Source organism: Anopheles coustani, chromosome 3, assembly GCF_943734705.1.
Source record: "Anopheles coustani chromosome 3, idAnoCousDA_361_x.2, whole genome shotgun sequence".
Taxonomy (NCBI): Eukaryota; Metazoa; Arthropoda; class Insecta; order Diptera; family Culicidae; genus Anopheles; species Anopheles coustani.
This window is the reverse complement of record NC_071288.1, coordinates 94,268,604-94,340,692: the sequence shown is the minus strand read 5'-3', so window position 1 is coordinate 94,340,692 and position 72,089 is coordinate 94,268,604. Positions and strand designations below refer to the sequence as shown.

The 72,089-nt window shown below is 47.1% G+C and overlaps 1 protein-coding gene across 1 annotated transcript; it reads left to right on the top strand.

Annotated features, from left to right (window-relative positions):
• Window positions 1-23,127: 23,127 nt before the first annotated feature.
• On the top strand, window positions 23,128-67,922 carry LOC131269761 (paired box protein Pax-6-like). Its single transcript, XM_058272276.1, has 6 exons — window positions 23,128-23,266; window positions 40,899-41,129; window positions 51,317-51,457; window positions 66,089-66,379; window positions 66,492-66,676; window positions 66,984-67,922. Exons 1-6 carry the CDS (start codon window positions 23,128-23,130, stop codon window positions 67,920-67,922), a joined length of 1,926 nt encoding a protein of 641 aa, XP_058128259.1.
• The last annotated feature ends 4,167 nt before the right edge of the window (window positions 67,923-72,089 follow it).

Below are 72,089 nucleotides of genomic sequence, written 5' to 3'. Positions count from 1 at the left end.
GCAGAGTTGCATTCGGGAGCGAAGCCTATAATCACTAATTTCAACAAAACATCAGGCAAACGTCACTAGCCATAAATTTTACGGACTTCTGTTTTTCGCCAACTTCTACCGACAACCCTGCTATTTTTCCCCCACCTTCACCTTCTTACGCACGGCAAACCCCGTTTTCCGCCCCACCAGGCCGGAAACGAGGGGTTGCTTATCTAAATCAGCAAACAATACGCCCGCCCGTTGCTTATCTGTTTCCTGAATTTTATAAGAAATTTCTGGTCCGAATAAAGAAAATTTAATGTCCGCCAAACGGTAACTGGAGCTGCACCTTGAAGCGTAATGCGCCGTGGCCCCCTGTGGTGTCCCACCCGCATTCCCTTCCCATCATGGTGCGGAAGGGAATACAAAATGGCGCGAAGAAAAGCTACACCCTCCCCCCCTTAGCAAACCGACCCGCACCTACAATCCAACTACGGAAGAGTGTGTGCGCCCTTTTTGCATTGCACATTTGCAAGCCCGTTTTGCTTGCGTTTCCGCAGGTTCGGTGGCCATAATTCATTCCCCGACACACACACACACATGCTGCATCGGGGCGCCTTTTTTGTGGTGTTTCGGTGCCAGTTACACTCCCTCTTAACCCTTTTTACAAATTTCTTTAGGGCTTGCGACAAGCGTCGGTCCGATCGGAAGCCACACACACACACACACACAAAATGGTGTTGGTTGGCCAATGCCAACCCCGGGTGCGCCATGTGCTCCCATTTTTCCGTTGAGCCGCCGTTAAATTATGCCGTTTGGTGTACGTGTTCCAGCGAGGGAAACGTTCCGGCGGACGATTACTATCGCAAAAACACCGCATCGGCCCTTTTGGGGAAGCGACCGTGGGGGAGGGGTTGGTTGCGGACTGAAAATAAACTTTCAGCATTACACCAATTTAAAAATCGTTAATCCACCACCGCTACACCGCCAAGCTGGCCAGCATGCGGGCCATCGGGCGAACGACGGAACAATACAATGCACCAACGAAAGAGTTGGAGTTTGGCTCCTGATTGACTGCTCCGCTCGAGTTGCATGTTTAAGCAGCATTGCACAAAGCCTTGATATCGGTGGTCAAACAATGGGCGGGATAATGCAAATCTGTTGCCCTCGGAAAGTATCGCCCAACCGGTACGGAACGTTCGTGCACGCGTTCGAAGCGCTGGAAAATGGTGGATGAATAATAAATGGTTCCAATTTTGTGTTTCCCAATCGATGAAACGCTTCGTTGAAAAGTTTAAAATTGTTGTATAAAACTGAAAGTAAATGTTAAAAATGTATAACCCTAGAAAAGTGAGTAATAAGCAGGTGATTTTCCAAGAAAGATGCACAAGCAGTTGTAAAAAACAGTTGAGTTATGCTGCGTCCAATTTTTCCATTTATTTTACGTTATTATTATTGATTGGCATCCTTTCGTCTTGTCATCGACGTTCAAAAAACAAAGGGCCCGAAATCGAAACGAAGGCCAATGCAACAAAACGAAACACCAAACCCATCCACCGGACAGAAACACTTGCTTAAGCTGTAAGCAACTGATTAGTGTCAACTTAGTGACAAGACTTTGCTGATATCTTCCCTTCGCATCTTGCCATCGGAGCCGAAAGGGCCGGAAAACGCCGATCGCGCCCTGTATGAACACGATTGATGGGCGGTTGAAGGTGATCAATTTTAGTTATCGTTTTGAACGACACAAATGGTGTTCGTTTTTTTTTTTTCTTTCAACGTCCCCGTACACTGATAAACACCTGACTAAAGTCTGGTCGTTCGTTTCAGAGGTTAGTTGTTGTTGTTATTTTGACTGTGAACTTTATTTTCGTTGTCAATTTATTTGCCTACGAGTACGAGAAGCGAGTAACCTCGTTGAAGGACGTGAGTAAGTCCTATGGAAAATCTATTTGCTCAGTCTATTTACTTCATCGTTTTTAGTCTAGACATGGTTACGTTAAAATCCTGAAACTATTGTTATTTTTCTCTACGACTTGAACGTGGCCTTCAGAGTGGATTAAACGTGGTTTGATGTATTAAATTCATATTAAACCCTTGCTTAAAGTCTACAAAAATGACCGAAATCATGTCTTGTTATCTGATTGCAACGTTAAGTCATACTATAGATCAGTTATTCATGTTGTTTTGCGTTATTATCAATATCATGTTGATCATTATAATCATACAAATGTTGTTGATGTAGTTTTCAGTTTTATCCAGTCAGTGGCGCTAAGCCACTTCTGTTTTGTTGTATCTTTTTGATGTTGTTCGCAATATGTTTTGCGTGCGAATGACGTAAACTCAATTTACAATACTCTCTTTTGACATGAGTTTGATAAAAAAAACGTGTTTAAACACCGTTGAGCGAATGCAGATGATAAACTTTTAGATTTCTTCTAGAAGCTTGTAGATACGAGTTTGAAACAAACATAATAATTTAGGGTTTATATATTTACATTTCGTGGAATGGGTTCGTTTGAATAAAAATAAACAGTGGAAAGTCTCTGTTCCGATGTTTCTAGAGTAGTTTTTCCCAGGTTATACGTGGTCAAACAAAAACAAAAGCCCTTCTGGTTCGAACATGTTGTTGAGCGCCGCTGAAAGGTTCGAATTGTAGCCCAAATCCAGGTAGGCAACAGTGGACCCCTTTTTGGAGCCAGACGCCCAACATTGGCTCAGCCGGCTACGGTCGCCGTAACCCGGTTGGGAGGGTAAATATTTTGACGGAAAGTCCAGGTTTCCCGGGTGTTTGCCGAGGCTGTGGAGCGCCTACTTCACTGACGCCAGGCGAAGCGCATGCGCAACATTTGCCGGCGCAACGAATTTGCGCCAGCGTTCGCTCGATCGTCCGAGGTTTTTTTCCGGGTGAGACGAGTGAAGGAGGAGGAGGGGGGAGGGTTTTGGGAGCGTGCCTCTTCAAACTCGACCAAAACCTCCCCATTGTGGCCAACTGTGTAAACGGTGCGCCTCAAGCGGATACAACGTGGAGAATTCATTCAGGATGTTTTGAACGTTCTGGAAGATTCCAGTGTGTTTGTCGGGACTTGGGACAAATGTGCTATGGCACAGTTACGTCATCCCAAACGTAAAGGTGTTGTTGTTTTTTTGGAATTTTCTGAACATTTCGGCCTCAATTTGTGCGATGAGATTTTTCAATGGAACCGTTTTTTTTCAAACTTCAACTTTCGTTTCGAAGTGCGGAACTAAACTTTTCTTCTCAGCTCGTTATTTAGTCCCCACAACATCTAAATCCAGTGTACAAAAAGGGTGACAGAATGGACTGTGCCAACTATCGAGCCATCACAGTCTTCAATGCCGTCTACAAAATTCTATCCCAGGTACTCTTCTGCAGACTCGCGCTCCTCGCTACAGATTTCGTCGGAAGCTACCAAGCTGAGTTTGTTGCAGGCAAATCCACCACCGACCAGATCTTCACTCTACGGCAGAACCTCCAGAAATGCCGAGTGCACCAGGTCCCGACGCACCACCTCTTCATCGACTTCAAGGCGGCCTACGATACCATAGACAGGAAGGAGCTATGAAAGACCATGCAGCAGTACAGCTTCCCCGAGAAGCTGGCCCGTTCGAATCCCACTGGGGTCTGAGGCAAGGTGATGGACTCCCTTGCCTTCTATTCAACATCGCTCTTGAAGGTGTCATGAGGAGCGCGGGCTTCGACATCCGTGGCACGATTTTCACCCGCTCTCTCCAATTCCTCGGCTTCGCAGTTGACATTGACATCATCGGGCGGAACACTAGGCCGGTGTTTGCAGGCGTACACCCGACTGAAAACCGAGGCCGCAAGGATTGGATTGATGATCAATGCGGCGAAAACATAGTACCTGCACGTCGGAGGCTCTGACAGTGACAGAGCCAGGCTGGGGAGCAGTGTATCAGTGGACGGCGACGAACTTGAGGTAGTAGAAGAGTTTTGCTACCTCGGCACTGTCGTAACTCCCGACAACAACGTAAGCTGCGAAATCCGGAGCCGCATTGTTCAGGGGAATCGTCCCTACTATAGACTCCACAAACTCCTGAGGCCCAGATGGCTTCTCCCACGCACTAAGTGTGCCATATACCGCACGCTCATAAGACCGGTCGTTCTCTATGGGCATGAATCCTGGACTCTGCTCACGGAGGACGCCAACGCCCTGGCAGTCTTCGAGAGGCGCGTGCTCTGGTTTATCTTTGGCGGTGTGTATGAGCAGGGCGTGTGGAGGACAAGGATGAGTTAGCTGAGCTGTATGGCGAGCCGGACATCCTGACGAGGAGCTCAGCGAGCTCAGAGGATGGACCAAGTGGAGTAGAACCTGCGAGACATCGGATGCGACCGGAGTTGGAGGACAGCAGCCATGAATCAAGCTACCTGGAGTACTATTGGTGACCAGGCCATGTCAGCACGACGTGCTTAACTGTAAGCGGGCCAGAAAAGAAGAAGAAGAAGAACAATCGACTTCGTTTAAACAATTCCCATCGATCCTAGGGCTTCCGGGATCACTTACCGAAAAAAAAACTCAGCGACAGGCTCGCCTAATGATAACTGCCGATAATTGTGGGTTTGCCTAGCGCTGACTCCTGCCCAGCCTAATGCTGCCTAGGGTAAGCACCAAAAAGCAGTCATAATTACAGGATAGTTGTAACACACCAAGCCTCACCCCAACGCACTCAAAACCCACTTCTTCCCAAGGGGCCGAGGGTGCTAAAGGAAAAAAAAAGACAACGAAACAGAATCTCGTGCACCAAAACCACCATGCAATTGTCGCCGCCCGGTCGTTAAACTGTAAAGCCACGACCGCTTGAGAACGATGGCGCGCGGTGCGTGTCACGAAATGGCGTTACGCCTGAACGAACCAGCGAACATTTGCGCAGCTCGAACTTCTTCCGTGCGCACAAAGGAGGGGGATCTGTGGTGCGGGGAACGAGGGGCCATCGTAACGAAATTAAATCAAATGGAAAAGCCCGAAAGCCTGAACCCCCGCGGCGAGTGAGTTCCACGAAAACGGAAAGCCTCCAAAACTGTGTCTTTTACCTTTCTTTATTTACCCAATCCCACGGAAAACGTAGTGTTGGTGTATAGTGTGTTCGGAAATCGACAAACAAGCGATCGCCGAGGCTTCGTGCTGTGGGGAAATTCGTTGGAACAACAAAAAAACCCAGGGAAAGGGGGAAGGAAAACAGAAACAAATCGAAACGTTACCCTAACCGATGGGCTTTCTCGGGCGACGGAAATTCGATACCTTCGATTTGTTTGACAAACGCCTGACGGACGGACGGGGGGGCAACTTTGGGAAAATTCATAGGAAACCCTCGGTGGTGGAAACAAAAAAAAAATGGCCGCCCAGCACGGGGTTGGGACAGGGGTGCACTGTTAGAAAATGGTTTCTGTTTTCGGATGGTAAACATGGAGTCGCCTTAAAAAAAATCGTGTAAGACCCGGCTCGAAGCGTATGGAAACTAGGTGCTACATGTGTTTTCCCATTATCGACCTGTGCCCATGTTCCATCTGCATGCAGAGAGAACCTTTTTTGTGTGTGTGTGTGTGTGTGTGTGTGCTTGTGGCCTCCATTGTGTGGCATTACTTACAACATCGACGTCGACAAACACGGCCAAACACTGCAGTCGGTGAATAATTTATGTAGAAAAATCTTGATACACTTTGCGGCTCCCAGGATTCAACTGAGGCTTAGACCAGGGATGTCAAATCTGCGGCCCGCAAGAACGTTGTATGCGGTCCGCGACCCCGTTGAAACAATACGTGAAGAGTTTTAAACCTTGTGTATTGGCTTTTGTTTGAATTGCAAAAATTGGTAGTGAACGAACTGTAAATTTCATCCGAGCAAGAAGGCTAAAACACGGTCAATTTAAACGATTTTTATAAGAATGAGCAAGGGTTTTATACAGATTTTTCGATACAAGTGAATAAATCTGATAAACTAGAAGAGTTTTCTTAATTAAAATACAGATTTGTAGCAGATTGTAGAATTTCAAACGAAGCAACTGTGTGAACTGTGTTAACGTGTCAAAGACATATATTGCCGAGATCAAGGGGAATATTTTATGAATTGTCCAAACTTGACAATTACTTGAAATTTACCTGAATTAAGGAAAATAAAGACCACGTTTTATAAAACGTAATGGGCAAGTGATACCAAATAAAAGTTCGCGTTTTTAATATTTTATCTTAGGTCGATACCACAAATATGATCGTTACTTTTAATTTATGTAAAAAAAAGTTGCTCAGGATAAAAAAGCTGTTTCTCAAAAATTTATCAAATGTTTGTGTATAATTTAATTAAATTTTGAATAACTCGGAATAAGTATAAAATGCACTTCAACTAGCTTATGTAAACTACTCCTTATGGTTTGGTTTTAGAAAGCATTTTCATTCATTGAAAACGGTAAAGTTTATTTAAACATATTTTGCAAGTCAACACTATTGTGCTTTTTGTTAGAAAGTTAAGTTAAGTTAAGATTGCTGAACATGAACACTATTTATTTGCTTGTCTCTAATAATCTATGTACAAACCTAGCTCATGAATAATTACTAGGTTAAAAATTAATCCAACCAATGATACGTTTTACCCCGCAAACCTATTTTGGGACGAAATACGGCGCGCGAGGTCAAATGGGTTTGACATCACTGGCTTAGGACGGTTACACAATGGTTGCGTTTTCGGTAGCGTCCACCTGCTGCGAAAAATAGAAGGAAAAACAAACCCCTGCGAAATGGCTGCAGCGAAAGCTAGCAACGCGCAACGCGATAGGGTAACATTAATTAAACGATAATTAAAAAACCTCGAGAAATCGCCATCACCGCCATTTCCCGGCGCTTTTTTTTTGCCGCGTTCGGACGATGAAACAACACTTTTCCACCTCGGTCCGTGCCGGTGTTGTTGAGCTAAAGGCTGACACAAACTAAGCCACCACAATCCGTCTCGATATCACCAGCGCCAAACTCGATTGCTGGATGGATGGCGAAGGGCGAAAAAATATGATTAACAATTAATTTGCATATAATAACCGTAATTATGGAGGCTGATTTATTCACAAACACATTTCGCCCGACCTGCAAAAGCGGGGCTTAGGTGTGTATGTGTGTGTGTGATCCTCCTGCCTCCGCGCGTGTCAAATCCTGACAAATAAATGAGGAAGCTGGCGGACGCTTTCCACCCGGGCGCTTTTTTTCTGTGCCCAATTTTGTCCAAACGATTTGAATGTGTAATGGGCTCTGGGCACCGTTATGATGGATGAGTGTGCATTGTTTCGATTCAACGGCGTAAATTGATGTCGCTGCTGGGCGGGCATTCGTTCTCTCCCTCTCTCCGAAGTGGGAAAAGAAAATTCACTCGGGCCCCGAGTTTTTCCCCCGCCCCATTCTTCTCGACGGAAGGGCGAACCTGAACCTGCTGGGCGGAAAATTAATGGCTGACGATCGTCACCGCCACCCCGCGTGAGCCTTGGGAATGTTTGTTGGTGCACCAAACGCGCGGCGATCAGCTCGTAAAGATAACATTCAAGATGGTGGACTGGTTTAGATCTCTAAGTTCAAACGCTGCACTTCCCCCATTTTCTCAGGCACGGGAAAGTCACAGGAAAAACACCTGGTTTGGTCGCCTCGTAATGTTAGGCTTTGCCGGTCGTCGGTTGCACGATGGAAACATAATTTCTCCTTTTTGATTTGTTTGCAGCGTGCTATCTTCATCGCTTCAAGCATGTTGATGTCTTTCTTCTTATTTTTTTAAAGAACAAGTTAGTTTTTAAGTGTTCTTTAAGTGTGTATCTATCATTCGTTTTTAATACAGTCTTTCTTGATTCATCAAACATTTTTTTTATCTTATTTAACATTTTTTTATCTAATTTCTATACTTTAAATATGTTATAAACAATTGTTCTCATCACTTTGACGTTTTCTTAGGAATCCTAATCTCTGCTGGGCGGCATTGTATGTATTTCCTTTCACGTTATACCTGTCATATAAGTCAAGCTTTTTAATTGGCCCCTTCATACTCTTGAAAGGCAGGGGGGGTTCAGGGAGAGGCGGGGAAATAGAAACCTAACACAACACACCGACTAGCTGACCCACGTACACATCATTATCAGCATAATTAATATGCATAATTTATGGTCCGCAGGGTGTTGCGTTCGCGCCACGCGAATGTAACGGCTTCCTCCAACCATTGTTTTCCACAACAAACGGTTTTCCTCGAGGAGCCACACGGTGTTTCCTTTTTTTCTCTCCTTTTTGCCTCAGGTGTTGTTCTTATGTGGCCTTTCTCCGATGCGATCGATTTCGTTCATAAGTAGCAGGCGTTGCCTTCGATCATCCTTTCGGTTACAAGTGGAATAAAAAACAACACGAGGAAAAACCCTCAACAAACATCAGGTTTTTGACGCTCGGGTGATAACATCATCGGATCGTGTGGACGCTTTGGAACTTTGTTGAGGACCACCTTGGGAGGTGCCTTGTCCGTTTCGAGCGAAATAGAACGCTTGAAAAGCTTGTAAAAGGCGGCCGCCGATCGTCATCCGTCAACCCTTTTTTTTTTTTTTGAAGGACCCGGCCTGGTCCCGGTGCCATCATGCGTGTAATTACAATTTCTCTAATCCTTCCTCCTTTTTACCCGCACCTCCGACTGCCCTTCGGTGGCCATTTACATTTTCATTCGGTTACATTCTATTTCCACTCGGGCCCGCGGTGTCGATGTCGAGCTCGAGTCTACCACGGATAGTGTCATCCCGAGCGTTTGCGGCTAAGGAAGTTATGAAGAACACACACACATGTACCTAGCGAACGTCTCGGTCAAGCGATTCTTCTCGCGTCGAGTGAAAGAACACCGAAAACAAGTCTCATTCTCAACGGTATCAATCACCGGTCGGTTTTGGGTAACGATTTGATAATTTATTATTCCACGCTACACCTGTCCGTCTCGCTTAGGGTCCGCTTCGGTAGCATTCAGGCCATTCTCCTTTTCGGATGGTGAAGACGATGGTGCGAGGAAGAAGCGTTCAAGAAGGGCCGACCGACTTAGACGCGTTTTTCTTACGCAGCACGACGCAGGCGGCGCATGAATTACCAATCAGCAGTTGTTTAGTTAAACGTGACACCACAGTCGGTCGATGAATAAAACAATGATACCGATGCTGAAGGATGGTGTACCCCACCCTTTTTTAAGGCCACAGCCACAAGAAGGAATGTGTGTCCTTGGTGCTTTTGAATGTAAAATGACAAGTTAGATGTAATATTTCATCATTTTTATTCCATTCTTAGCATCGATCCAAGTGGTTCTTTTTTAATATAAGGGAATGTTAGGAGGAATTCTTGGCAGCTGAAGATTCATTTCAAGTCTGCGTTAGTCGAATTCATAACGGACGAGACTTTGGATGGCGTAGCAGATTTTTGTTGGCCAATGTCGTTCTGATTCTATATTTAATACCGTCAATTGAATGTTATAAGCGATTGATTTAAGATAAAATAGGGACATAGAAAAGGCTAGCGAATGGAAGACTTGATAATGAAAGATATAAAACCATAAATACAATAGATCTGTTGTTCCTTAAGCGTTGATAAACGTTCTGTTTAACAAAAGCGTATACTTAATAATTTAATTTATCCTTTTCGATCCCACATTGTTCTTCTAATACCTGTAAAAGTCTTCCGTAAAGCGGAAAAGCTTTTATTTGTGGCACGACATTAATAACCCAATTTCGGTTATAAGATGTAAACAAAAGGGATGCATCAAAACGCTTCCACGGGTAGCCCGTACGTGGTAAGTTTTTCAAGCTGGACTCACTTCATTCTCCTTGAAGAAATTCTTCATGGAAAGACCACCTGCAAAAGAACGAAAAACGTTTTCCGACCACAGACAGATGTGGATCGGAACCCTTTCCTACTGTTTTGATGTTGAATGCGATATCAAAACCGCAACCTCCGCGTCAGCTGGACTGAAATGTTCGAAGGCGTGAAGGCAGGATGAAAAGATAGTAATCATCCGGCACAGCATTTACGTGACCGATTCAAGGAATGACGCGACAATACAAATCTGAGCAGATGACGATAGCTTCGGAGCGGGACAATCGTTGCTAGGTTCTTCAAAAGAAAAACGTTTAGTGGATCAAAACATTAATTTAAGTAAACAATAAAAACGATTTAAATCAATTTGAGATAAATGCAGGCTCAATTAGGAACATTTGAAATTGTTCCCAAATGTTCAAAACCCAGAAAAACGTAGGCAATCCTTTTCAAAATCCAAACCTGACCCCGCGGTTCTTAGCTGGTGTGAACAAAAACACACGAGCAGAATCCATCATTAATTCAGCCCACGCTCATCAGGACTCTGAATGTTTTATCGGCCAGGTCCGCAATTACGGGTTCGCCCGGTAACAAATCCGAAAAACCGGAAGCGTGTAGGTAGCGTGACCATTTTGAGCGCAAACACCTCGAGAGAAGGAGCAGCGACACAATTTGTCACCTTAATGGTGAGAAAGGGGGGGGATGAAAAAAGCAACGAAAACTACAAACAAATCCGGAGGAATGGAGTGTTGCTCGATATTCACGCTTAATTTCTGATCTCTTTCCCATTTCCCATCGAGCAGCGGCCGTTTATTCGTTTCGGTTTCCTCGGCCATGTCGGAGGGAGGCTCGTCGCGAAAAAGCGCGAACAGTGGCAAGCTTTTAGCGCACGGAAGTGCCACTTTTTGGAGTCATTTGGAGTGTGTGGAAAAGAAAGAGAGAGAAAGAGACAGGGTAGCAGAAAACTGGAAAGATACTTGAGAAAAGAAGAAGCCTTTCCATCTTTTCTAGTTTTTAAGAAATTCGGAGGCTCCTCCTGCTATCACCGGTGAGGGTTTCTGTAACTCACGTTTCGCTCAGCCAATCGCCGAACAGCACGCCCTCCGTGAGTCCCATGGACCGCAGTTCCAGCGAAAAAAAATGAGTTACCCTCGCATCGAGCGTAATTTATGAGGCGTTTCTCTCGTGATGTACATTTTTCTCACTCTGACTCACGGGCAGGAAATGGCGGTAGTGTTACAAATGAATTACCATCTCACCACGCCGCTTCAAGCTGGGTTGATTATCAACCGCAAGGTGAGGTGGTGTGTGCGAGTACCAGCACGTTATGGTATGCGCTCTTCAGCAAACCTCCTTTTCGTCCTTGGGAAAATACCACTCGCCTCTTGCTCGCCTCTTATCCGGAACAACAAAACTGCATCGAATTGTGCAGCGGCAAACGGCAGAAGCACTTCGGCAATTGATTTGTGTCCATCCCCTCACCTTCTCCCCTTTCCTCCACCCTCAAACGACACAGACACATTCTCACGACGCAACCTGCCACCGCGAAATCGGTCGGACTGGCTTCCTCCTCCTCACCGCCTTTTTGTGGTGCATAAATAAACTTTTTACACCGTAAAACTTTAATGCTGTGCAACTCGGATGCAGAACCCCGGTGTGTGCAGCGATATTTGCGTTTTATGTCGGGCCGGGGTTATTTTTTCTTGCTGTTTGTTTTTCTGTTTGACTTGTTTTCCATCGGCGTTGCACTTCTCCCGCTCCCTTCCGCCGAGTCCACTGGAGCAATGTTCTGCCTCTTTTGTTTGTGGCTCCTTCGGCCTTGTTTTGTTTTTGTCCTGTTTTCAAATCCGTGACGCTTCCTGTCGCATGTTTGTGGTTTTTTTTTTGTTTTCGTGAAGTGCTAGTGTTTTTCAAGGTGATTTGCGTGAAAAATACTAGCTCTACTTTATGTAGTTTTTCTCACATTTGAGTTAAGAAATTCTAAAACGCTTTTTGTCATTCACTTTTGTGCCGTTCAAGAACATGTTATTCCTCAGAAAAACTAGGCTCCTTGAAAATAATACAGTCGGTCAAACCGTACGTTACGTCGGCTGGCTCTTGCACAATAAATGAACTGACATCAAACATTCCACTTGATGTTCTTCTAACCCAATGTTTATCCGGTGGCCTTTTTCCCAAAGGAAGCCGGGAAGGGGGGGAAATTGGAACGGTGATTGTGCACCTTGCCCAATGACAGGGTGAGCCTGATGTTGAGTTTTGCAATGACGACTTGGAGCGAATGTTTTCCTGGATTGGAATGCTGCTTGAAGGTGACTATGAAACAGAATATTTGATGTAAATCACTGCTTACTACGATATTTCTGTATGACTGTTGTTAGGCGGAAATCAAATGGTAAAGCGTCTGATGCCCGTTCAGGGAAAAGCGATCGTTGCGCTTCCTCGTTGACGGTTGGCTTTGACCTAGCTTTTCTTTCCACGGAAAACGGTCCCTTCTGTCTTTTTGTTGGAAAAATCGATTGTTTACCTCCTTCCGTGTGGTGTCTACAAAATCACGAGCTCATAATTTCAATTGACTGCAATAGAGTGGTTCAACAACTCGGATTAATCGTATGATTATCCCACTCCGGGGAGAAAAAAAAAACAAAACCGCTCTTCTCCATTATCCCTTTCACGTTTTCCGCCATGTTTCCGATCCTCCAAGTGATTCCCGTACCCATCACCAAGATTAAAGCGGAAACAGGTTTTATGATCTTTCCCGCGCGCGATTATATTAAGAAGCGCGGTTGATATTTAATTTATATTTTAATGCATTTCCCATGCCACGGAGCATTAATTCGTCCGGTAACGGGCAGGACGGGGAGGGGAGAGGAAGTGAATGTAACAATTTAGCCACTGTTGCTCCCGTCTCGAGTGGATATGGATGCAGTTTTTATGACCCGTCCGAAACGATGGAGCTCCGACAAGTAGCAAACACTTTTATGATGTTCCATCTTCCATTTAGCAACTTGTTTTAGTTTTACAAGGAAATTTTGTTTTCGTAAAATATAAAATACTGTCTTTAGTTTCCTCATTTCATTTGGTTATAAAATTTACATTGTCAATAACATTTTCTTAAACATTGTTTCATGTTCACTGGTCCTTCTTTTAATGGATGGAGCAAAATTCCTTGGATCGATCAGGTTCGCAAATGTGATTAGATCTCTTAATGGTGAGAAAATCGATCCTCTACCCTCCCCAACCTCATCACCAGTAAGAAGTCAACCAAGGATTGTGTCTGCGCGGGCAAATGTTCGTTGCTGCATGTTTTCTTCCACCAGTTTGCAGCCCCATTTCCATTCCATTCTCGTCGAGTCTGTCGATTGGCGTCCTGCTCGGGGGATTGGTCCTTTTGGCCACCATTAGTCCGGCCGATGCCTCCGGGTTTTGCAAAATGTCGCCGTTCAGGCGCGCAAGAGGTGTGGAAAGCTGCGGTTTGGAAAACAAGAAGATTCCTCGGCGACAGCGAACCCCCCTTTGGCCGAAGATTAATTTTCTGGAGGAGTTTCCGAGTTGAGAAACGGGCTCGAGCAATCCGATCGGTGGGCAGTGGCAAAGCCTGCCTGCATTAGTCTGCTCGCCTTATGTGCTGCATGTTTGCACTTCATGTTGTTATTTCCATTTCCACTCGATCGACGCCGGCTGCTCGCCACCTTCGCCTCACTTCCCAGAAATGAAAACTCCTCGTCGAAACTCGCTCCTCTCGGACCGCGTGCCCGAAAGTTGCTGCAAACCGGTGAGTTGCTCGCCTTTTTCCCGCGACGGTGGAACCCGCAAATGGACTGACATGACATCGACATTCGGTGTGAAGCGATAAGGGTTAAAATTATTGATCGTTGCTGTTCAGCTTTTATTGCATGGACTTGCGTCGCTGCTCGATTTAAAATTACCTCCGCCCAATACACACACACACACACACATCGTAAGGGTCGAGGGTCTGGGAGCATGCAAAGTAAAGCATGGAAATCGAAAAAAAGCAATCGTTTGAAAGTAGACAGGATAAGCGAAGAATACTTCTGGTGTTTTCCTCTTTAAGTATAATTAATTACTCCGGAGCAATCTACAGCTTCTTCGGGCGCAAAAGGAAGCGTCGTGTTTGCTATCGAACCTGCATGATGTATTTCTTTTTTCGAATATTAGATTGATTTATGATGACAAAATCAATGAGAGCACAAATCAATGGAACAAAGGGAAGCGGCCATGAAACAAAGCAAATTAAAGGAAATACTTTGTGTAAGGAATTAGATGGAGAGTTAATTATGAAACGGAAATGAAAAAAATAGATGTAACAAAAACAACTCGGTCAAGAAAAGGAAGTGATATGCAAAGTGTAGTAAATAAATGGTTCAAAACGAAACGAAAATGTTGAAAAGAAAATAATTTAACAATTAGATAAATTCTTTTAACGGAGAAGAATATATCAATAGGCTCCGAAACATATTCAATAAGAGCTAATTGAATAAGTATCCAACTTTCCTCTCTCTCGCTACCACCTCGATATTCTGCAACAAAGTTAAAACAACTTCAACACCTCTTCGGAACGGTAGAAACACCAGGGCATCGAACACTTCATCGGGTTCGAGTCAAATCGAATTGAATGAACGAATAATGCAATCATCGTGCGTAGGTGCGTCCTTTGCCGGAGCCCAGCTTTTATGCAGAAGTTGCAGCGTGCGGATCTTTATGGGCGCGGTGACCATCGACTTAACGATTACTGTCGCACCGGAACGGGCCGGACGCCTGCATCGGAACGGTCGGGCATTACTATTAAAACCCATTTCCCAAGGGGGGGGGGGTTGCGAAAAATTTACACAATCAACCCGACGACAAATGGACGGCGTCGTTTCCCAGGCCGTGGCGGAATTTTACACCCAGTGCCGCCCGATGTCGCTTGGGTTAAATAAAGCCATTTAGTGCTCTATCGTATGTCAGCGGCAATTGCGACGAGGAGGAGGAGGAGAAGGAGAAAGAGGAGGTTGAAGAAGGATCGAGTCGGTGGGAACAAGATGGTGGCAGATCCGATCATTCCGCAGTACTTTACGGTCGCTTTTCGTGGCGCAATGCGTTCTCGCCGTTCTGGATAATAAAAATAAAAATTAATCAGCAATTCTCGCTTCTAGAAGATAATGGTACCGACGTCATGAACCTCAAGCATTTGCAGCATACAAAACCCCCCTAGGAGTCTTTGGAATGTTTAACAGTTCGTATAAGAAGATGGAGGAAATTTGAGGATTAAATTGTTAACCACAGTTAGAGAAGAGCGCAAAAAGGTTTTCGCATGTGGAATGTTTCAAAATTTAGAACTAGTAGTTCAATACGTAATTATTTATTCAAAATTTTAAGCTAAATTAGTAAACCACGCAATGAAAAAGTTCACTTAGACCAGGGATGTCAAACATGCGGCCCGCGGTCCCTTAGAAACCATACACCGAAAGTTTGGATCCTAGAGTATTGGCTTTCGTTTGAACAGCAACATTGTTTTTGGAATGGTTTCACGAACTACGAATTGCAAGAGAACTAAACGAATGTCAATTTAAGCAATAAGAAAGTGATATACAACTTTGATCCACATCACGCCGATACATAGAGGTTGACAAGAGCAAAGGTTTTACACAGATTTTTCGAGACAATCTAATAAATAGTGTTCATAGAAAACAAACGTTATGAACCACAAGAGCATTCTAAATAAAATAACAGATGTGGAGCAGTAAATCGTACTAAAGTAAAATAGTTGTAAATTCTTTACCAAAATACACAAGAGTGTAGTGTTGAACTGCAACGTAAATTGAAATAAACTGGATTTGAAATCGTTATAATTTGGAAAACGATCGGTCAAGAAACCTTCTCTTTTACTCGAAATTGTAATTTTTTTAAGAAGCAATATAATATAGAAAGATGTGAAAGTGTTAAACATGATTGACTGTTAAGATAAAACTACACTGATAAGAACATATTTTCATCAATCCAATCAATTATACCCTTTGGCCCGCGAACCTATTTCGGGTGAAAATGCGGCCCGCGAGGTCAAACGAGTTTGACATCACTGACTTTGACTGTCACCATTCCGCCAAGCAATTAGAGTAATAACAATATCCATTTTTGCAGCTTTCGAGCGGCTTCGGGGGATCTGGGATATATTTTATCGCTCACAATAGTCCCTTTCATCGGCGCTTCGGAAGAAAGGCTCGCCACACTTGGCGCACACACAGTCGGAAACCGAACGCGACCGGGCCACGATTAAGCCGTCCCTTGCCTCGGCTGAAGGTGTGGCTGATGATGACTTCAATCGATGAATTATGTAAATGAGACGCCGTTGGTAACGCGATACTACGTGCGCTGGGCGACTGCACAGTGAAGGACACGGAAAGCGCCGCTAGTACTACTTGACCTTACGCTTGTGTCGGTGTTTGCTGCAATGCAGAAGGTACGATGCCTTTTTTTATATCCTCCTTTGCCGTTCTCGGGCACTGCACTGTGCGTGTGCTTGTGTTTATATCGACTACGTTGGCCACTTGGTCGGGGGATACTTGCAGGGGATGTAATAAAATAATCATCACCATATGACCATCTTTTTTCCGGAGCCCATTTTCCCATTCACGATGCGTCAATTAATTATCAGTAATTGGCCATGTTCGATTGCGATACGTGGACACCGAGAAAGAGTGGCTAAGTGCGGTGCATAAATTTGAAGCAGGACGATTCTGCGGACAACTGGCTGCGGCTAGTTCGACGCCCTTGCCGAACCTGGGGGCACCCAGAGCACAATGGGGATGAGTTTTCACACCCCGGTGCCTAATGGTGGCACCGATAAATATTCCTCCATTTTGTCCCCCCCCCCCGAAACACCGATGCCTTTTGTTCGCTGGTGCGAAAAGTATGCGGACAGCTAACGAATGCTGCAAATGTGTGTTGTTGCCTTGTGCTGAGGTAATAATTAATTTTGCTACCATCTGACAGTTTAAATGGTTCGGCTATAGCTTTTTCCACGTTCCTGTTTTTTCCCTCCGGGTCGTTTCTTTTGTTCGGTTCCCGTAAACCACCGGAAGCATTCTAAGCCACAAAGAAAATGACCAGCTACGGGTGATTATACATACCCTGGGATGTTTCTTTTGGTGTGACATATTTTTCTACACTTCTTTTCCGTGCGGTAAAGTTACACATCAGTACATTAATAATTGAAGGAGAAGACTGGGGTAATGAAAGAGTAGCCAACGTTGAACCGAATGGTGGATGTCAAGCACGATTAGGACGATGAGTTCATCAAAGGGAGTTTCCTGCAAAAAGAAGCAACAGAGAAAGAACATAAAGGATTAAAGAAGGTATTTTCTCATTTGATAGGTGTAGGGATTGAGCCGAGCTAGATGAATATTTAGAAAAATAGTAATAATGAACGTATTGATCGAAATTATAAACGAATGAAATTCGAATGCCAGGCAAAGACAAATTAAAAGTGAAATCATTCGCTAGATAGTTGGCAACGAAAATTGGAAGAGCGAAGGCCTACTACGCGATGGATCAGCATATTGAAAAAGATGAACAAAGTAGACATTGAAAAACGAAAAGGATTGAACCCTCAGTCTTGTGATTGAATTTGAATTTGAGAGTGGATAGTGAAAATGGAACAAGTAGTTGAATTTGGAAGTTGAAATATATTGAAATAGAGAATTAATCCGAGAGATCACAATAGGAACAACAATTCATGTTCCAACTCAGGTTGAAAGTGCTAGTAATTTTGATAAAATCCCTCAACTTATTTACATACAAAGTCTCCAATGTTGCCTCGAAGGTCCGGATTCCTTCGTATCCGTTCTGCGCGTCTTTGCTGATTTAACGCCCGCGGAGATCACGCCAATTAAAACCTAGCCTCCGACCAAAGTCCCTTCCCTCGTGGTAATGAGAACCGTTGAAACCTATGATCATGATTAACAGCGACGGTGTCGATCCGGATGTGGCGCAAAGGTAACCCTTTCCGGATGACGTCGAGACCCTAACTTGAGCTACAACTTGGCAATAATGAGCAATAATTATTCGGGTAATGAATTTAATTGCCATTTGCTCTTTTTTAAACTTCCCTTTCCTGTAGAACCATCGCGTCGATGGCGACGATGGTGCACATGGGGACTGTTGAGAGATCGAATCGTTCGGAAAACCAATAATAAAACACCCATTAATGGTTAGTTGGTGCAGTTGTTTACACGTTCCGCTTCCCAGCGCAGGTTCAGACGAAGATTTGTAGTGAATAAAAGTGTCAATTGCACTCGACGCTGTTGGGAAGCTTTCAACATGAATGGACAATGTTAAATTACAATTTTAATTTATATAGATGCTGTAGATCTATATGGTACTTACGAGAAAGTAATGCATATGACCTAAACATATTGTCTATCATAAGTTTCTCCTGCGTATCTCACCCTTCAAAAAACAAAACGAAAAACATTTATTTTACACCCGTTTTTGAAAAACACACTGTAACGAATTAACTGAAACTGAACCTAACAATAAATGAAACTCCAATTTGTGGCGGCACTAAACATTAACAAATTACCCAAATGACCGTTGGGCTGCAGCTTTCGGTAGTGCGCTTCGCATTCCCTGCGGCGAAGAATGAAGTGTACAGTTCCAGAGGTTGAACTGACAAAAGTTTCCAAAGAGTAAATCAATCTCTTCCCTTCACTTCCCTGGAAACACCCCCGCCGAGAGGCTATTAGCGGTTCCCCCGGTGAAGGTGAAGTCCCGCTCCTGGAAGACATTTTTCTTCCGTCTCGCATTTGATGAAGCGGTCGGATTTGTGTGTTTGCTTAGCCGCGACCGACAAGGATCTAATGTATCTCTCTCTTTCCCGTCGGTATGGTTCGCGGTTGTTAGCACCTCTTTTTTCGTCCGGTTTCTTGGCCTAAAGAGCGTCATTTTTGTCAGCATTTATCGGTAACACCTTCCGTATCAGTCATTTGTTTGTTTTCCATCCATTCTAGTCGGACAGTCGGGCCTTTTTTTTCACCCTTTGCAACGGGTTTTATTGTTACATTTTTCATCACACAAGCGTTTAGGAAAACGCCGCAGCCGCTCACCGAAGAGGATGGACGCTTCCAAAGAAGTTAAAATCACACCTAACCACCAGACAGAGCACCATTTCTATTTCTCCATAAGGATAATCATGGTACGTTTGCTACTTGCTCGGGGAGCAGCTCTGCTTTCAGGGTAGAAGGATTAGAGGAAGCGAGAGAGAGTATAATTAACTTCCCCCCACAAAAGGTCCACACCTCGTCGTGCCGGAATGACTACACACACACACACACACACACATGAGTGTACGTTTCTGTGGTGTTTTTCTTCTTTGTCTCGTGTAGGTGGACTTTAATCTTGGGGGAAGGACGGAGATGGGGTGGTGAAGATGCTCTACAAGACATTTATATCGGTCCGACTATCGGATTGACCACAACGACCACGGTTCACTCGCGGCAGCTTTTCTTAAAGTGATCCATTAGGTGTGATGATGAGTAGGATTATTTAAAAGTCACTTTTTGGAACTGGTTTTAGAAATTTAATATGTGTTGTATTTAAAAAATATAGATTGAGTTGTTTAATCAAAAGTGTGATATATTTATAGTCATTTAATCATTGTCAATAAATAAGTTTTTGGAAAATGGTACCAATTCATAATCACATGAAACATTCGTACTCATGAATCATATAACACCGGTTTGAAGTAATTTCAATGACGACGACTGGAAAAACAAATTGTAGGTAACTGTTGAGTTCACCCTCAGATCCGGAGTGCCGCAGGAAGCGGGCTGCCGTCCGAAACCCATTCCATGGCGGTGTGATTTTCTGCTCAAAGATGATAGTGTTGATAGGAAGCAACTGCGCAACCGAACTCATTCCGAGCCATTCCCGCCAGTTCGACCGGGCGTTATCCGTTTTCGCTGCAAAAGTGGCATCCCCATATCTTGCCATAGGGTCGGGGAAAGGGAATGGGGGTCAGTCACGGTCGAGGTCGGCTACTCCCTCGGCTGCCGTGAGGATGAATGGGGGAAGAGCAGGGCAGCAATAAGACGACGAACGCATGCCCTGTGACGTCCCGCATGTTGGTTGGCGGATTGAAAGACGCAACGGGGGAGGGCGAAGGAAACCAAGCGGAAACGAGCTCGAAGAGAGCGCACAAAACGAACGAAAAACAGATTCCGCACAGCCACGAATGGTGTTCGGGATCCGGAGAATGGGGCATAATAATTCATAATATAAGTGTAAGTAGCAATAAATGAGCAAGCGTTATATATTAATCGATGGTTGGCAGCTTCCAGCTCGTGGAGGAGGCCCTTGTGGGTGTGTGCGCACGTACGTATGGCTGTGTGAATGTGTTTTAAAAGCCATTATTGAAAGACACGACAAAGCTGCCCCGCGGAATGGAAGCAATATTGGTAACTCGAGCAACATGTGAAGAATGGAATAGAGTTCGTATGGAAAGAGGTTGAGATTGTTGACTGACTTGATGGGGGAGGGAGGTGTGAGGGATGGCGCATGATGAGTGCTAAGTAAGCAGCAGTGATGGCGGACGGTAGCCATTCGGTTTAAAAAAACTAAACTAAATAAACCTAGAATTTGTTCGTTCTACAACTTGGAAAAATTTTACTTTGATCTTATCATTCAACCCTAAAGAAGACCTAGAAAAGAAGAGAGTTTAATGTTACTTTTATTCTTTTCTGTTTTGATACTCGATGGTTGTTTTTGAAATTGCACTTTTCACCCCGAACTCGGATTGATTCTTCGCTACGATAAAACAAAGGTAGCAATTTTCCGACGGTTAAAACATTTCCATTCTTCTTAATCTCGATTGCCTTCGCCCGACGGCAAACTCGAACCCGATACGGGGACACGATCATCCCCTTTTCGCGCCGGTGAACAACGACCCTATTTCTCCCTTTTTGACTCCGCTGGAGTATGTATCACGTGCCCTCGGGGCCCTTGGCACAACCACTACTACAGAGCCCTTCGCGATGGGCAGCTTAAAGAGCACGTAAAGTTAGCCTGGTGTGACCAACAATTTGCCCCGAAACCCGCGGGAACCCCGTGTGTGTTTGGTCGATCGCTGCCATCTTGCTCACACTCACCCGACGCTGGCCGCGGTCCAATCGAAAGCATTTCTTTCTCACGCCCTCACGCCTCCTTTTGCCCGGTCCAAATGCGGTGCACTCAACCGAATGTCGGATGGGAAAATGAGTTCGAAACCCGTCAAACTTTTGCCGGGTCAAAATGTTGGACCAGTGTTGTGGGAGAAAATTTGTCAAACTGTTCGTCAAACCGTGAATCGAAGCATTACGTGCGGTAGTGCCTTGTGTAGTTGTGTGCGTGTGCGAGCAGAAATTCGAGTGCATCGAATGCAAGCTGCAATGCATCGACCTGCAAGAAGGCGGAGCGAGTTCAAGTTGAGTTCCGATGAAAAAGCACCGTCCACTTCTCTCGCTCAACCTCACTGGCTCACCGAGCGTCTCGCTCCTTCTCACTTGTCACATCCCACGTCCCGTAAGCTTGCGAGCAGAAGCTCTCGCGTCGTCGCGTGCTCACGGGTGCTTGATTTTGTTCAAACCTTTGGTGCTGCTCGTTTCCTGCTTAGCTTCAGTCTCGTTCCGATACCAGCGCCGTCCGCATCCTACGCTTTTCTCGCTCGCTGCTGCTGCTGGTCCGGTCCGGTCGTTCATCTGTTGTGCGTACGCGATCACCCGTTTTTTTCTCCCCGTGCGTGTGCTTGCGAGGTTCTGGTGTTCTTTTGTGGATGGTTGGTTTTCATTTGTTTCTCAAATTTGGTTGATTGTGAAGGTTTTTTTTTATTGTTGGGGGCTCGTCAAACCATTGTTTCTATCGAAATGAACCAATTTCAGTGACTTGATGCAAAGTTTAATCTTGTGTGTGGTATATCAGAGGTAATGGGAAAAAATTAAAAAGAACGTATTAATTTATGAAAGACAAACAACAACATTGAAACAAACTTGGCAAGTGTAAAAACGAAAAGAAAAACGACTTAAAAAGTGCGTTTGAAGTAAAAAGAACAACTACACAAAGTTGCGAACAAGAAAAACAAGCCACAACTATTTAGCCTACCGTAAAACATTCCTGTTCAGTGTAACTACCACCCAAGGTGACGTTTGCGAGTGCCTTAACTTACGCCGTCGGACGTGTGGAGTAACGATAAACAGAATCGTTAACCTACATCGTGCGCTGATAGCGAAACCTATCACCATCAGTAGGCAAACGGATTTCCAACCGCCGTGGGCCATGGATTCCAGGACCGCCATTTGATAGTGTTCCCTTGGGACAGTTTTATGCCACCTGCCATGACAGCTAGTTCGATGGAGATTTTTCTTTTCGAGGGAAAAAGGCTGTCGGACATTTGAGTGAAGGTGTGAAGGAGGGGGTGGCACATGCCTAAAACCAGAGCTGTTCCGGCAATGGCATGCTGTATCAAATCCAATCAGTCCGCAAACCGACCGGGCCTCCCTCACCCTCCTTCATTGGCCTTCCATCAAATAGTAACGCGAAAATCTAATTAACTAATTAATTATAGCTTCGCGTATCAAAACGCATACAACGCACCTTGTTCGTTGGCGATCCAAAGACACCTTCACGATCGGTCCCGTGGGAGTGGGTGCTCGCGGGAAACGAAAGGTGCCCCTTTGACCAATTAAGTCTACCGGGGCATGCCAACATTCCGGAATAGCCCGTTTGCAAGTGTCAGCAACTCTTCGCTGGGCTGGGCAGGGATCCTTAAGGGTGGGATGGAAAAGTAGTTCATCCGATCGGCAAAGAGATCGCCTTTTTTTCCCCCATTTGCGATGAGTTGCTTCATTTCCGTGCTGCTCTATTTTACCAATGCGGGTTTGTATATTATACTTTTCTGTTGCTTTTGGTGCAGGTGTTTGACGTTGCGTCTGCAGAGAGGAACCCATCTCATAATGGTGCCGGAACAGACTTGCCCACGTGTCAGATGACGAACTTTTATGGAATGAAATTTCCCGTGCACAAGTGTGTGTGTGTGTGTTGTGTCGTTGAAGTGTTGTGTTGAGTGCAGTGTTTCCAAGAAGTGAAAGATAACGAAAAAACCACCCGCACCAGGGAAGCGCAATTGAGTATGAAGCACCGTGTGTTGAACAGATAGGAAAACACAGTGCAGTGCCAGAGCGTTTGCCACTGGGAAAACTCGCCGGAAAAGTCGCTGTAGAACGCAGGTAGAAACAATTGCAACTAGTTGCACTCGTCGGCGGTGCCAATACAGAGTGCCTCTCGACGCAGGTATAATGTTGATTGGATCGGCGATCGGTAGTGAGTTTGCCCAATTACCGAGTGCCCCGTGGAGCATGGAACCTCCCAGGGCTCCACTGCCCGGACAAGGATCGCTTCCACACCCGCCACCCTCGCTGCAGCTCTCACCGACCGGTAAGTCCGCAGACAAATGCTCTAAGAAAAGCCGTCGGGAAAAGTAAAAATGGTTCCTAAATGCAATTTAAAGGTTAAATTGTGCTCAAATTGGTCCCCACATAACAAACACATTGGAAGCAAATTGATATCGCTTAGACCTTGTGGCATGCAAGTGCACACCAACCAATCGTCCCAGGGAGTGTACATGAACAAACATAACAAAACACACCCCACCCCCCAGGGAAGCATGTCGGAGGGGCTCGTGGTCTGCTCATGTTCAATTCACCTGGTATCGGCAAAGGGGAACATGCAACAGAAATACTTGGGCCCGTTCGTGGCCGGACTGTCGATGGCCTCTGGGGGGAGCCCGCAGCTATGTACTGCACACACGTCCACAGGAAATGCATCGAAAGCGCAGAAAAATTAGCCACCGTACGCAGGAAACATGCAAGAGGAATGAGCCCCTACAAGCGACGCGGAGGGAAAGTTTAGAGTTCTTCGCTTCAGGTGGAAACGAGGGGAGGGTGTAGAAAAAAGGGGGGGGGAAGGTACCTTAAAAATTGATGCTCAATTGCATTGGATTGCACGAACGTTTACCATTCTTTCTGTGCACTTTCTCGAGATAGGAAAGTATGTTTACGTTGTAGGTTGGGCTCTGAATAGTTTTATTTAAACGTTTTCATTTACTTCTTTTGTAAGAACTTTGATAGTTAAATACTTACCACTTCGCTTCCAACTGTGAAATGAACTTCCCTCCTTCAATTACCATAAGCATTCCATGTCAAACAACAGGGGAACAAAACCTGTAAAATCAGATTGTTCCGTGTCGGGCAACGCCATACGTCAAATGCAATTCGTCTCAAGCAAACTAGTTGAAGAAATGGGGAGCGGGGGAAAAAAACAACCCTGCAGCTTCACAGCTCTGCTCGTGGTGGAAATCAATCATTTACCCTCCGAGTGACCACTTTTCGAGCGCAAACACGAACGCACATCTTGCAAAAGGAGGAAAGAGGAGATGAACACAGAAAAAGAAGTCAGCAAACGGCTCGAGAGAAGATCGATTAAAATTCAGCACGAAATTGATTTCCGGCACCGACCGGCTGGCTTCTTGGACTGCCGGGGCGACCACCGGAGCTGTTGACAGCCGCCCAGCGGGAGGGAGTCACCCTTTTCGAAAAACGGTGCATTTTCACATGCACTCGATGTGTCGATCAGATCCGACCAGGGTCTTCCAGATGCTCCGCGTGGTCGTCGACATTTCGGGAGCTCGTCGGTGGCATCGAAAAAGTCAATCGATTGTGTCAACCCCGGGCAACAACTTGTTAAACTGGCCGTTGGGCAGGTTGCAAAAACCAACTGAAAGTACAACTGACCGGGAGTCTAGCGAAGTTGACGAATTATGCGCCTTTGCGCGACAAGTGCGTAACTCATGCACGTCATGTTGCACCGTTGCAATTGGGAAAATAAAACCAAGCCGGCCGAAAACGGTGGACAGAAACATTCGAACATTTCTCTCTCTCTCTCCCCTTCTGTGTCCCTCTTTTTTTTTAGCCGTCACTCAGACACGCGATGTCCGTTGCGCCGTGTTTCCCAATGTGTGAACGACAAATTGATCATAAATATTGCACCGAGGCAGCGGAGCGAGCGGATGCGTGGTTGCTTACGATGCGCGTACGCTTTTCACGCAGGTTTTCCACTTTCTTTCGCGCGCATCGTGATCGTCGTCTGCCGTTTTTGTCCCCCCTCCCCACCCAATCATTCGCACATGTTCAAGAAGCTGCCCCGGGTTGTGGAATTGAATTTTGGGAAAGCGCTTTCGGTCCATGTCTACCCCATTTTCGCGCCACCCCTTCGTCCATCTTCCCGACATGGCAGGGTTGGTATTAATTCGATGTGAAATTGCGCTGGCGCATAATGTCTCCCTATCCCAGTGTGTTTTGTGCGCTTTCCAGTACGATTTCTCCGTGACATTCTTCTGCCCAAAGCCGAGTTCCAAAGCGGTCGGGAAATTTTAATGAATTAATATTAATTTATTCGCACACAAAATCTACCCGGTCCCCCCGAAAGGCGTCTCCGTGGGACTGGAGTAAGTCGTCGGGCAGTTTATGGAGCCGTTTGGTGGGTAATTGTTCGATCGTGTTACCTACTTGTAGGGACACTTTCCGCTTCAGCTTTTTCCTTTTAGAGGCTCAACTATTTTCAACGGTTTCTATTGCGTTTCAACTCTCTTCTGGTTATTTAAGAATTTTACCATTCCGGAGTATAATTAAAAAGCATGTTTATTCAATTTCTAAGGGACCACGGAAAGGCGCCCTTGGATGATTTCAAAACATTCATTCAAAACTTGTCGAACGAAATGTGAGAAATGTTTATCAAAAAATTTGCAACAAAACATGTGCATAAAGAATGGATGCAGTATTAAGCGATGCCTTTTTGCAACGTTTTGAGGAAGTTTGTCATTCCTTCGGCACAAGGATCCTTAACAACGCACGGTCGTTCTTGTGGTGGGCTTGGGGCAATTTTAAAATTCACAGCATCGCTCATAACCATGCCATGCCATGGGAGCACCAAATACCGGTGTGTGAAGTGTTCACCCCCCGGGTGCTCGCCACTCCACACCGAAGGAAGTGTTAATGGCCTGACAACCACAATCGATGACGATGACGACTCGGAGACCTCGGGACCGATCATATAATTGAATTTCACGTCACTTATGCGCCCAACGCAGACGCATCCAACTCGTCGAATTTCATCGGAATCGAACTCGAACACGAAGCGAACATTGAGAGATGGAAAAAAAACACCCATCCATCGAACTGCAACAGCAGGGCAACTCGCCCTCGGAGGGAGTTGTGAAAAATTTTAATTTCAAATTAATTTTAATTCGCCCGCATTCCCCCCTCGCGGGGCCTCTGACGATCGAGTGAGAAAATTGGCGAACGCGATCAGCGAGCGCGAAAACGGGTTAATGAATTTAATGTGTCACCCATTGTGGGTCGCAGCCGTCGACCGGAAAGGGCCTTCCTGGCGGGCGTGAAACTCACCGGAGCCCTCCGAACGGAAAACCGCCCTGGCTCCAAGTGCTAATAATAACGGCAACATTCGATGGGAAAGCTCGTCCGTTCGTTCCCATATCGGTGCCGGTTCGGGTGTTGTCCGACTAGTCGAACGTCGGGACTACAAGTTTTGATTTTTGCCATTCCAGACCAAACAAACGGCGCACACATTCCTTCGCATACTGGAGATGCGAGACACACACACAAAAAAACTAATGGCCAAAATGTGGTCGATAAAGCGCGTCCGGTGCCACCAAGCAGACGTCGTTCGGAATGCGCCAAATGTTGAGCATTAAAACCGAGGCACCCGGTTTCTTGAAGTGCAGTCTGCCAAAGTCTTATGATTTATGACATCGGACGCGCTTATTACGGTATGCCCAAAACAAACAAGGGTGCACTCTTTGGCAGGAACGGAACTTCATCGGGTTGCAGTTGTTCTGCTTCACATTGTGCTTTCATCTTCTGAAGAGTTTGACCCGTTTTTTATACAGATTTCTGTTTCAAATCTCCCATTAATTTAAAAACACATATAGAGCTACATTTCACGCGTAGAAATTCCCCCACAACCGTGTTCTTTTCGTTAACACTAGAGTATATTGCTTTGGAAACTTGCCCGAATGCTTTTTAGGGGTCTTTTTGACCCCAGTTTTGAAAACGCTATAACTTCACTATTTTTGAAGGTTTTTCAAATTCGTTAACTGTAACGTTTTAGTATATTTGTTGACTATCTTTTGGCGTTTTAAATTTTTTTTATGTACCACTTCACCATAGCAATTACACACATCACTCGGTGTAAACCAAAAAAGATCGATGTGAATCGAATTTCAATCCTTCGTTACTATGGGAATTGGCGTTATTTTCGATCTTTGAGGCCAATTTATGGCGTCATTTGTAATGGCAAAAAAATGATTTTATTTTTGAAATGTCCCTCAACATACAATTTTTCTAGCGTACACTTTTTTTCTGCACTTACATTACCGATTTTGAATAAGTAAAAGCTGTAAAAACTCAATTTCTCACCGTTTTTGCTTTACACCGAGCTAGCGAAATCATGAAAAAGATAGTCAACAAATATAATAAGAAGTAACAGTTTACGTATTTGAAACATTTTCAAAAATAGTGAAGTTATATTGTTTTACAAGTAGGGGTCAAAATGAACCCTAAAAAGCATTCTAGGGCTAGTGAAGTTGGTTGGCGGAACAGAAAAATCTCGAACAGAAAAATCTGAAATTTTTGTTTTAGATGTAGTTTTGGATTTTAAGAAAGGCCTTATTTTTTTTGTAAAAATATTCATCCGTTTTCGAGATAATAAAATCGAAAACTTTGTTGGGGTCAAAATGACCCCAAATTGGATTCTAGTGTTAAGGTTTGCAGTAAACTGCGAGCATGTCGACGTTCCCATGCCAATTTAGTCTGCTTTTGCACATCGAAACACCTACGTCAATACAATCGATCACTTCCATCATGGAAAAGCCCTTGATAAGTGCCCCTTTAAATTAGTGAACAGCACGTCAATTCAACTCCAGTGGTATACATCAACCGGGCCACCGGGAACTCTATGGGAAATGGGAAGAAACCATGCCGTGGGGCGTCCTTTTGTTTCTCCGGCTAATTTGTGCTTCCGTTCCGACATTTGTTCCACCATTGTTGGGACCCCTCGCGGAGTGAAGCTTCGTGTCAATCAAGCGCGGTCCTACTCCTCCTCCTCCCGGGGGGGCAGGAAATGTGGTGTGCGTTTTTTAACACCAAAAGTCGCACAGAGCTAACCCGCCTTGAGCTTGAGAAATGCCACCAGTTGGAGGCTCGATGATTGATTTACGTCGTTCCACACGATTCCAAATTACGGTATACGTTTCGGTAAAGCACCGGTGGGGGGGTAGAAGGGGAAGACGTGGTGGGGACAAATTAATTACACCCACCAGCATCGGGAAGGGGGAGGGTTTTTCTTCGGTGGGAAATTCGCAGTCGTGTTATTCCGAAACGAGTAATTTCCAATCGACTCGACTAATAATTACCATCGATCCAACCGTGCTGGCGTCGTGCTGGTGGTGGTGGTGGTGGTGATGGTGGTGGTGCTGGCGAAAGGTTATAGATATCATCATTGGGGTGGCCAACAAAATGGCGCTCATCGCCATGCTTCCGCGCGCAATTATGAATCGCCTATCGCGGGACTAGTTTCATTCCTCTCCCCCTGCGGGCGACATTTCGGAACGGGTGGAGAAAAGGGGACGAGTGAAAAAAGAAAAACGGAAAAACGACCTGGAAATTTTCTCGCTGGTGGTCTTTGCACGAAAGAGAGAAACGCACGAAAAAGAAAATAATATTTGCCCCTCACGATGGGCTTCAGGTGAGATGGTTTTTCTTCCTCTCATCAGCTATCTTACTCTTGCCTCATATCGATTTGCGAGCGAGAAAAACTGGAGCATGACCGATTAGAAACACACCTGGCCGGGTGGGAAACATCAACTTTTTGATAGTTGTACGCCGTGTGGTCTTCTGTTTCGTGATACGAAATGAAATGCATGTCCTTTAGCTTCTCAACCTAAATACTTCATTTGGATTGTTGTTAGCCTACTTTTCTTGATCCAGAACTCACACCTATCGAACCAACAATACCAATTGTGGTCTAGCACGAGCCGACGAAACACAATACCGAGTGTGATTTGAATATTTAGATCTCTTCGGGGTGAGTTCTTATTTTGGTGGTGCCCTTTTTGTGAATTTTCACACTTCCACTCCGGTCAGCACGTAACGCCTTTTTCAAAGTGAAAGATTTTCATAGTTCTAGACCCTGTTTTCCTTATTTTATTCCCCTTTTCTATCTTTTTCCAACTCTGCATGACGGCTTCAAGCTTGTGATCAATTTCATTGCCTTCTGCCTGGACTCTCGCTTGCTCCGTTGGCTCTAATTTAGCTGCCTTAATCTGATTATTGCGACTTTATCGCTGGCTGAAGTGAGGATTTACGGGATTTCGCAGTATAATCATCACCACGTACACATACACACACAGCTCGACGTAGGTGATAGTCATCCGGGTGCGATTTTGGTACGCTTTTCCGAACTGCCAGCGCTTCTAGCAGCGGCAAAATCGGTAATAGAAAACGCTCATTAGTGGGACGTTTAATCCAATAAAACAAACACCCGAGGCGGAACCCGCGCGCAATCCGACCGACCGAAGAGGTTTCGAATGGTGCGAATTCGGAAACCTGACACCGGGTGCGCGTCCCGATTGAGGTATTCCGAGAATCGTACCGACACTGTTTGCCTTAAAGACGAGAACTATAACTATATATGCATGGTAGTGTAAAAAGAGCTATTTAATAAGAAAGATTTTCAGAGCATCTTCTGCGAGAACGTTCGGATGACGCCATCTTTAAGGGAACAGCGATTACAGCGCAACCACATCCACCAAGCCTGGCTCTGTGGCTCTGGGGGGGAAAACATTCACAATCGTAGCCCACTTTGTCACGCATCGTGTTACATTTCATGCGCATGTTCACACGTTCCAGTGACTTATTAGCGGCCGAACCGGTACGGAACCCTCTCCCGCGGCACTAAATGGGCGGTTTGCATCCCCCTTCCCCCGAAGGAGGAGCAGGAACGGGAAGCCCTGGGAAATGGAAAATATGGAATTTCATAATTGAAGAGTAAGCCATCATAACCGCCGCGTCAATGTCGGTCGAGCGTCCTGCAATGGATTGCACGCCAGTTTGCGCCACCGTGCGCGGGACGTGCTTCTATTTTTTCGGGGTGTCGGGGATGCTGTGAGGGGAGGTGGGTACAGAACAACGTGTGTCCGTGACTCGGTTGTCATGTTCTCCCGTCGGTGATTGATTCGCGCGCCGTTGTTTGTTTTATTCCCGCGATCCGGCCCGGAGATAGCTCTCTCGCTGAGGCGTGAGGTGCTTTAAACACGATTACATCGACATCGGCGTGAAAAAGCGCCACGTCCGAAAGGCGCTTCGGGCGCAATTTGCACCGAGAAACAGCAACCGGCAGCTCATTCCGGCGCATATTCACCGGTCTCCGGTGATCATTTGCTTGCAAGCGAAACAAAAGACTTCAACGGGGCGGGTAAGTGACGAACCGGCCCGGTGTGTGTTTCGGAAGGATTCCTTTCCGATCGATCGTCGAAGGAGGTAAAATAAAAAAGCCGGCGAGGTAGAAAATCATCGACCAGAACGCCATCCGAGCGTCTGATATTCTGATTGATATAATGACGCGACATGATTGTTGTTGATGCGAGGAAGTTGATAACGCGTGAACCACACACATACGCATACACGTACGGGGCGGTACGTGACGGTTGTGCTTGTTGGTCTCCATTTAACAATCCGACGCCACCGGCCGACCACCAGCAGCGGTGTGTGCGTGCGTGTGTGTGTGCGTCTGCTTCTGTTTTTTTGTTGCCTTCCGTTCCTTTTGCTTGCGCGAACATTCAAGCGCACCGCGATCGATTCGATGAACATTCAGGATCGGATTCCGGCAGTCCCGCGCCCACACTTCCCCACCTCTGCGCTGCCTTCCACAATGTGCGGCGCACAAGAGCCACCGTTTTTGGCCACCGTTGGAGACATTCCGTCCGTCTGCGCCACACCAGAAGAGGAGAAGGACGAGGGGGAAGTTGCACCGCGAAGAGATGGGTTTTGCGATTTCGCGATAGCCAAGTTTCGTCCTCGTCAAACCCGATGTTCCTGGGAACGTTTTTATAAAAAAACGATCTAACAAATTAATGATGCTCCCGGACCGAACCGATCTTCCGCGATGCGAACAATCGATGCACATTCCTGCCGCTTGCCCGAACACTCTTGCAATCGAATGTTTATTCACTGCAGATTTTTCCCGTTCGGTAACCGGTGTAAAAAGAGACATCTGCTGGGTTGGCTCTTTCGTGTCTCGACTCCCGGCGCAACAATCAATGTCACTAAATGGGGCCTGCCCAAAAAAGGATATCCAGCGCGGGGCCAGGAAAAGTTGACGCGAGCGGACACACATTTGCTTCCAAAATGTAATTAAACAGGTTCATTACAATAAAACTTTATCGTATTTAAATTAATCAGGAGCTGGGTTTTTGGGGGGCTGTTTCTCGAAAAGTTGGCAACGTTTAACTGGAAGCATGCGTTTTGCAAGGAGAGAATTTTTATTTTCTCAACAATGCACACAAAAAGAAACACAAATACACGCACACATGAGAGCTGATGCCTTCCTTCCACGTGGGGGGAAAGGGCCGTCAATGCAAATGCAACGGGAAAAACATGACTTTATCGGAGTTGTCGTACATGGCATTTGGACCCTGCACAAGCGGGATTTTATATTATCATAAATTATTCAACACTTGACGATAACGATCTTTATGATGTAATTTACAGCAAATTAGTCACATTACCCGCCGGTGGTGAGTACCGGGCGAACGCCATCCGTCAACCCCCATGCGGGAAAAAGGTAACCCAAAGAGATCGAAGAGGATGATAACAAGTGGGAAAGAAGGAAAAAAACACCCCGTCTGGAAGATTCCGTTTTTGTCATATCGCGTTCTCAGCTTGTTGTTCAAGTGAAGCGTGAACAGAATCCGCTCCTTCGATCGGTCCGGGGTGCCTTTTCCGGCGCTCCGGGAACAACATTCTCCCACACGGAGGGGGGTGCGAAGGAAAAAATGAGATGATAATCGGGTGATTTTGAAACCGTATACTTTCGAGCCGAGCCGAGATGCCCCCCGAATGAAGCCGTCGCGCTGTTGTCCATCGTCCACTCCGTTTATCTTCATTTTGTGGCCCCGTCGTGAGTGTTTGCCTCAATGAAGCCCGCGACCCAAATGGCGATCGAATCGATTAGCGTCTTATCAAAACGAATGTCCACCGGCTTCGCAGCTTCTCCCAGCTTCGTCGAGGAGTTACCGGAGGAAGGGACTCCGAAAATTATGACTAATTATCGCCCGGTAGGACATCCAATCAGTGACACCGCGGGCGTCTAAGCGACAAACCTGACGAGCCGCCCACTTTCGCGCGAGCATGAAATAATTTAATATTTTCCAAGCCCGTGATAAAAAGCACCCCAGAATGAAGTGATGATAAGGTGTCACCACGGTGCCGTCCCCTTTCTTTTCCGCGTGTTGAGCATAAATTTCCCAAACCGGGCCGGGTTCGGGAAAGACTCTCCATTGACACCTGCGGCGACCATCGCGGTGTCGACATTTATCTAAGCGCTGTAAACAACGCAACTTATGGTCGCACTCCCAGTGAGCATCGAGTGGCACCGTTTGATTGTTGAGGCCCCGTTGTCGGAACACGACCAACACGTTCCTCAAGAAAATATTCCAATTCCAAACGGTGGAACCCAACCGCGAACGCTCGGAATCAATCTCCCCGGCCAGGAATGTTTGCTAATCGAATTCATAGACGAAGTAGATTCAGTCGTTGTGTTTGTATTTGCATAAAATATCATTTAAGGAAAGTCTTACCCAAAAAAATGTGTTGTTTTCGAGTTCGAATTTGTTACGAACAATCCCTTGGGAGATGCTCTCTCGGAGGCTCTAGTGAAGTAATTAACGATATTCCAGGAATGAGCGTAGGAACATTTCATTCCTACAAACCGCTCTACCCTGGGAAGCGGAAAAATGCAACATTACCGAAACCCTCCCTGGGGGGAGCGCAAGAGCCGAGCCGGAACTCCCCGGAGGCTCATTCCTGAAGCCGATGCCTCGCCGATTGCCTCGCATTCGCACTTTACCCGCGCTTGCTCATGAGCAACGATTTCAGTTGCGTGCGCAACATAAATTATTCTCAATCTTCACGTCGCGGCCCCGACATTTCAAACACTTCCCCCCCGAGGGGCTCAGGAGCCTGAGGGGGTAGTGGTGTTGGTGGTGCGGCGCTTGGAGAATGGTTTCCTTAAGGAAAAACTGAGCTAAACAAGGAAACTAGTGTGGCTTTAGATGATGGGCTTCATTGGTTCGATTTGTTCGAAACGTCCCGCTCGCGTTTCCCGTGATTCGAACATTTGGTCGGAAGGGGTGGGGTGGGAGTGTTGTGGGAGCGACCGATCCGGTCGCTGGGAAAAAGGGCAACTTTCCGATCCTCGACGGTTGGCGTCCAGTTTTTTTTTCGAGGCCAGCTTCTCCGGTTTCGGTTCGAAAATTCCTGGAAATTTCCATAATGGGTAGATTACTCCAGGTAGAAGTCACCCTGGCACTGGTTTGGTCCCCCGCGTCCCATCGCGTCTAGTGATGGGTTCTCGGAACCGAACCCATCACCCAGAACCGCTTCCGAGCATCTTTAAATCGGCTACGATTCCGGCTTAGTAAAACCGGAGCCGTCCGGAGTCGTCCGGAACCGTCTTGAACTGTCCGGAGCCGTCTTGAACGTCCGGAGCCGTCGGGAGCTGTCTTGAACTGTCCGGAGCCGGCCGGAGTCGTCCGGAACCGTCCGGAGCCGTCCGTAGCCGTCCGGAACCGTCTTGAACTGTCCGGAGCCGTCTGGAGCCGTCCAGAGCCGTCCGGAGTCGTCTGGAATTGTCCGGAGCCGTCCGGAGCCGTCCGGAGCCGTCCGGAGCCGTCCGGAGTCGTCCGGAGTCGTTTGGAACCGTCCGGAGCCGTCCGGGACTGTCTGGAGCCGTCCGGAACCGTCCGGAGTCGTCCGGAGTTGTCCGGAACCGTCCGGAGCTGTCCAGAGCCGTCCGGAGCTGGTAGACGGCAGCCGGAGCCGGCACCGGACAGTTCCGAGCTCAAAGTGCTGCACTTGCCTTACGGAGCTGCTTCCGATATTGGTGGAGTCATTCGGAAGCGGTTCCGGTTTTTTGTCGAATTTACCCATCACTAGACGCGTCCTCCAGCCCTTTTCCCCTTCCTCCTTTGGCGAACGTCTTCAAATGGCTAGGCTCGGGTGTATGTTTTTCGGCGTCCCTTGGGGGATGCATGTTATTATTCGAAGCGTACCCCCGGTATGCGGGACGCCAAGGGGAAGGGGTGGGCACGCAAAACGAGGGCACTAATTTCGCCGACGTGCACTCGACCTGCGCACCCGGTTGCGCTTAATATGAAGTTAATCATTGTCCAATGGCAAACTGTAGGCGCGCTTTCAATTTCTTTCCACCACCATCGTCTGCTTTTTTTCCTTCTCTCTCCACCTCTCGAGAGAGAGAAACGGAACGTGCGTTCCGATGGGGTCTAATCGGGTTCCCCCCGACAACCCCTTTCCCCAAGCCTCGTTGGTCAGCATATTTGAAAGTGACTGTTCGCGTCGCAAAAAAAGGCTCGCAATTCATCAGCGGCCACAACTCCGCCGCACACATCATTAAGCATGATGCAATTGCGCACACTCGTACAACTCTTTCGAGGAACGGAGCGACGGAAGAATGCATTGCAAATGCATTAAAAATGTAGCTTGTGCGTCAACCCCGCATTTGTGCATTTTCTTCGTCGCCTGCTTCTTCGATGGGGGTTCGTGTTTTGCGTATGCACTTTTTGATCGAATCTTTTCCCTTTTTGTCTCCCTCTCTCTCTCTTTCTCGTTCGGGTATTTAAATCCACCATCCCTCCATCTGTTTATCAACCCTTAAATTTTCTTCTACATTCCCTCGGAAAGTAATGCAGCGAAACAGAGAGCGAGGACGAAAAATAAACCACCAGGAAATGTGAGCACAAATTATGCGCTGCCCTTCTTATGACGACTCGCTGCTTCGCCCACCCAAAGACCCAACCGGGGGGAGGGGGATGCTTTTGTTTTTGTGTGTGCGGCCGCGACCGCGAGCAGGAGGAAATGCCAGCGCATGGCGTGATGTTGCATCGCCGGCGCAGTCATCATAATTATTATAAATAAATTAAAATACGATTAACCTAACGTTGCGCACGTTTATTTGCGAGCCGGGCGTTCGGGTCCGATTATTGCAAAGTGCACGGGAATCCAGACGGGACGTAAGGCGAATGAAGCGAATGGGTTTCGAAATGGGATCACAATCACTGCAAAAAGCGAGGTTGAGCGATCACGTCTCGAGGACGGAAACGGTCCGTTGCGCATACGGAACGTTCTCACAAGGTTGACGAGTCGATTGGAGCGCTTGCAGGAAGCCTCCAAACCTTCCTTAAAACACACGATTTTCTCCCTTTTTTTTTAAACGTAAAAGAAAATTGGACGTTCTACTTTGTTGCCAGAATCAGGAAGAGCGAACGATTAGAGCAACCCCGTATTTTGCCCACTGTTTCCGCGCTAAACGGGTTCGAGCTTCAAATTAAACACGCGCTGTGTGCATTCGGTTTTCGATGTAATCCTATTTGATGTCCGACGACAACCGCGCTTTTCTTCTTCCTAGAAAAGTCGTAAACACCTTCCCACACCTTCCCAAGGGTGGGATTTCTTGGAAATGTGGTGCGAACGAACGGAAAAACTCGATGCAACCATTAGGCAAAGTAGGCTCGGAAGGGAAAATCTAGTTAGTAAATTGCGGCAACGGTGGTTGTGTTTATTTTCGTAAAGGAAAATCGAAAGTAAAGGTGCAGATAAATGACAGCAACTTTCATGCAGCAGAAACTTTCGGTCGTCTTCATTTCAGTGGAAAGTTTCTGAACGGGTTCACGCGTTTACACGACTCACTTCCGTAACGCTAACTGTCAACCGGCAATGATGAGTCAGTAAACAAACTGTGTAGAATTGTAAATGAGCTGTATTATGTCATCTCTAAAATTACTAATAATACCCATTTAGCGTTGTGAATCATGCAAGTGATCTTAAATCGTATAAAACGACTTTGTTTATTTCGTTTAACGATCATTTCAAATGGTTTTATACTGTTGACGCCTTCTAAAGCTGTCAGTTGCACGGGCTGTCAAGCAAATGTCATTGCTGTGTACGTTAAGTAAATTTTAGTTGCGCAACTCAAATTGTTCGCGTATTTCACGTTTAGTCTCATTCACTTGAATGAAATAAGTGTTTGACAGTTGTTGTTAAGTGAAAGTTGCAATCGTTTAAAACGCCTTTAACGTCGAAGGAAGGGCAAGAGAAGAGTCAACGAGGAAAATTAGAGTGTCCATAAACAATGCAAGGGTAATCTTGTATGCTATATTAAAATATTTAATATTTCCCATCGAATAAAAACCCCTTTATAAAATCGTGATAAATCATGCGCGCTGCGAAAATTGCTTTCGATTGTGCTCGTTTACCATCAATCATTCAACGAGTAGTAAATTCCGGGTGCTACATAGAAAACATGGCCGATGCTCTTACATATTGCATGCTCATTTAGTGCTCGCCCTATCGGCGTTGCAAGGACGCGCCTGCTCGTGCGGTAAAATGTCGATTAGACGAATGAAAATTAAAGAACTGAACCGAACCATCGCGTACCATCATCAATCATGCTGTGTTGGGTAACCCTGGCCTCAGCCCACATTTTTCCAGCCATATTGAAAAAGGCCCCGGACCCCGTCGATTCCGAATGTGTAAACGATAGTTTACCATTTTATCGCAAATAAGCCGCGAAGGAAAAGCGGCGCACAGAAAAGCGTTACCGGCTGACTCGGTCGGGAAATCCCAACAGTGCTACCGATGAGTATGTGTATGTGTATGTGTGTGTGTGTGTGTGTGTGTTTGGGTTGCCCCGGGGGAAGCCAATATCGGTCGACGTTTGGTTGAGCGCTCCACGTGAGGTGTGAAAATCATTTAATCGATAACGATTTAGGAGAAGAACTGTGAAGCGAAAAGAAAATCGGGCGGGAAATCCCCAACACTTCCGACGGCTGAGGTGCGACCGAAGGTGGGGGGTAACGGACGTGGGCTTAAAGAATATGGGCGAAACAACCGACTGAAAGCCGCACGAATCGGAAGCATCGGTGAACGATGATTCCATTTACGAAAGTAAGTTATCATCATCGACGAAAAGGAAACCATTTTTAAATAGAGCTGTTTTGAAACATCTTTCTCATGCATGCCCTCACAAAGTTTAATATTTCACCCAATTCGTGTTAGTTTTCCCCTGAATCGATCATATTGGGTTGCTTATGCTTTGATTCGCTCTGTTGTTGGTTCCTTCTTTGAATTTTTTCGTTCCAAAAATAAACCACACAAACCACAGCGCCGATGTGTGTAGCCTTTTCAACCCCCCTCCTCCTCCTTTTTGTGCGACACAAAGGGCAACAGTTGTAAGGATGTTTCTCGGAATTGTGTCTCGTGACATGGTGCACCCTTTTGCGTTCACTTTACGACCGGATGACCGAAGACAACTTCGCAAAGTTTGACCTAGAAACGTGAGCTTAAGCCACGAGTGACACAACCCTTTCGATGTAGAGTAATAAAGAGATCAATAACGGCTTGTTGTTCTTGTTGTTTGCAAAATAAATATTCTTTTCCTCTCTAAATCATAAAAGTATTTGAAATAATCGAATTCAATCCGGGAGCCATTTTCGATCTCATTATTTTCGCCCCGGAGTTTTTAATGATACGAAAAATTAGAACTTCCTGTCGCCGCACGCAAACCGGATGCAAATGTGCGCCTTTCCGCGGTGATCAATTATGCGCTTTTTACCCCGCTTTTCCATTACCTTCACAGGGGAAGCGCATGTGCAGCGCGAGTGCAATGCAAGCAATGCAGAAAAAAGTGCATTATCTCGTTTGATCTCGTCCGACGACGAATCCGCGATCCGGCAAAGCAAGCTGTTTGCAGCAAGGTTTCCAACCGGCGATGATTTACAATTCAAAACATCGCGTCCACTCCACCGACCCCCTCCTGCTGCCTCCTCTACGATCTCGTTAAGGGTGCTTCCTGTGTTCGCCCAATTGCCCAAAAGCGTTTTCTCGGCAATTTCGTAATGAAGATGTCCGCACGCAGCGTTCCTTCGGCGACAGCGGCTTGACACTGAGGGTTTTTTTTTATAGGCAACGGATACGCGACGAAGTACCTCACCGTGCCCGGTTTCCTACCCCTTCCGTGTGGAAAGAAGACCGATCATCGATCGTCTTCTAATAAATATAAATAATCTCCATTTCGTCCCTGCGTCCCGGTTCGGATGGCGTCGACTAAATGGTCGATTCTTTGAAGACAACAGTAATCCCTGCTCCCCTTGAGCGTCCTACGGGCAGCCAAACGGTAGCCCAAAGAAGGACTGCCCGCCACCGAGCCATGATTGTTCATTCAGTTGTCAATAAATTTAATAAAAATATTATACAAATATAAATATTAAAACAATTGTACTCGATCAATCCTGCTCGATCCCCACGGGCCGCGGTGGTATCGGTGGGAATCGAAATGCCGCCCCGAACGAGGAAAGTCGGCAGGAACCACATTTCACCCCCCGCATCCCCCCCTCATCCCAGGGTTTCCTCGGTTCATCCGGTAGCAACGAGTTTATTTGCTCCCGGATTGCGTTTCCCGTTTGCCTCGATTATGGATTGCCCCATCGATGCGGAGCGTATTTTATTGGTCAGCGCCAGGGAAAACGGTCCATTGATGTGTGCGAGAATCCCCTCGCAAGCCGCTCTTTATGCCCTTCCATCCGCTAGCTTATGTTGGAACCAGAGAGGAAGCATAAATTCTGCACGGTTCCGTTTTAGGTTGGAAGTTTGCCTTCGCTTCCCGGCCGAGATTCATTCATGCTCGCTTCTCGCAAATGTCTCTGTTTCGGGCAAAGGGCCCCTCGCGAACTCGAGCTCGGACAACTTAGGCACTTGTTTTGGGGTATAGAAATGCGAAAGGCAACGTGAAAAGGGAAGGTATGTTAGCAAAAAACCCAACTTGCGGAGGACTTTTGCCCTTGGTTGTAATAAATTTTTGACATTGCCCAGTCGAGCGGACTTCTGTGTTTGAGCTTGCACTTTTCACCCTCCTCCCGAGGACCCTTCTTACTCGCTTCGGTTGACAAAGAAGTTGTTCTGTCTGCCAAGAAGTTGTCGGGACACGTCTTCATCCAGTGGAAAAGGAGCGGGGTTGGAGTGCGGGAACTGTGGTTTGTTATTCAGTTTATAAAATTCAAACGATGCGTCTTCGACCCCCTACCTCAACCCTTCCTAGTTCCACCAGATTCCTCCCAAGGCGACGTTTGTTCAAAACCAATCCAAAGTTGTTCATTTTTACACGTCCCTTTGGCGCGGCGGCGGCTTCGGTTGCCTCTTTGCTACCGGCAAGGATATATACGATTCTATTGTTTTCAACAGCCCCATGCCGCCTTCTTGTGGGTAGGAAAACCCCGTCCTTTTTTTTGTAACGCACCGGAGTGGAATCGTTCGTTTGCTGAAGCGGCGCCATACGGTGACACTTGGCAAAGGTGTTCGATTTCGTGCCGACGGTCATGTCATTCGCGTAAAAAGTGCCCACCACTTTGTGTCAAATGTGGTGAGGGGAGGGGGGTGAAAGGCGGGTGCATTTTAAGCCCTGCACTGTATTTATGAAGCATTTTGTGTGTGTGTGTGTGTTTTTCCTCGTGTTTGATGGTTGTTCGACGAAAGAAACAGTTGTTCAAAGTTACGACCCTGCGTGTGATAAAAAGGGCAGCTTGTCGTTGCTTCGGAATCCGTTTTCCAACGTTCTAATACATATTCAACTGATGATTGATCGGTCGTATCAAATATAGTTTAAAAATTGAACAATAGCGCGTGTCGACCGATTCGCAGAAGTCACTCCATAATGAAGTTAAATTATCATTATAATACAGAGAAACGTTGTTTCGGAACACGGAACATTTCAAGTTGTATCCTTTGTCGATTGCGTTGTTGTATTACAGGGTTTCGATCCATATAATGGAATGTTTCAATAGGTAGAGAGAACATTTTAAAAGCATAGGGGATATTTTCAACCAGTTTAGAGAACTTTGCAATCATATAGAGGAATGTGTCAGACAGCTAGGGGAATAGTGCAAACTTACCGGGGAGCTTTTCAACCGGTTAGGGGAGCAAGACGTCAACCTCACGGAAGAAAAGTAAATGAATTACTGTGTATTTTTACTCGTCTATTAATTTTATTAAAATTTTTATTTTCGATTTTTGCATCAACTATTTTACAATCGTTTGTCAAGCAACGAGTTTGGTACGATAAACGTGGAGAACCTCAATAAATTGACTTGTCACTTTACGTTTACCTCAGCGGATCGATTGTTTGACCAAACCGTTCGTAAGAAGTCGAGAAAAAGCTGAAAAATCGGGGAATATTATTGTTGTATTTTAGTTGAAAACAACTTATACGATTTTGAAATATTTAATTATCCAAAGTTACACCATCCCTTGGCATAATAACGATTAGTTTTGTAAAGTTAGCAGCTCGCTCCCCTAACCGGTTGCAAAGCTCCCTGGTAGATTTGCACGATTCCCCAGGCTGTCTGACACATTCCCCTATATGATTGCAACGTTCTCTCAACCGATTGATAATATTCCCTATGCATTTGAATTGTTCTCTCTACCTATTGAAACATTCCATTATATGGTTCGAAACCCTGTATTGTATTGTTTCCTGTCGAATTGCCGAAGCAAACACGTTTCATTAATTTGTATTTAAAACAGTTTTGTTCTCCAAGACAAAAAATTTAATTACTCTAATTGTGACAATTACGTTAAATACCATTTCGAGACTCGGCTTGTTAATGATTTGCATTTTTTTGTTTGTTTTCGCTCTCTCCTTTCAGTGGGCCTCTCTCCCAACCTGCCCTCGCCCGGCTCCGTGCAGCCCACCACCAATCTGTTCGGGGCGGCGGCAGCAGCTGCAGCGGCCGGGGCGGCCGGGACGGCGAATGCGCACGCCCTGGCCGGCCTGGTGTCCCAGCATCGACTCCTGGAGCTGTCCCGGTTCGGCCTGCGAGGCTACGACCTAGCGCAGCATATGCTCACCCAGCAGGGTGCCGTCTCCAAGCTCCTAGGTGAGTGTTCTTCACGATCAACGCAGTCAGACTCAATTGACACATTCGTCCACCCAACCGCCGTGTTGTAAACGTCACGAAACATCGTCGGGATGTTGTTCGCGTTTCGGTTCGTCCGCATGCAGCTTCAGTTTTTTTTCTCGAAAAATATTTATTTAAAAAAAGCCCATACTCGATAATAACTCTTCATTATCGTCATAAGTCTTTCGAAAGGCCCTCAAAAATACGGGCAAAGGGGGGAAGCATCCTTTCCAACCTGAGTGGAGAGCTGAAAAGGATCGGTAATGCAGAACGGCTCAAATTATAGTGTTTAAAGTGAACGGCCCATTTCGGGCGGTCAGTTGGGTTTTCCTCCACCACCGGTGTGGTACTTTCTTTCCAATTCTTTTCTTTTCTTCCCACTTTCATCCCGCGTGTGCCGACAATCTTCAAACGAAACTTATTCGCCCTTCGTGCACTCTTGATATCTAAGTAAATAGAAATATTTTATTGTGAGACGTTGGCGTTAGGCAAAGCAACAACGCCTAGGCAGGAGGGGGGAAAGGGGGTCAAAAAACGGGTGGGAAGAGCAGAAGCATTGTGACCGAATAAAACCCATCATTACCCGGTCCATCCTACCGTCGCAACCATCGAAAGCCGAAACGGAAACATCCCCCACAGTTCCAATATTCGGGAGTGTGACTTTTATGAGGCTTCCCCTCCCCGGGAAAGGAGGGGAAGCGGGGGGGGGGGGGGGGGGGTGGATGGAAACAGTCTGATGTATGAATAGTTTACCCGACGGGGTTTTTTTTTTCCACGACCAACCCGGTTGCGTTGCCGGTTTTTGGGCTCCGTTATTAATTTATTACGGTAATAATGTTATTTGCCAGACGGTTTTGGGAAACCGGAGACCGGAATTTCGGCTGGACAACTGACTTCCCGGTCGAGCGCCGGGAGGAAAATTTCGGCAATGCTCGTTGAACCGAGAACCCCATTTGGAAAGAGTTACCGATAGCGACCGAAAGAAAGGAACGAAAATGTTGTATATGAGACCCGGCATTTGCGATTTGCATAATTTCCACCCCGAAATCCATTACCGGACCGAATTTCCTTTTCCGCGCTTCGAAAGCTCACCCGAGGTTTCCTGCTCTCGTTGGACTCCGCACTTGACTTTTGCTAATTTTATTACGTGTTTGGATTTATGTACACTTTGCCATTGAATTAGAATACCAAATTTTGGATTCGGATCGCAAAGAAATGGTCCAACTTCTCCGATTGACGAAGTGGAAAACGTTCGTTTGAGAGTGGCCATCAACTGCGCAACCCAATGTTTATGCTAATCCAAATGGTGTGAAATTAGTTTTCCAATGTTTATAATTAAATGACTAATAACGGGGTATGAGAGCGACATTAAGAACAAACACTGCTTTGCGTTGGTAATTATTGAAAGCATCAATAATTATTGTGCAGGACTCATCCGACAACTGTTCCATTTCCTGCCGGAGATCACGCCGCCGGTGTTTATCTGGCGCAATAAATCTTATCGCGATTACACGATCTCGATGGCAGCTTGTTCTGCTCCACAATGCTGCAGCATTAATATGGCTCATCATACATTTCACTGCAATTAGGAACGACACGCCTCAACCTTTCAATCCGGAAAAGCTCCTGTGAGGTGTGTATGTGCATTCGTGCCAGCCGTGAAAATGTATGCATAAGTAAATATTTACGTACAACATTAATTTCCTAAATTAAACACACTTATGCAGCGGCCACGCACCAACCACATACATACATATTTGCCACGTGGTGCGAGAACTGAGAACGAAAGACTTCCGAGGGTGAAGAGGGCAGGAACCCTTTGTTCAAATGGTGCACACACGCCACGCCAGTGTCTTGGGAGGGAGTGGGAGGGGGGCAAGGGAAGTGGAGGGTTAACCGTTTTGTACTGTCGATTTGTAGACAACTGGTAAACATGCACTTCTTCTTCATATGCAATGCAGTGTTCGCGGATTGTGCGGAGGTCTTAAGGAACGAAGCGAGGGTGCAGCGTGCTTGGGGACGGGGTTCTGGATGGCCAAGGGTGTGCATTTCCGATTCAATTCCTCAAACAAAGACCCCCAAACGTCCACTCTCTTCCACCCCGCTTTCCTTCACGGGGTTGCTTTTCGATGAATGAACGCGAACGATGACGTTGGGTTCCCATAGTCCAAGCACCGAGTTGGACCCGTCATGCTCGGCTGAATGAAGTGCAACTGCAGCTTGCAACAACCGGACTGCAATCGGGAGCATGGGTACCTCGAGTTTCCCTCCCCCCCCTCCCCGTCGCACGGCCAGAGCGTGCAACATAGTTGATGTTTTATGCATGAACCGAATGGAATTGTTTCTGCACCGGTTTGCTAAAGTCACACTTAACACAACACACACACACACACACACACACGCAATGGTTGGTTAAATCGGTGGTCAAACAATTGACCCCAAACAAATAGCCAGAGCTGGTTGCGTGCCTTGCTTAACGGAGGAAAGGAAAATTAAGGAGAAATTGCTTCTCGTGACAAACATTTCGGTGCAAATGAGCTTCGGAACCGAATCGGAAGGAATTATTAGAAGGCGACAAATAAGAGGGGTGTGTGTGTGTGTGCGCTCTTGCTCCCAAATGGATGCATTTTTCGTAGCATTCGAATGACATTGCGCCGCAGTAGGTCAGCGTGTGTGTTTTGCATAAACCGGAGACCCATCAAAGGTCGCCCGTTGTGAACGCTGGAAGATAATCTAAAATTTATGCAAAAGCAGTTTTCAAACCAAGGCGTTATCCAATTTCCGCGCCTTCTGTGGGGTGGCGTTTTAGTTGCCGGTTTTGTTAATTGTTTTCCACGGTGAGCTTAGGGTTTTCACAGCGATTTCCACCACCCCTTGGGAGTTCCTCCCGGTTTCTCCCGTGACGGATTTGATCGTCACCACGCTCGCTGTGTGTCGCTCGGTGATCGTAATCGATTTTAAATTACTTACAATTGTTGTGCTCGAGGTTGGCGGATGATGTGTTTGTTTTTCAGCAAGTTTAACGAACGTTTTTTGCATTGCCATAATGTTGATCGAAACACGATGATAAGCAGGAAGGTGGATGCTGGATGTGTGATTTGTGGTAGCGCGAGACGATAAACATTAATCCACTGTAGAAAACCTTGCCCGGAGGTTGTTAAAGTTGTGTTTTTCATATCTACTTTCGTTACGAAATGGTTTATGCAAATCAGTTTCAACCTCTTTAGCGGGTTATTTGCTCTCCGGGTTATATTTATGCAGCAACAACACATGTGAACACGATTTATGACTGCTGAATGAATATAGTCGCGGTCGGGTTGTAAAAGGAACCGATTGGGCGAAAATCGACTGTTCGGCACGGGGGAAAACTAACATCACTATCATTAACGAGCGCACGGTGCGCTATTTAATGACACGTTGTAAACACTTGATGCTGGCTCCGATCGTCATTTCACCTTGCTCTTCCGATATAGGGTAATAAACAACACAAAAAAAACGCCAAAACAAACGTAAACTCGACGGCTGCCGCGAGCGGATCGAAGCATTTTTGGGAAATTATAACTGTCGGCTAGAAAGAAAAAAAAGCCACCACCAGGCACGAGGTCGCCGGAAAATAACCATCATTTTCGGACAGCTCCATCCCCGTTTTCTCGCTAATCCACCGTGCGGATCAGGGGGGTTTCGAGGGTTGTCCCGATTGCCTTCGGCTAGACCGTGGAGTCACTGTTTTTCTCCGGCTTACGCTGGCGCAAACGCTAATTTGCATCGCGATCGCGCGAAACGCTTCCCGGCCAATTCGAAATCGATACCCTAATGGTTGGATTTATTTGGTTTGTTTTACAACGCGTCGGGACGCTCGGTTTCGGGGATAATTAACAGCCTGCACCGCTCGATCCAGTGGAGCGCCTTTACTTCCAACAACGCAAACAAACAAACAGAAGGATGAAAGGTTAACCAAATTTCTGCACTTTGTCTACGGACGGTAGGCAGGGCACACGTTTGTTTGTTTTGCATGATAACCGTTTTCGGCAACCGGTCGACGATCAGATCAACGTGTTGCGATAAGTGTAGCCTAAGACAGAGAGAAAAAAACCGACACTAATTAGCATATCGAAGAGCGGTTCGTTTGCGGATCCTTAAGGAGTTCGATTCGGGGTCTTAAACACCGTGTCTCGATGTGCCAAACCCCCCCCTGTCCAGATGTTCAGGAAGAGTTTTGCGAAAGCGCTGAAAGCAAGGAGGGAAATATGTGTAACAAGCAATTCGGATGTCCTGGCCTTACAGATCCAGCTGCCTTGTTCCCTTCCCTTTTCCAACGCGAATTGCGATCGACGCGTATGATTGGTTTCCTTCGAAGTCGATGCCGCCGTCATAATTTGCTTCCATTCTGCCCCACTGGTCGGCGAGTTCGGCGTGTCCATCATTCCCGGCGCGTCTATCTTCCCGGAAGGATCCACGGTGGAGCTCCATTTGATGCCAGATGGTACCACACTCACTAGAGGGGCTGATAAATAAACCTGTTCCGTGTTGACCGGTGTGCTACTTTGTCGACCGAAAACTGTCACTTTTACCTCGCCTCATTAGCATCGTTTATGGCACGTCGCTATCGACCGGTGGCCCTCGGGGTCCTTTCGGTCATTGTCTCCATCGTTTGGGTTCGGGTTCGTCGCTTAGCGGATAGTAAATGGTTCAACTCACTCGATGGAATTAGGTTTTCGAGCATCGAACGCTACGATCAATTTACAGGGTTTTTTAGATGATATCATATCTGTAGCAGTATTTATTCCAACTGCAGCACATGATATTCCAACAGCACCAGTTGATTTTATAACGCGATCATATTTATTACACTGGGTCAGTTGAAATCAGAATCGTAGCAGTTGATTTGAAAGTTGGTATGGCAGGTCGAGCGATGTACGTAACTAGCAAATATAAACGAATATCGCACGAATGAGACTCCAAGGTAGTTCAACATATCAGGTGAGTTCATCTCGCATGAATCGCTTTAATTTCATTAGAAAACGAAAGGAATTTTCAAACAAGCAGTGCTGATTAATTTTCATGTGAACTGCATGTCTTTTTTTAATTTATTTTTGTGAGCAGTTCGTTTCAATGAAATCGAAGATCCTTCATTCATTATGAACCCACCTGATATGTAGATCAATCTTGGGCTGTCATTCGTGCGATACACGTTTACACTCGCCAGTTGCGTATTTCGCTCAAGCTGCTGTACCAGGATGATTATAATATCAACTGCTACGACTCTGATTTCAACTGACACAGTTATAATAAACATGATCGCTTTATAAAATCAACTGATGCTATTGGAATATCGTGTGCTGCAGTTGGAATAAATGCTGCTACTGTTATGATACCATTTGAAAATCCCTGTAAGTTGAAAGCTTAAGAGTATGAAACGTTTTCCCCCGAAGCACAAGACCACCCCCAAAAACCAGGAGGAGTCCAAGTAATTGTACACTTCAATTGAAAAATTATAACACAATTAATTAGATGGCAATCGATACATTTTCGGCTCGTTACGTTACATTCGGCTCGAAGGGATATCTGATGCCCGAAAAGAACGAAGCAACAGATCGAACGAACGAAATGGCACAACAAAAAGGGAAGTGCGAAAGCCACCTGACCGGGAAAGGCGGGGGCAAAATGTGAGAATAATGCCTTCAAGTACCCGATTGTTAATGGTAATTTATTCACACCTTACGTCCATTTAGCTTTCGTCGGCGTTCGGAGGGGCGATGGTTTCGTCTGTTTTCTGCGGTTTTGGAAGGTTTTTTTTATTGTTTCCATCTCCATCTTTTTCTTCACCTCGGTTTGGTTGGTTGGTACTCGATATCTGGCCATCTTGTTTGGCGTTCCGGTCCGCCGGGCAAAGTGCGGAGAATAATTTGTTCGAAATGTAGCCGAGAATTTTAATTGAATTATACATTGCGCTCGATATCGTACGCGATCGATCGGAGGAGTTGGTTTGGTTTGGAAATAATTTTCCCTTCTGTGTCATGTAAGTCATGTTTTCTGCGACTTTCCACTTGGGACTCACAGATGTCCTGGGCGTCACCTGCCCTACCGGAAGGACTGCCCGGGATATCGGTGACAATCGGTGGTCAAGGTGGGAGTTTTCTCCTCGATGGATCAGCTCGGAGTAATTGAAAGTTGACGCAGGTGGACTAATTGGAGTTATGAGGCATAACGAGGGCTTGCTACCGGAACAAGCGTCGCGTTGGGAAGTTGTAATTTACCTTCGGTGACATTCATCCCATCGATCGGGCATCGTTGACATCTTCATTAACAACCCTCGGCTTCGGGTCAGTAGCTGAAATGAGTGTTCTCGGCCGGCATTATGCTGCTGACAAGCGCTAGTTCCACCTGTCCATCAAGTCGGGAAACTCCGGAGGGAAAAATAAAACGAATCGTGGTTCTGCCCGATGCACATTGTATGCAAATCCCGTGGGCAAATCACGGGGGGTTCGTCACTTCCGTCCCGGCCCTTCTCCGGGTGCGAGCTGTCGAAATGCAACACCACAACTTCATCGGTGATCGGTGGCACCGGCGGGACCGTCGTCATCGTCGTCGATTGGCGGTTGCGGAGTCCGCAACCGTAAATCAAACCGGAACGCGGGTGACATCGGATCCGCCCCGGGAGTGACAGGGCTCTAATAAATATTCATAGGCCACTTGTGTGATAACCGATATGTAATTCGGACATCACGACCGACTTTGCGGCCTCGGCTCGTGCCTTAGGCCTTTCTCGACGGACGATCGATGGATGGACCACCGTCGACGAAGCCGATGTCCCACCATCCATCACTTCTTGGGACTATTTGGGATTCGGTTCGTGCTTTCGGAGAGATGTTAATGTGTGGTTTTATCTGACGAAACCGCACTCGATCGTAATTGAGTACATTCCGTGCCGTTGTTCGGCATGCATTACGAAACCGTCCGTTCTGTTTCGTTCCCAATGACACATCCACCGGTCCACATCCGGCCCAAGAGGAGGCATCCGCTTCAATGGATCAATCCCAAAACACGAGTCAAATTATTTCCTCCTCCCGGAGCTGAAGCACAAACAAACGAACTTCTCTACTCGTCGATCTATTCATGACGGAAAATTGAAGCCTACGGTTGACTACCGACGTGCTCAAAGAGTTGGACACGCGATCATTTTGATTTACGTCCGTGTTTGCCTAAAGCCACCGCACGAACTGTGTGTTATTAACATTTGAATAGGAAAGATGGAACGAATGGGTCAAATGTAGCCTTTTGATTTTACTGTGAACCCCGTTTAATTGACTTTGTTGATAATTATAGTCCGGAGATTGGGGAGTACACCGTTGAACTTACCAGAGGACCTTTACCTTGAGGCGTTAACTGAAATCAAACTCTATTTTTGTCTAATTTCTCCGAACTAGGTTCTTTTGAAGATGTCTTTCGTGAGTATTGTTCATTAATCTCAAGTCCCGTTCCATTGAGTCATCCACTGGAAGTTGGAGTAGGAACATCAAAGAGATTCCCGATCGAGCTGGAAGTAGTTAGAATTAGATTTTTGGCACTCATCCCGAGACGGGACTTCCTGCATTGTGACGCCAATAAATCCCGCCCCAAAGAGCTCTGGCTGTGGCGAATCTGCGGCCACAAACCGGAAGCTCCAGCTGCCGACAACCCGTTCCATGTCGCAGTCGGTAGCGCACCTCCCGCCGAGTTAACAACCTGCGTTCGAGCCGAAGTGTGAGCGCGCGCGAACTAGTCTGCGGCATTTCCCATTCGATCGGGCTCTGATTTGTGGAAGTACCGCATCGCCGGGGAAAAAAAACAACCCATTCCATGCCGGCCATCGCAATCGACCGATCGATTACTGAACTCGTTGATTTGCGCCCCGGTGCGTTCCGGGGCAATTTGTTCATTCGCTTCGGACCGCGGCGCAAAACGGATCGTTGTGATGCTGGGTGGTCCCGGGCTCCGGCACACGATTCGGGCGCGAGCCTGTTCACCATTTCAACGACCTCTGGCTCGCCGGGAGCCTTCTTAACCGGTCGGCTCCTCCCCGCTGATTCCGGGCTGTCGATAGGCCTGATCGGGCTGTGTTGGCAAGTGTTAAAACTCCAAATGGACCTCCGGTTGGGAGTTCCGCCCTCCTGCTGCGTTGTACTCCATTGCGACTTCAGGCAATTCATTTAAGCAACCCCAAAGCTAGCTCAATGCCTCGTTTTTCTTAACTTCGGAGTGTTTCTTAAAAGGTACCTTAACTCTGGAGGTTCACCACAAATAAAACGGCTGTTCCCCCTATGTTCGAGACAAAACGCACCGACGACTGACAAACTCCTCCGGGACATTAAAATGCTATAAATCATCATTTTGTACGAGTTCCTGGTCTTCCTATGCGTACCACCTTTTTCTCTTATGCGACCAAGTAGTCAATTAATTAGATTAAACATTGGAATCGTTCGTCGGGCGATGAGAGAAGAGAACATAAGGGAAGGGAGAAGATGTGCACTGTTGTGTTGGGTTTGTTGCGGGAACGGGCGCAACATATTTTGCCAGGCTTATAAATATGTAAGCTCATGTTTTTGCCTGTGGGAAAACGGTTGTCCGCCAAGCGGTAGTGGTTCCATGCCGTAGTTGTCGTGCTGGAGCACGGAAAAGGAGAGAACAACCGGTAGCTGACGCCAAACCCGCTCGGAGTCCCCCCCGCTAGATCAAGGGCTCGGAGATGCGAACGAGATTCGAACCATCAATCGAACCCGTTTACGATCGAAGCTCATCAGGAAGATCGGACGCGATTACCTTGGGAAGACGATTCGCAATAAAACAGTGCGCGTAGAACAAGCGAAACGCATGTTATCTAATGACGCGGATCGCCGCGTCAGTCTAGGGGATGACCGTGCAGGACGTAATGTAGACTTCTGCAGTCTGTGCCGACGTCTTCGGTGCCACCGTCATGCTCTTCAGTACTGATCCACCGCGCCATCAAACGCCGCTGGACCTTTGCTTCCGAGCTCGCCGGTGGGTCGGCAGATGGGAAGGAACAGACCGCACAGACATCCCGAACGTCTGCAGGAACCAGCCAAGAATGAATACAGGAAGCCGGAAGGCATATATTTTGAGTCTCCACGCTTTGCCGTTCGTTCGCTCTAGGAAGGGAAGCTCAGTCGTCTGGTCGGATCGAACGATCATGCGAACCCTGGCCCCCTCGTTTTTTTGCCAGAGATCGGTTGAGGATGATAAAAATTTACGCCATGACCACCCGGGAACGGAACACTTGCCGTGGCGGTGGTGCTTCCGATGCACTCGGGATCCTCCCTTCGGACGGGGAGCTCTATTTATTGCACACATCAGCACATCTGGCCACCCGCAAGGCTCTGCTGAAATTATATGTCATCGGAAGCGATCGGGGCCGCCCCAAAATTTGCTACCCCGCGATGCCAAACTCCGACACGGCAACGCCCCGTTTTGAAGAAGCTCCACACAGGGTGAAGTCAGTTATCCGCTCCTATATGCTTCCTTCCTCGGAAGATGTCATTCTCTGATCCTCCTGAGTGGCTTCCTGGAGCGCAATGTTTCATCCGTATCCCCGGGGAAGCGCAACGGAGCTGGCGTTCGGTAATTAATTAGGACTCATTCGCGCAATCGCTGGGTGGAGTTGAGCTTATGTTTTCGCAAAACGCCCTCCTCGGCGCGGTGTGTCATAACGGAAGGCTCCGGGATCGCTTGGGGCGCTGTTGTGTCCTGGAATTACGGTTGCCTCTCACATTTCATCGACCCAAAATACGCTGATTTAAAATCAATGCTTACCTCCCGAGGGTTTCCGGTGGAGAATAGTAGAATCGGATAAGGAAGGAGATTGTGACGGGAGTAAGAATAAGCTCGGTTGGAAGGTAAAGGTTTGGTTCAGAATACTCCAGAATAGCTCCAGAAGATGAACATGAGTTTGGGTTTTGTTGGAAAATATATCTAGAGCGTATGCATTCCTAAAATAACACACTTCAAGGCCTCTTCTGAACGACAACATTACACTCTATCACTTTCCTACGTAACCGCATATGCAAATTATGTTCTTTCAATGATCCCATCACATGCCTTCCAACCTTATCCACCGTTGCTCAGCAGTTTCATTTTCCGTTTTTCCCTCCTTTTCCCCCCGTTTCGCGCAGGTACTTTACGACCGCCGGGTCTGATCGGGGGCTCCAAGCCGAAGGTGGCCACGCCGGCCGTCGTCTCCAAGATCGAGCAGTACAAACGTGAAAACCCGACCATCTTCGCGTGGGAAATCCGAGAGCGCCTCATCTCCGAAGGTAAGTCGGTGTCGATTCTCCCCCGGGTTCGGAGTACGTGGAATCAATTGAGTCAATTTAGTGTCGTCGGCAAGGTTCGTCAAAATCCCGGCTGCGTATGTGTGTGGGCAGCAACTCTGACGAGTGAAAAGCTTCGGTCCGAGACCGCGGGTGTTCCCGCAGGACAATACATTGTACCCGCGCAAACGGATGACTTCCGGAAGGCAGGAAAATTTGATCCTATCCGATTGGTGGTTCTGGTTCTAATCTCGCTCAATCAATCTGCTGCTGCGCGGGCTCATTGGGGGCCAATAAATATGCAACCTCCTTTGGCGTTCGAAAGGAGCTCCAGTCCAGGAGGGTTTATTGTTGCAAACCAGCGGCGGGGAGAAGTTTAATCATCCTTCAATCAAAAGCCAACCTAACCCAGCGCGACAGACGAGATCGGCTTTCCCTTGTTTGCGGCTTCGTTGATCGTCTGGCCGGTGTCTGGTCGCATGATGATGCGAAAAGAAAAGCTTGAGTAGTTGGTCCGCACTCCAGGATGATATGCAAATCGAACCGGGCACGCACGCCGGAATAAGCTGCACGTCCGCAAGGGGAACTCTGGAAGCCTCCTGGAAGTTGATGTTGATGACGCTTAATGATCCGGGATGTGAGCGCACTGTTTTGGGTCGGAATTGCAGTCTTCTCGCGCTTCAAACTCCAACCCTGCAAACTCAGACCGGACCCCTCTTAATCCTGCAAGCGAGTGGAAGAGTGATTGTGATCATCCCATCCCATTCGGCGGAACGCTAACCACAGCTAACTCTGCTGCTCCGGTATCGGGGTTTCACAAAAAAGGGGGAAAGCCTACAAGATGTTAAGCCCGCCGGGGAGGCTGGCGATCGAAGGCAAATGATAAACGATTGATTTATTGAATGAATACGGGTTTGATTTAACACATTTTCCTCGGACCGGGACTCGGTGTTTTGCGGTGTTTCTTCTCGCCGCCACCGCCGCGTTGTTGTGATTAGTCCTCCACAATAAAAAAAATGCACGGTGGAAGATCCAGGCTGTGTGATAGGGGTAGTAGCCTCAAGAAAGCTGCTGGCTTTCATGTGCGAAAAGTAATTACGGCTCAAAGGATCAGGGAAAAACGAACCGGCCACCAGGGTTGTGAATTGCGGAGCATGATGTGGTTATTCAACGCTCTGACTAGGAAGTGATTGGTCAAGCATTAAAGCACCGGTAATGGTTGATTGAAGCGCAGGTAATTTGTCTTGAGAGAGGGAGAGAAACCGCAGTCATCAATAAGATTCCGCTCATGATGCCAAAACATTTGCCACATTCAATAAATGATTTATGGCATTGCAATGAGCATTACTTTATTATGCTTTATGAGAAGATAATAATCAAATACGTTGCAACTTTACTACAAATCATTTAATTTTGGATTCAAACATCATTCACTTATCAGAACGTATAAGAACTATGTTCTGTGAAAACTAGAGTTGTGTAAATCTGATTCAGATTCATGAATCTGAGTTAATTTCTGCCTTATAAGGGATTCATGAATCTTTCGTCGAGAGATTCATGAATTCTGAATACACACCAACTGATGAAAAGTCACCAGCCAAAAATGGGTTGAGGAACCCCTGTTTGTTTTTGTTTTGGTCGCAGTCTCTACGACTATGAAAGAATCGGGGAGATTCGTGACAGATCCATGAAAGATTAATGAAGATTCATTTAGGTTTCGAAAGATTCATTAAGCTTTTAAGATTCGAATCCGCAAAGATTCATGAATCCATCTGAATGAATCTTAGGTGAAAGATTCATATAAATGAATCTCTCTAAAAGATTCATTAAGCACAACACTAGTGAAAACCTGTTGCAACAAAGTTCTTATCGTGCCTTGAGCAATCATTTCTTCCCCATATAGCACCAAGCAGGTTGCATAAAATAGAAATACATTCCTTCGCTGATGAGGATGATGCATGATTTTGGAACATTCCGTGTGGTGTACATTGTCTGATTACGGTACAATCATAAATAATTCCTACCGACAGCTTCACCTTGAAGGCGACCCAAAGGCGAAAAATTAGTTCCTGACTGGCTTGGAAGTGTGTTAATAAAATGTAAGCAAAAAAGAAAACCTCTAACCAAACGAAACGGCACAAAGACGAAAAAGGGTAATCTTATCCAGCGTAACCATGTTCAACATTCGAATCGGGACCAGAATCGGCCTCTAGCGAGGCAGCGAGTGGCGCCGTTGTAGGGACATTAATTTATTCTTTCCGTTCACCATTCATCTCCGCCAATGCGGGGTTCCGATTCAAGTGCACGGCGTGATTGGCGAGAAAAGAAGAGAGGCTTGAGGAGCGAAGAGGCGAGCCTGTTGGGTCATGGTGGAAGGAAGTTTGTTGATTCCCACCTGAATGCCACATGAATGATCTATTTTTCGAGCTTCAAGGAGCTAGTTAGGCACGGCAAGGAAAGCTCACTGGGATGAAGCGTTGAAGTTGGATAAATACCTCCGTAAGAGGTGCGCAGTTGACCTGATCCACTTGATCGCGCCCGAGTGGAGCTGAGTGCGCACTTCAGCCTCGAATCCAGTGCACTGGAACGGGTCCAACGGGGTGGACCTGGGTAACGCAAAGTAGCTCGCAGAGGAGTTGGAAATGCTGATCAATGCTCTCTCACCCTCGAGTGCTCGCTGAGCTGATCTGACTTCCTTACGGTTTTGTGAAAACAGTTTCGAACAGTCCCATGACGCTGGAGGGATATATCAAAATATCATTCAATCCGTCAATGGACTGCTGATGCCCGCGAGAAGCCACTTACCCACCCAGGTGCTTCTAAAGCGACACATCCCAAATCTCCACAGGTCGTGGTTCACTTTCTCATCGCTTTTTAACAAACCTATCACTGATGGGGTCCTGGTTGTTTATACAACATCCCCAAAATAGACCCGGAAAATGGACTGCCTGTACTTTGCCAAACTGTGCTTTCCCTAAAGCAAGCCCACACTCGTGTGTTGGATCGATCGAACGGACCGAGCTTGCAACCGCGAAATAATTACGCACACGACGAGTCCAAAGGAGAAGCTCGATTGATTTGATCGACGGCTCCATCTTCAAACCGATCATCACCATCGTCATCATCACCATCACGGTCCGGCTCTCCGGTTTGGTGATCGATTATTGTTTGCCTTCCGAAAATATGCTGCCGTTGCGGTGGTGGTGGGCGCAGGCACGACCGTGTTCGAGCCACGAAGTCTCAAGAGGCCTCCGTCAGCTTCTCGAAGCGTCCAAAAGCAAACAGGCCGGAGGCGTTGACTGGTCGTGCGCAATTCACGCCATTCCGGATCGTTGTGCTGTGCGCGATCACTTCCGTGAACTACTATTTAATCTCCCCGGCGGGGGGAGGTTGGGGAGTGCGAGGGAGTGGCAATTGATCTTAATTCGGAATCATTTTCGATACTGGTATTATGTAAATAGTTTCCATCAACATCTCTGCTCTGGTGGCTTGTTATTAGGGAGCAGGCGGCCGCCGGGATTTCCGATTCGTTCGTGTTGAGGCGTGCTTTTTCTGACAGTGCACACCTTAGTAGGCGATGAAATGGTTTACAGTCAAACCGGCGGGTTTTGCAAGTAAATACTGATGAAAGGAAGCTTAAGAAATGGATAAGGATTCACGAACTTTTCAAATTAATGCCAAAGAAAGGATCACTGATATCGATTTCAAAGCAAAAAGGAAATCTTAAGAAAGAAATCACATCAATTGGCGTATCTCCTACGGCACAGATATTGACCTCACTGCATTTCTGCGACTTATATTATCTGTACGTTGCTCCATCGTCGTCGTGAGCAACATTCCAGCAAGTTAATTAAGAGGAGAAATACTGAAGAGAAAAAGTGGGGACATATCTTGATCCGGTAACATGTTCCGGAGGACGTAAGATGTGTCTGCACAGACTATCTATCGTATCGTGACTTCGAAGATCGTCTGCTTACCATTTGCCGATGAGAGATTTCTATATCCGCATCGATGAGAAAAGGTCTCAAGGAAACAAATAGAAAGAATAACGTACACACTTACTTCAACACTAGTAAAATTAAGTGAAGAATCAAAGACTTAAGTTTCATTCTTCAAATTCTTCTTCTTCTGTAGTTAAAACGATCCTTTTCCTATCCGCCAAATAGGGTAGAGATGAAAATTGCACCTAAATGGAAATCTGGTTCAGGTTCTTTGCTCTTCAACTCTTTTAACATGCCAGAATGAACGAGCGCACGATGGAAACATCAATCTGCGTACCACGTTCCTTCGTGGTGGATTATCCAACCGTTTGAATGCAAGACGTGTGGAAGGAGAACAGCTTGTTCCTTCCTCTACCACCAAATTTCCCTACCACTTACCCCCGCAAACACCCGCGATTAAAGGTGTAAAAACCGATACCGCAAAGCGGCGAACCGCGCTCGTCTTAATCTGATAGCTAAATCTTCCCAGACCGCCGTGGCTTACTCACATGACAGTCACGTTTCACCACACGACCACATTGCCACCTTCCTCTCCCCCCATTTTCGAAGTCCTCGGTGTTCAGGCCACGAACAAGATTTTCAACGCGACAGCTTCATCCATCCATCCGCAGGCTCTCTTTGTCTCTCTCCCTCACGGTGGATATGCACGTGCACACATCATCCTCCCCTCCTCCTTCCCTTCCCCTTGGGGACATATGCGCGCGTATGTGTGCGATTGGAAGGTGCCCGATGTCTAAACAGACCGTTTATTATAATGAGATTTAATTCTCACATTTGTCACAATTTTACATGCATTAGCGAAGGAGCGTTCCGGAGCGAGGAGGAAAAGCGGTTCGTGGTTGGGAAAAATCTCCGCTCGGATCCCACGAACTTTGCGCGCCAGGCCAGAGTCGGAGGTAGCGACCGATTGTAACGCAATCTGCACCTCCATCGTGGACTCGAGCACCCGAGGCGACAATGAGAGATAAACCGGGGAAATAAAGCTGCAAAATACGGAACGGTCGCCCCGGCCGGAAAAGGCCGGCAGAATGTTTTTCCCAGGCCCAGACGGGGCCTTGTTTTTCCTACTGCAGCCGCGTTTATCGAACGCCGATTATCTTGGCTTCGGGGGTGCCATATTTCTTGAGCGAGAAAAATTGACTTCCACCACCGAACGGTGCATTTCTAGTTTTTCGATACTCAGGTGCCTTAACGTGGTGGCTTCAAAGCAGCAGCCGGTTTCATTTATCCTCTTTCCACCGGATGGATGGGAGCCTTTTCCCTCGCGGGCACTGGTAGCCGTTTTTCCACCCGGGACCGATTTATGACTTATCGCGTAAATTCGCACGGTGATTTATGCGTACCGAAAAAGTGAAGGCATTGGTAAGCACCAGATTGGCAGATGAGGCTTAATGTGTGCCCTCCCATACGCACCGGCACTTGCTTCGGTCGGCTCTGATCCGTTTGATATGATGCTCCTTGGCAAAGGTGAGTTATGATGGGCAGGTTGAGTGATTGACGCACGAAAGGAAGCACGTTGCTGGTGAATGATTTTCCTTGCGTGCCTCGGAGAGAATGCCTCTGTTCTGCTCGGACGAAAATTTGGCGATAATATCGAATTCTGCAACGGATGCGTGTCGTTTTGAGGATGATATATTTGAAGCTCACCCTAATGACTCGGCCCCCCGAAACGACACCCGGGGACGTGTCAATGTTCATTGCTGTTGCCGGTGAAATAAATTACCCTACACCGGCACATCAATCGTTCGCTTTGTTCGGCACTCTCCCGATCGATCTGACCCAGGCAGCGCGAACAATTTCCCATTTCCGTAATCAATATTAATCATTGTCATAACACCGACAGCTCGGTTCTGGTGTATAAAAATAACTCACCTAACCCGGCCGTTTGAAGCCGGGCTCGTAATCTTTGACCGAACTCCAAAGATCATTACTCACCCAAAGGGTCAACACTGTGCACAAGTGCCCCCCCACCGGAGGGGGTCGTGAGGTGTGGAAAATGGGGTATAATTGAAATGCTTCCACCGGTCAAAAGTCGACCAAAAAAGCGCAGTTACAACCATCGGTCAGGAGTTTAACCGACGCGACATGAGGTGATGGTTCCAATCGGACAAGCAACACCGTGCTCCGAACAAATGTCGATCTGTTCCAATGTCGATATAATTGAATTCCGAAGCACTCGGAAGTGTGCCTTCCGACAAAAGGCTCCCGCCGGTTCGGGGCTGAAACATGAACGCCGGGGTGGTTTAATTTTATTAACCCGAAAAGCCCGCTCCAATCCCGCAACATTTGCTAGGTGCTTCGATCCCTTTCGGTAGTTCGGACCACTCGTGGGGGTCCATAATTTGAGGGTAATCATAGCCAAGACTCCCCGAGGAGAGAAAACCGTTTCGCCTCTTCGTGTACACAAACATCCAACGGATCGAAGCGTAGCAATAATCAAATTAATGAAACCCCTCCAATCAAGCTTTAAATTAAAGCATCCACCAGCGGGAGCGTCCGCGGTGCTTCCATTAAATATTTTTTTGTCTTATCAAATAGTCCACTTTGTTAATTTTCCCAAAATTAAATTCACGCAACAGCAGAAACAACGCGGGTTTCGGAAACGCCCCCGGGGACCAGCGTAATTGTGCATGATTTCATCGATATCTGGCGGTACGATCAGAGTACCCAGTTCTTGGCTGGAGTTTAGAAAACCTAGGCTTCTAGAACGACTTCTAGAAAGGGCCCGACAGGCCGCTCTGACAGGCGACCCACAGGTGCGCACGCAATAACTCTCCTCCATCAAACGGTTATGGCAATTTTGATTTTCAAACCCAACCAGCGGCGAATAAAAAGTCGTTCCATCAGATCGCGGAATGGATTAAGTCCACTCGGCACTCGGTGAAACGGCATCCTGCAAGCGCACCTGTACTTGGTTATCTATCGAGAGGTCCGAGACGGGCCTGTCCTCCAAAGCCGAGGGTCCATTTGCAGCCCGGCGTGTTACCAAACCGGCGGTTTCGCAGTGGGCGCAGATGGAGTGGATTTAAATTTCAAATTTCCCCTCACCGGGACACACACGACATTAATGAGCGCCGTGGTAACAGGTAATATCAATTAAAGCAAATCACAAATGGTGCCCCCGGAGCGCGCGAGTGCACGAGGGTGTGTGTGTGTGGGCCGCGATGCAGTACGCCGGGGCTTCTGTGAGCTGGTTTTGTCGGAATTAAGATTTTACTGCGATGTAAATCATAACTCCAGGTTGGGTAAGTTAATTATAGGTTCCTTTATACGTGTGCAAGCAAAGTCAATCACTGGGACTGACTTTTGAAGGCGATCCCTGAGTCTTAAGAGTTTTAGAGGATTAAGCTAGAAAACAAGTTCTGAATTATTGGTAATATTAACAACCATATGAAATAATGACGCCTTGTTTGGAATTGATTTCAACTTATACTTAGACTTGAACTTATACTCAGATGTCAAACTCAGATTTCCATTTGTTGAGGAGATAGCTCAGAAGATGTTGCAAATTAAAGGATTTAATTTCATAATCTGAATTAAGATTTTACTGCGGTGTAAATCGTAACTCCAGGTTGAGTAATTTAATAATGGGTTCCTTTGTACGGGCGCAAGCTATGGGACTGAATTTTAAAGGCGATCCCTGGGTTAAGAAATAGATAATTAAGCTAGAAAACAAGTTCTGGATCATTGGTAATATTAACACCCATATGAAATAATGATGCCTTGTTTGGAAATTGATTTCAACACCTTCTTGAACTTATACTCAGATTTCAAACCCAGATTTCCATTTCTTGCGGAGATAGCTCAGACGATGTTTTCAAATTAAAGGATTTAATTTCATAATCTGAATTAGCATTCCCACGACCACCATTAACGTTAGGCGGCAGCTCAGCAAACGGTCCGACGTTCATTCGCTTTTCGTTTGCAAAACGGCCGCCGCCATATGGATGGGGAAACTTAAGGAAATCAATCAATTCCAAATTGACCATCAAATTAACCCGAAGCTGCTGAAGGAACTCGGGCAAGAGCAGAAAATGTCACCCAATCAATGCGCCCCGGATACTTCGGGATACACGAACGGAGCCGTTCCGCCCGTTTGCTTCACAAATGGCGCTGATAGAGTGAGCCATTAAAATCCAAAGTGTCCCTATCGATATCGTGACATCGGAGGTAAGCGGCTGAAGACAAAACATTTAGAAAAAAAAAATGGCCGATTGGGAAAGCCGAGCGATTCGGACGTGCTCCCACGAGGAAGGTGACAATATTCATAAGGAAAGGCGGTGAATCGGATAGTTCTCTAATTAGTGGCCTACCCCTTATCCCACAGGATGGCCATTGCTTGGGAAAACTCATTATACGTCACAGAGGGCGCTTGGTCGCGATGGCGCAGATTTTTTTTTTATCGAATCTAAGTCGTTCCATCATCTCGTGCTCGTTTCGGAAAGTGTGCGAAAAGACAAAGCCCAAACGGACCCCCGTAATCTACTTCGCCCGGCTAATATCCACGATTCATCTAGTCGCGCGGGCCTGCCAGAAGGTTCCAATCTCTTTGGCTATAAAGATCGCTTATCGCTTTACGGTCGCCGCTAGACCACTGTCGCCGGACTTCGAAATGGTCGTCACCGAGAGTCGGCTAGAGATTTATTGCCTCACCACGCTCGCTTTGCTGCTCCGGAACGGAATGTGCTCCTCCGCGCAGGACATGTTCGGTCTAGTGTTGTGTCGTGGAGGCTGCAATTGCACTTTCTTCTACCGCACGCGTAAAGATCGTGAGGGAAACGTTAGACACGGAAACGGTCACGATCGGAATGAGAAGGGAAGGAAAAGGAAACCATCCTCCACAACCAGCTGCATCGAAGATTGGAACGCATGAGTTCCCGGTGACTTTTGGGAGCGGCTAGAAAAATATATTTCGAAATGATTCGATTATTTCTCCACACACACAGAGTGATTCGATTTGGAGATCGTAAAAAAGCCACTGCTTGCCCCAGCTTTTTTATACAATCATCATCTGATAATGGAGTTTAGTGGTCGTAAAAAAGGTGAGTGTCAAAAATCGAACTCGCTCATCGCGACCGAATCGAGCTCACTCCGGGGCGTCTTGGTTGTCGGTAATGTCCACGGGATGCGGGAATTTTCGATTCGAATGACAATATTTCTGAGCCGATCGGTTTGGGTCGTAAAAATTTGATAGCACATTCCTTCGCGGTTGATACGAAGCGACTCGACCGTTTGGAAGTGTATACAAAACGTAGTCTTTTGCAATGTCCTAAAGTGCTTTTTAAATAACGCTCGGAAGTTCATCATGTGTAGATTATGCCTAAAGGATTGTCTCTCAATTAGAAGGACACCGACTTTCAATGAAGCTTATAAGCTTGATAAGAAATAATAGTGTTTAAAATAGAGAGCTCAAACGAGCGATGTCATCACCTTGAATATGGTTCTCGATCTTCACGCCACACTTACTAATCCCGCGTGCCGGAGCTTGACCGGTTTTCTTGTTCAAGTTTGTGTCAATCGATTAAAACACAAAAGCGGACCAGAAAAGAAATAACATCGATTTTGGCATCCGTCTCCACCGCACCGTGCTCCGCCCTTCTTCTGCCAGCAAACAACAACAAACTCAATAATAGCAACGAGAAGGAGGAAAAACAAGGCTGGAGGAATATCGATCGCGAGCCGATCGTAAAAGTTTCAATTTTTACGACCACTAGATCCATAAAATCTCTAATAAAGCACTGAATTAATTACGGTGAGCCGAAGGTAAGGGAGATATTGTTAACTCCAGCTCGAGACCAAAGGGGAAAGAAACGAAGATCTACTTAACCGGTTGTTTGTGGTCCTCCGACCGCTCGGGATTCCACACACACACACACCCCTTCGAATCTACCAGGAATCCCCTAGCCTTTGGCACCAAATCGTCGTCCGGGAAATTGATTAAACGCTCAAACCGTGGCAACTCGGGCACATGTTTTCTTCGCAAAGCATGAAAACAACTGGCAACACTGTCGTCCGGCGAGCGCTGGAATGCGCCTACACAGCCAGGCAAGGCGGAGGGCAAATGGGGGACATAAATTAATTAACAAATGACTTTATTGCACCGAGCGGACATGAGTGGTCTCGTGTGGAATCCTTCCTCCACCTAGTTGTGCGTTCTTCGAACCCGGTGCGAGGTGTTTTCAGGCCGATTTCAGGTGCAGCATTAGTTGGTATAGTTTACATCTCATAGCCTCCTACTTACCCTGCTGGGTTGTTGTTTGGGAGCCTAATATTCGCAACAAAGTTGCACTTTATAATCCAACAAACAGGGAGATTTTATTTCAAGGACTTTCAATTGTTTGTATCTCTGATCCCTTGCTATTTGTGTTCGAGGTTCACATAGCCAAACATCTATTTCCGGTGAAATTCCCCGCGAGGGATAATGCGCGTCATTGCCACCGTTATTTCTCTCTCTCTCTCTGTTCAGGATAATTATCTATTTCCTGCCAACCGTTCTGTCCACGCGGATATTCATCGAATCTAATCAAAATGAAACCGCACTCACAAGAAAAAAAGAATCCCGAATCATGACGCTTCCATAGAAGCGCTCACCTTTTGGGGTATTCCAATCATGAAAAAAAAACGGGACAAAGGGAAGGCAAACCCAACGAACGCACGAACGAACGGCCGAACGAACGTGAAGATTTGAAAAGTCGGTGAAATTCAGCTGTCAGTTATCATCATTTGCCGTGCCGTCGTAGATGGAATCTCTCAAACAGACCGACGTCTCCGCGATCGGCGATTTTTGATTTCGAGAATTATTATTCCTCCTCCTCCCTCTCACGCACACCACCCCCGCAGGCGGGGTTTCGGGTACGATTATTTGGAATGGATTAATTACACATTGGGGTTGGATAAACGGATTCCCGACTTCCAGAGCTTTTCCCGCCACAGTGAGGCAGCTACCAGCAGCGCGTCAACCATTACGGGGCGATTACGGCCCGGGCGCACTTCCTAACGCGCTCGGGGTTGGTTGTGGATGAGGAACGGGCCGAGCGTACGGCTCACAGGGGTTCGAATTCAATAACTACAATGGCCGGACAGGCGTCCGAAGAAAAGGGAGAACCTCGCTTTTCATCGATCTCCTCCCGAGCCGCACAAGAAAGGGGTACAGAAAAGGGGCACCCAAATGAGTTGCTCCTTGGCAAAGCGGGTCGTGTTCGTGTGGAGTGTATGTGGATCAATGCCCGAGGATGGGCAACGAGAGCGGGGGGAAAAACTTAATCAATAACACAACAATAACAATATTTTGATGATAATACTTCCACTTCAGAGCGATAAACTATTATTACGCGATCGCTCAAGCATCTCCCGGCGCGAACTGCGATCGAAAGGCGAAGGAAGGGCCCGGTACGCCTTCCCGAAAGTGAGGTTGTGTTTTCCCCTCGGGTCCGGTCCAGACAGACTGTCGGTGCCCGCGGGTGCGGATCGGATGATTGATGGTTAAATGTTACCTTTCGGTGTTGGTGTTCCGAAAAATTCAACGAATATCTTTCACCTCGAGCTCGCGCGAAGGGAAAGGATGGGCTGAGTCCGCAAAGGTATGCGCCTCACATCGAAAGGCGTCAATTGCTCATCGAACGTTTGTGGCTTCTGAGCGTTTTTTCGATAGACCGGCGGTGGTGAGTTCGAACAACTACGCGCTAGAGGTCTAGGGGCCTCCTTCGAAGACTGGAAGAGCCTACCGTGACTCAGCAATGGAGGCGGTAAAGAAGCTACGGCGCGCACCGAATGGTTGCGATCGCAAGCTAGAGACCTAGGATCATGACTAAACGTGCCCGGTTGTCGATGGTATCGCAGGCACACGGGAACACGGGAACTCCGGCCGGTGAACATGTTAGACAACAATCGCAAATCATCACCCCGGTAACTGATCCCTGATGGTTGGGAGTTCTAGGACTGGCGCACCACGCAGAGGCCAAAGCACAGCGGGCTCTGTCGTTCCCGATCGGGTGTTAATTGGACGATGGAATGGGCCAGATAACGCTGATCATTAACTTCAGTCCCGAATTTGCACCCAAAAAGAACCGAAGCTCGATCGGTCCATCAGCGCTGAGGACACAAACCATCCTACCTTAGCTCCAAAAAGTAAGCTTCCGAAAATGGGTCCCGTGGATTCCGACCGATCAAGTGACAGATCGTCCCGTATAGGCACAAATCACTTCGCACGCAACAAGCCCACTCGAATATCTTCATCGACCACGGAGTCGTTGGTCACGGAATTTATGCTGCGTCTACTTGCTCCGGAATTAATTAGTCCCCGGGTACGAATGGTGCCTCCACCAAAAACTAAAGCCTCCCCTTCGATGGAACCTTCGAAGACAGTCTCCTGAATAGCGAACCATAAGCGACCGGTCGCGTGTTGAAACCAGTCTGCTTCCACGACGACCGTATCCGAAGGAATTAACGAGGGTTCGCGGGATTCTGTGGAGGAGTGTGTGAGTGAGGGGCGAAATTACCATACCTTCGCTCAGTCAGTATCGCGGGTTGCTCGGATCGATGGTGGTGAATGTACTGTCGGATGTACCCTTTCGCACATTCCGATGACTCAGCGTTGCACTGAAAGCGTTACAGTGCAATTCGCATGCTTGTCCACAACACCAGAGAAACAAATCAGTTTCCAGAACATTCTGGAGCAACTGTTGTTTTGAATGAACGTTGTTGGTTGCTCAAATATTACGCAATACACGTTGTGAATCCGATGGGAACCATGTGATAACCTTGAGACACGTCGATCACAGACTTCACAAAAAAACTAATCTGCACACAACTGTTCAAACAAAACACACACATGACTAGCACACAAGTCTATCCGTGAATAAAGCCATGTGCTTCCGTGCGAAATCGGTGGTAAAGACTCCAATCGAATCGAGGTTCCCCAATCTCTCGATGGTTTCGGATCACTTCGTTGGTTCGGTGAAAAAGTCTTCACCGGGATGTTGAGCTCCTTGTAGGGTTTTTTTTATCCCTTCTTTACCCTTCTTCAACCCTACGTGGAGCCTACACACAGGCGAGTCAACCACAAAACCACGACGTACGGAAGTTTGCGGCCAACGAAGAATATGAAGTCCAAAACGGGCGAAATGAAAGAATGTGTTAAAAGTGCCATATTATAATCACGTGCCCACTGATTCGGATAATACTTAGAAAAATATCTTAATACCCGGAGCCCACGGTTGGCTCGGTTACCCAAAAGAACAGCCCAACTGCTCGGTGGTGAGGAACGCAGAACACGCCAATCTTAGGTTATCCCCCGTGTGTATCCCGTTTTCTCTTTTTTTTGTTGTGTTTGCTTAATTAAAGGATGGTGTTCTAAAGATACCTATGCCAGTTCTCTTCGGGCATTTGCACACAGCTGCTCCAGGCTTTTAAGATGTGTATTTTCGTCGATCGTCGACTACCGGTTTGGAGCAAGGTTCAGGTGCTCTTTAGGGTTCAGTACTTCCCGAATTAGTTCTACGGGCAATTCTCAGAAAATGTGGACGCTATCGGCCGAGTCAGACGCGTTCCGGAGACGATTGAATCCTAATTTGATGTGTAAAATTCCGTGTTTACATTCAGATATACTCGAGCCTTTCCTTCCTTTCATCTGCTCCTTCGTCGATGTCGGGGTGTTTTTCTTTTTTTTTTGTCGCTTACGCCCAACGAGACCTGCCTTTCCTTTTTGGTTCCTTTCAAACTCGAGCGAACCGAACGCACACCCTCTGTTCGTCCGCTCATCGTTGACGGTTTTCTAATTGAAGGGCATTTAAGTTGATCTCCCATGGGGCTCGAGAGCATCGGCAGGGCTTCCTGCGGTGCAGTAGCAACCGGGATCACCATGGGACGCACTCGAAACCAACCGGAAAGGCACGGGAGAGAGTTCCTCCGAGAGCGATTTTGGGGGATTTAATTTTCCTGCCTCTGCGTTTCGATAATCGCCTGTTTGGGTCGGTCAGGTCCGGTGTGGTTGGACCACCGGTTGGGCCAGTCAGCTCGTTTGATTGGATTGTTGCGTCCCGTTTTGGATGGTTATGATACCAAACTGTCACGGGGCGCGGGATGAAGTCTTCACCCGGTTGAAAGGTTTCCAGCGAGGTTGGACACTTGAAGAGTGGAATAAATCTCCAATCCGGCGTGGAACGACACGGCGCATGGTGGCAAACCAGCCGTTTCGCGTGGCCATTGGCCATGTGAAATCGATCTCCAGGCATACCGGCCACAGCACTGCGGGAGATAAATTCTTAAGCTCTAGTTCTCGGTAATTCTCGATTGAAAATTGAAATCTCAACGGCCACCTGACAGGCTTCGCTTATGGGAGGAGAACGGGAGGATGGTCCTCCAAAAGCGTCACGCCGGTCAATCCATCCGACGAGTGCGGAATGTTAACGCACTGTAGCTGTGACCAACCATGACTGGTTTTTTGTTAGACTCTCCTTCCCCCGAAAAGCCCGAATCTGACAGCCTCGAGAGCCAATTGTGACAGCGGGTTTTGACTTCCGTCGAAAGGACTCTGATCGGCCGTTTAAAGGATTAAAGTTCCAGCACGATGAAGACATCAGGGATGAAGTCTTTCTAGTCTAATTTTCGTGTTGCTTCTCTTCGGTTTTTCTAGGTGTCTGCACGAATGCTACCGCCCCTTCAGTGTCGTCCATCAACCGAATCCTGCGCAATCGAGCCGCGGAACGGGCGGCTGCCGAGTTTGCCCGAGCCGCCGGCTATGGTCTCTACCCACCACCACCGTACGGTGGGTTTCCGTGGCCTACACCGACGCATCTGTGGTCACCGGGGCAGGGTCTACCGAACATGTCGCAGCCGGGAGGCAGCACCACCCCAGGGACGATCGGATCTCCCGGTTCCGGCTCCCATGAGACTCTTGGATCTCCCGATGGTAATCGATTAATCGGTGGGTATTTCTATGTTCCAAAAATTTGCCAGACTTATACCCTTATAGAACTTGACGAAGAATGTGTCTAACGTTGTTTGTGATGTGCTTTATAAACCTTTATGTGCGACAGACATCGAAGGCGAAGACTCCAACAGTTTGGACGGTGATCAACCAAAGTTTAGACGTAATCGCACCACCTTCAGCCCGGAGCAGCTCGAGGAGCTCGAGAAGGAGTTCGACAAGTCGCACTATCCGTGTGTCAGTACCCGCGAACGACTTGCGTCCCGTACCTCCCTCAGCGAAGCGCGCGTTCAGGTAACTATCGTAGGACCAGGATAGAAAAGTTTCCTTCACCTCTTTCGGAGTTCGTTGTTTGCGTGCGGAGTGCTCCATTTGCCGTGGAGGAGTTTGCGATTGAGTCGTCATTCGTTGCGATTTGCATTCCGGCTTCAGTTCACCCTCGTTTTTGTCTAACATTACCTGGAAGTCATACCGTGACGCCCGGTGACAGCTCTATCGCGCTCCCTCAGCACCCCCGCACGCGTCCGAATGAAATGGGGAAAACTTTTCGCGCTTAGCTATAAGTGTTTGAGCCTAATATACTTATAACTTGAACTACTAGGTTTGGTTTTCCAACAGACGGGCGAAATGGCGACGTCATCAAAGAATGAATCTTTTAAAAAGGTCCAGTTCGCCGACCACCCGAGCGGCTGCGGCGGCGGGAACGGCGGCAAGTTCCGCTTTCACCCCTGGCTCCCCGCCGCCGCCGCCGCTGCAGCAGCCGCCGCAGCCGCCAACCGGATCGCAGCCGCCAACGGCCACTTCCCAGCAGCCGCCGGCGGCGGCCCCAGTGCCTTCATCCGGTTCACCGGGAGTTCCCCACCCCGCTCACCATCTTCCCCCGCATCCGGGGCCACCGCACCACCACCACCACCACCACCTGTCGCACCTGCACCACCCTCCGCACCACCATGCGCACCCGTTCCATCCGCACCACCATGCGCTCTCTCATCCGCACTCTCACCAGCCGCCTCCACCGCCGCCGCCGGCGCCGGGCTCCTCCGATCACCACCATCACGCGGCGGCCCACCTGCACCCCAATCCCTCCACCTCGCCGGCGTCGGCAGCGGCGGCGGCGGCCGCACTGGGAGCCCAGGCAGCGGCGGCAGTGGCGGCGGCCCAAGCGGCGTCATTAGTCACAGCATCAACTCCATTATTAATGGGCGGTGAGCACAGTGCGTTCCGGTCGCTCGTGCCCACCTCGGCCGCCGCCCTCTTCGCCGGCCTTTCGCGCTCCTACGCCGCGCCCTCGGCGGCCTCCTCCAACCCGGACTCCGTCAGCCCCGCTCCGACCGACGACTCGGACGAGGAGATCAACGTACACGACGACGACTCGAACGACGAGTATGAACCGACCGGCGGCAACCACCGCACCAACGGCGACGACCGGCGGCGCCGTCGGCGTCGCTCAAGCTCGGCCACCGGTGGCAGCGTGTCGGCCACGTCCTCTTCCGGCCCGGCCCCACTCCAACTAACCAAACACGAACGCACGCAACAGTAGGGAAACCCTTCAACGGACGCAGCCATGATTGCGCCTCACGCTGCGGCAAAATGGCACCCGGCGCCCACTCACACACTAACACCCTCGAAGGATTCGGGTGGTGGAGGAGGAAGAGGAGGTGTCGATTTCAATCACCCTCGCTCGTGTGTGTGTGTGCGATGGAAAATGGCGTAATACGGGGTAGTACAAGGGCACGACAACAAAATGGGAAGCCCCTTATAATTGAACCCGTCGGTGGTACGTTGTTCGGAAGGACGTCTGGGCGAGGCCTGTGCAGGAAACGAACAGGGAAAATCGAGCGCACAAATGAGGGCAAGCGAAATGTTCAACACGTGCGTACGCAAGCGATCGCAATCGAATCTCTCCCCCTTCCTTCGAAGTGAGAAAGAGTGGTTGTTTTGGTCCCCCCGCGCGCGCGGGTCGATTACCGTCCACTCTGACCGTCCCCATTGGCGGCGGCCATTACGGCGCGTGCAACGGCCGCTCCGGCTGTCCCGCTTGTGCAAATGCAAATTAATCAATGTCGCGAGGCGAGGACAAGGCGAGCACGCAACGAGCCGGTGACAACGACGAAATGACGAATGGCAGGGCGACACCGAGGCGTAATACGATAATCAATTTTCCTCACACACTCTCTCTTGAGCCCCCCCCCCCCCCCCCCCCCCCCCGCGGTCCTGGTCGTGGTCGTTTGATGTGAATCTCTCGTTCCCGGTTTTATTTTTCCCTTCTCCCCCATTTCATTATTGAATTATCGAGGCTTATGGAAAGCGAGGTTTCAACGAATCGAAGGGACATTCAACAGGGGTTTAGTGTTCCCATATTAGGTGGCTAATGTACTCCGAACGTTCACTAGGATGTTCAAATGAGAAATGAGAGCAAACTGAAATGAACAACTCTATCAATTCAATCAAATTAAAACCACAAAACATTAGGTCGAACTTATCGTCAGTATATCGCACCGCTAGAATAATTGTGCGCACCATTTTCTTTGACTGATTCTTGAACGCAATTTTCCGGGGGGTTGAACGATGGTAGGACAAAGAGGAGGAGTGAACTCACGGAGAGGCAAACAAACAAAATACCTGTTATGTGATTAAGTAAGCATGTGAAGTGTATGTACATAGAGCAACGGTTGGAAGGATTCAATCCCGTCGAATATTACAAAGTAATTTAAATCAATTCTATCCTTATCCCTATCTCGCCTTTCCTTCAGCATCTGATATGTAACTACTAACTCAACTTCAACGCAACCTTTATCTCCTTACTAGTGGTAATGTTAGAGATAGTGAATAATGAAAGCTAGACTAATTCCGACTGCCCAGTGCAAATAATCGACGGTCTTAAGGCACGTGCTAATTTATGAATAGTTTTAAAATGCGTCGCTAGATAATGTTCCGCGGAAAGGCAATTTATTTTGATTGAAATATAATGAAAATGAAATGAAAACAAAAAAAACGGTTCGGTGTCTATCAATTACTTTGGACGATGACTATGAATTATTTGTTTCAGGCTGCAAATGGTCAAGTATGAAAAAGCAACAAGAAACAGTTGGTTGCGAAATATAAAGAACACATCACGAATCGGTGAGGTCGTCTCCTGCTGGTGTTGGTAATAGCCTTAATCAAATGTACAATAAAACCCCGTAACAAATGGGGCCAAATTAGTGGCGTGCAGTTCGCGATCGGTGGCGGACTAGTTTGACCGGTGGCAAAAATGGCGCAATCAAACGGCAAGGCCAACCAAAGTCATGGCTTTATCACGAGTGTTTCAAACGATAAAAAATAAAAACAGACACTTCAGCAATGTGTGCACCAAAGACCTTCTCGTAGCCATACTTTCGAAGAGAGATTTGCATAATATTCATGCGTTACTTCAAACCACGGACAATGATTGCAATCGTCAGCAAAGAGTGCATTTTGTTTGACTATCGAATCGGAGTCAAAACCTTTCGCCAGGCCAGTTCTTTTAACACCTTAATTTTCGCTCTCCCCCCGGTAATGATCGTGTTTGGCGATCAACACCTTCGGGAGGGACAAAGAGATAACGGCTCGCACTTTAATTTCCCCCGAAACACTGCACGAAGTAAACCCAGCCAAATTCTCACTCAATCGGGACACGAATAGTCTGAAAGATTTGGTTGGAAATTGCCGAGGCAAAACCGAAGTTGCCACGACAAAAACGAAAAATGGAGGCCCCTTTCGGGGCCCTCCCTCTTTTTTTCTTCTCTTCCTTCTACACATTTTCATGTCTCGAGCTGTTACGCGGAATTGAACCGCGTTGTTTCCACTCCGGTCTCTGCGCACCCACCGCAAGACCGTCGCTCTTTGTTGAGAACGGTGCGCTAAAGGCCCAATATATATCTAGTGTGTAGTCGTTTGTATGGACTGTATGGGAATGCATCGGTATACGCTCAACCCGCTCTAGCCATTTAAACCTCTCGCGGAGCGAATTCATATGGCCACCGCGAGAGGCTTTTGCTCTTCATTTAGCGATCGCTTGCGCTGCGTACGTATGAATGAATGACCGCTCGCGCTGGGTATACCCGTACGGGTAACCGTACGTCCGTATTCGACCGCGCTGGGCATTCGACTGGTCAACGATGGCTCGCGCTGGGTTTTCGATCGCTCGCGCTGGGTCTTGGAAGACCCGATCGCGCAGGGCATTTAAACTTCGTATCGTATTGCATTGCGCATGCGCACTTTGATGCACAAACCTCGATTTTTAGGGGTGTGCACACGTCGTCTGCGCGTTCTTCGGGCGCGGCTAACGCGCAGACGAGGTGTGCGGATTAGCTTCGGCAAAATCCGAAAAAAACTACTGCAGCGAGAGTGAGCAGCAATATACTGCTTTCCTTTGCAACCGTACAGGAGGCAAGGTAAATTTGGAATATTTACGCATACTACCTTATAAGTAACGTACATCCCTAGATGCACATCTTTGGTTTTTCTTTAATTGTTTGACCATGAAGGAAATTTAATCATTTTGGTTGCTGTTTTCTCATGAAGAACTACAATGTCGGACACAAGTTGTACACCACATCCATTTCTCATTTTTGAGCCTCTGTATTTCCCATTGCACGGCTTATCGTGCATATTTCATTAAATTTCGTCAAAGCCGCTTAGCAAAAGGTAAAGGTAAAGGTCCTACACTCTAACCCGTAAAGCAGTCCTAGATCATGATATACAAACTGTGCCGACGGGTAGCTCAAATCGTAGGTCATATAGCTTGTTCCGGAGCTGTCTCACATATGCCATACCTTGAGTTCATCACTGAACAGCACATTTCGCTAATGGACTACACCTTAGTGAGCAAATTCAAGCCGAGCCTGGCAATGCTGCACGCTGAGCTTCGACTGTTGCTAGAAGGAAGCTGCTTGATCCGGTAACCTCTGACCGATGTTCTCAGTGACGGACAACTGCAGTTCTATTATGACTCGCGCAGCTGAGGAATATGGTTCCATTCTATGATCAATGCTGTCTTCTGAGTATTATAAGCAACACTACGTTGGGATTCAAGAAATACAAATTTTATGTCATGTAAATCTTTTGTCTAAAACTGTTGCAGTCTCAAGAACAAACGTTTTATAGCTAGGACATTTTAAAGAGCTAACGAAAATAGGCGCTCTTATAAACTCATAGCAGCAAAATAATAGCCGCGGTGCTATAACACAACGGTTCCAACACATCACGTGCCAACTGCAAAGTCGCACTTCGAATTAAGACCCCTTGGGGTACGAAAGACCGACTACGGTATCTTTTTAACAAACTTTCTAAGAAAGGGACATACTAGGAGACCCATAATTTAGCGACATATCATGAGAAACAATTATAATACTCTTTCCTTTCCTGCTCCTCCAACAGTAACAGAAAAAAACTGGCAGCAGCGGAAATGGGAGCTCCGAAAACCCGAACATTTTCTTATCCTGTCGCTCTTCTGGTAGGCAATGAATAACACGAAGGTTGCCGAAACCGGCGCGAAAGGTTCCGAGCAATTTATTTCACTACCACTGCTTTGATTTGTGTACGTACACGAAATGCCGAAATCGTTACTTCTCTCTTTATCCAATGGCAATTTTTGTTCTTCCATCTTCCTCCGATGTATGTTCGGCACATGCAAAAAGAACGAAGTACTGAGAAAAATGCCGATGAAACAGTTTCGAGAGAGAAG

Excerpts from the sequence above, each read along its gene's own strand:
- LOC131269761 (XM_058272276.1), top strand. The coding sequence starts at position 23,128 with ATGTTGATTGGATCGGCGATCGGTAGTGAGTTTGCCCAATTACCGAGT. Across the intron at positions 23,267-40,898 it reads GCTGCAGCTCTCACCGACCG|TGGGCCTCTCTCCCAACCTG; the intron begins GTAAGTCCGCAG and ends CTCTCCTTTCAG. Across the intron at positions 66,380-66,491 it reads CGATGGTAATCGATTAATCG|ACATCGAAGGCGAAGACTCC; the intron begins GTGGGTATTTCT and ends TATGTGCGACAG.